The 68,900-nt window shown below is 36.2% G+C and overlaps 3 protein-coding genes across 8 annotated transcripts; all 3 read left to right on the forward strand.

Annotated features, from left to right (window-relative positions):
• Positions 1–22,445: 22,445 nt before the first annotated feature.
• On the forward strand, positions 22,446–44,586 carry LOC132643363 (BAG-associated GRAM protein 1-like). 6 transcript variants are annotated; one of them, XM_060359921.1, is made up of 18 exons: positions 22,446–23,004; positions 23,699–23,749; positions 23,881–23,978; positions 24,745–24,820; positions 29,561–29,686; positions 29,803–29,849; positions 30,978–31,065; positions 31,175–31,291; positions 31,762–31,791; positions 31,908–32,007; positions 32,621–32,727; positions 33,591–33,734; positions 33,839–33,943; positions 42,715–42,861; positions 42,941–42,994; positions 43,145–43,208; positions 44,156–44,217; positions 44,323–44,586. In XM_060359921.1, exons 1-18 carry the CDS (start codon positions 22,807–22,809, stop codon positions 44,485–44,487), a joined length of 1,779 nt encoding a protein of 592 aa, XP_060215904.1. In that variant the 5' UTR covers positions 22,446–22,806; the 3' UTR covers positions 44,488–44,586. The 6 variants fall into 6 exon arrangements, with proteins under 6 accessions (XP_060215904.1, XP_060215903.1, XP_060215906.1 ...); XM_060359920.1 differs by having other exon boundaries at positions 22,449–23,004; positions 30,948–31,065; positions 44,323–44,584; XM_060359923.1 differs by having other exon boundaries at positions 22,867–23,004; positions 23,508–23,749; positions 30,948–31,065; positions 44,323–44,583.
• Positions 44,587–46,719: 2,133 nt separating this feature from the next.
• Positions 46,720–48,523, forward strand: LOC132643430 (uncharacterized). Its single transcript, XM_060359926.1, has 3 exons — positions 46,720–46,738; positions 47,533–47,635; positions 47,755–48,523. The coding sequence occupies exons 2-3, from the start codon at positions 47,609–47,611 to the stop codon at positions 48,370–48,372; spliced, it is 645 nt and encodes a 214-aa protein (XP_060215909.1). The 5' UTR covers positions 46,720–46,738; positions 47,533–47,608; the 3' UTR covers positions 48,373–48,523.
• A 17,117-nt stretch (positions 48,524–65,640) lies between these two features.
• Positions 65,641–68,023, forward strand: LOC132616167 (uncharacterized). The gene is made up of 4 exons (XM_060330776.1): positions 65,641–65,951; positions 66,062–66,315; positions 66,430–67,178; positions 67,235–68,023. Exons 1-4 carry the CDS (start codon positions 65,641–65,643, stop codon positions 68,021–68,023), a joined length of 2,103 nt encoding a protein of 700 aa, XP_060186759.1.
• The last annotated feature ends 877 nt before the right edge of the window (positions 68,024–68,900 follow it).

The raw sequence follows: 68,900 nt of genomic DNA on the forward strand, positions 1-68,900 counted from the left end.
GCAAGCTTAAATCCCAAACTAACCTAAATACGCCAAATTGTTCCCCGGCAACGGCGCCATTTTTTATAATGTCCAAATACACTCCTCAAAGAGAAAGTGTACACGGTCGTATGCAATATATTTACCCAAGTATGAGTCGGGGTCGATCCCACAGGGAACAATGTGCTAGGCGATTAAGAAAGTAAGGAACTTTCACCAACTACGCTAAAGCCAAACGATAGATAATATTTTGGTTTTTGTTTGAGAAAATTATAACTAATGCGGAAATGTAAACTAACCTAGAAAGCGAGTAAAATGATCAATGGCCACAAGCATGGATAATAGGAGATTACACTCAAGTAACGATCCAACGTATTTTACGATTTTACAACTAAGAGCGGATTTGTGTTGATAGATAATGATATCTAAAATCTCATTGAAAGTCTTCCAACCAAATCAATGAATTTCACTCTAAGCTTTTCCAAGCCTTAGAGTGTGATATTAGGTACAATCAATTTAACCTCAAGTAACTATCCTCTTCCGAGCTCAAGTTATTAGATGAGTTTAATGACCCAAATTCTTGTTAATTAATCTTTCCCAACCTAGATTTCCTCTTCCAAGCTCAATCTAAGTAAATGGGTGAGTCCTAGGGTTAGCTACTCCCTTTGGAAACATTCAAGAATGAGATTAATTAAATCAACAAAGACCCACTTCAATAGCAATAAAAATCATTCAATACATAAGCAAAACAAGAGTTTCAATCCAAACTTTAATCAAGAATAGTTTCACAATCAAGATTCAAGTAATGGAATAAATACTACACACTTAGATATGCAATACAAAACAAGGAATTGAAGAAAGGATTAAGAAATATCTCATTGAAGTGCTTCCAATCTTCTCCTCCAATATTGTAGAAAAACCCTAGCCTCCAAAACTTGCAAAATGACCAAAGATGATAATGTTTTGCCCTAGCTTCTCTTTTGTAGCTCCCCCAATTTTTTCAAGTCCAAAAAATGTCAAAATCTGCCCCCATATTTCTATTTTTGCAAATCTGTCCCGTTTTTGCAAAACTGTCCAGTTTTGACAGTTTTGCAAAAATGTCCAGTTTGACCTCTTTTTGACTTTCTTTTCACTTGGTTTCTTCCGATTACTCATTTCAGCTACTTGGCTTGTTTTGCTCTATTTTGTTCCATTTTGGTCCATTTTGATCCATTTTGCTCTTTTATGCTCTCCGGGCATCTTTTCCTACAAAACAACATAAAAACACAAAAAGTAACAACAAAAGTGCTTAAGGAGTCACAAAAGCTTAAGGAATTAGCGTCGAATATCGCGTAATTTCACGACTCATCACTGCACTATAGCGAGCACTAAAAAAAAATTGGTAAACTTTTTTTTTTTTGCAACATTTAGTGTGTTTTTTCATACTTTGACCAACGATTAGTCGTGTGTGAAGACTCCGAAACGTCAATATTTTATATAGAACCTGATATTTTTTTCTGCGTACAATAATGTAGGCTCAATACATCAAGGATACGTAGACGTTCGGATCATCATTTTAGGGGTTGAAAAGGTGGTCGAAGTAAGTTTTGTTTGAAAAAACTTAATGTTTTTCTATACTTTGACCAATGATTAGTCGTGTGTCAAGACTCCGAAACGTCAATATTTTATATAGAACCTGATATTTTTTTCTGCATACAATAATGTAGGCCCAATACATTAAGGATACGTAGACGTTCGGATTGTCATTTTAGGGGTTGAAAAGGTGTCCGAAGTAAGTTTTGTTTGAAAGAACTTAGTGTTTTTTCCATATTTTGACCAACGATTAGTCGTGTGTCAAGACTCCGAAACGTCAATATTTTATATAGAACCTGATATTTTTTCTGCGTACAATAATGTAGGCTCAATACATCAAGGATACGTAGACGTTCGGATAGTCATTTTAGGGGATGAAAAGGTACCCGAAGTAAGTTTTGTTTGAAAACTTTAGGGTGTTTTATTTTTTAAGATTTTGATTTAAGCGTGTTATTTTTTAATCAAGACATAACTTTATTTTGAATATAAATATAATTCTAAAAAATATAGGGAGAAAAACTAGTTGTAAAGTGATTAAACTTTAGATGGTCATAACTTTGCGCTCGGACGTCCGTTTTACGCGTTTTTTTTTGTGAACTTGCGTATTTTTTCGAGATCTACGCGGACAAATAGCCGCAAGGCAGTTTGGCCTAGTCGATTTTTAAAAAAACACCTTTTATCCCATTCAATTTCAATTTTCCCCCAAATTGGCGTGAAATTTTCAGTTTTATTTACTTATAAGATGATGATACGCAATAGATTTCAACGTAAAAATCCCGGGTAATGTAGCTGTGAATGTCAATTTCACTTCTGTGGTTTCAATTTTTGAAAATAAAGCTTACTAATTTTCTCGACATATAAAGTTGACTAAAATAACCTTACAGTCAAACACAACTTACTTCGGGCACCTTTTCAACCCCTAAAATGATGATCTCAACGTCTACGTATCCTTGATGTATTGAGCCTACATTATTGTAAGCAGAAAAAAATATCAGGTTCTATATACAATATTGACGTTTCGGAGTCTTCACACACGACTAATCATTGGTCAAAGTATGAAAAAACACACTAAGTGTTGCAAAAAAGTCTTCTTTATGATGATGGCTTGACTTTAAAGACTAGCCTCTTTGCATGGATAACCGCCATCATCTCCTTCCATGCGACCAAACAATCATCCACACGTCATATGCTCTCTTATGAAGCTACTCAAAGGTCTCCAAAGCCTCTTTCGCATCACCGTGGCTTGTAAGGCTCGAAGTTCCTTGGCTCGGCCTCGGATGAAGTTTCTTGATTCATGTGTGCTTCTCGGGATCGTATCATCCTCCCCTTCTTGGAAAGGATTCGTCCTCGAATCCGAACCTTGCAAAACATAGGAGATAATGAGTACATGCACCCTCACAAAACACACAAGGTAATCATCATATGACAAATGATAATACCTAAAGTAAGCAAAGCATACGACCAACACACTAAATGACTCACTTTTATGATATAACCAAGCATCATAAGAATCTAGAAAGTGTAAGTATCCAAATAATGCCCTAGACACTTGGCTATTCAAGACATGTAGACAAAAGGGTAAATTAAGGAACCCAATGCATTTAAGAAAACAAACATGCAAGTTCTCATTGGTCCTAGCAATCAAGAAGTACATATCTCCCCTTAAGTCAAGAAACAAGTAATATCCCTCATGGCTAATTGCAATTTCACAAACAAGCCCAACCCAAGTTAAGGGTCTAATCATCACACTAGCCCTCTTTAAGAAAGGGATCACTCCTAAGTCAACACCGGGGTCAAATACGAAGGTATTCCCCACACTATTTTGCTCACATTCCCCATGCAAGCTTAAAATGAAGTCAAGTAACAACACTAGGAAAGAATCACATGATTGGATAGAAGTGCTACTACTATACTCATCACATAAAGAAGTTACCTCCATGGCTTCAGAAAGCCCAAGAATAAGCATGAGCCACGAATACATACCGTCCTTGAAGGAAGTACAAGATGTGACTCCATACCAAAGTATAGTCCAATGAGGTCTTCTCCCATGGTTTTCCTTTTCAAGACTCCTCCTTTGATGAACCTTCACAAACAAGTTAGTCAAATAACCAAGTTTATCAAGAGAGAGAGTTTTACCTTTACACTCATCGAACCTATGCCAAGCTTCGAGTAGCATCTCCTCACCCTTGAAGTTAGAAGATCTAGTATAGACATTCCAAAATGTAAGCTCATTTCCTTGCACATTTCTCCCCTTCTTTAAAGAGCACTCTTCATTTTCGAAAGCCTTTCCAAAATACGATGTTGGTCCGTCAAGTGGGTCACAAACTCTCAAGAAGGACTTTTCGTCTCCGGGGATGGGGTCAACAACTTCACCCACCCTATGCTTGTTGTCATGACGAAGCTTCACTTCACAATCCCTAAAGAGGGAAGTTCCTCCTTTGGGAAGGGTATCATCATCCCATAGTGGGCTACTAAACACATTGCAGCCTCCAATGTGGCTACATTCTCAACATTACCATGCATTCCACTAGAACGAGTGAATCTAGTTTCGAGAGCATGCCTTACTCTAATAGGGGGCGTAGAGTAAGTACAGTATTTTCACTAGTCATGCAACATCAAATAAGACATTATCTCTAAAAAGAGGACAATCAATAAGAGTTGAGGATTCCAAACATGTAATTTCACTCTCATAAAGACAAACATCATTTTTCAAAGAAATTTCCTTTTCATGACTATCTATATGATCAATTATATCAATATCATCACTAATTTGAGGTTCATTAGGCACATCACAAAGTTCCTCAATTAGTGGACTAACATAACAAACAAATTGATCAACACAAGTATCCACACTAGTTGGACGTAACTCGATCTTGCTAGAAGAATCAATTCGATCATCGCTAGGATCAACTAGTGTGTGAGCTATCATTTCACATGACAACACACTAATATCCAAATAACAAGTGTCAACACTAGGTGGACACAAATTGATCTCACAAGAAGAATCAATTCGGTTATCAATAGGATCAACTAGTGTTGGAACACCCATATCAACAATATTGTTAATAATCTTTAAAGAACTAAGCTCAACACATGGTAAAGACTCATTAAGCTCACATAAGGACAAGCTATCATTCACACTCAAGTCAAAAACATGAATATGAACATTAATTAGAGTGTTGAGATTAGCTATTTTACCTTGAAGTTCACATAAAGTATCTTCTTTACCGTGGTTTTCAACTTTGGAGTCCATTTGCTCCTTGGGGAAGCGTTCAACTACATCATGAACTTTCAAAGTTTGAGGTTCATCAATCTATTTGCTTCCAATAATACCTACACCATTATCAAGACAGCTAGAAAAGAAAGAAAAGTTACATGGGTTAGAATGAGGTTGTGACTACCCTCTCACATCACTCCCCACAACCTCTCCTTTTTTCATTCTAGAGTTGTCACTTTTCTCTCCCTTACTCCTCTCAATCTTTTCTCTCTCACTTTCATGGAAGTTGGGACAAGTGTCAAGCATTCTTTGGGGAGGATTAGGGAAACCATCCACTTCAATCTCCTCTTTTGCTTCACAAGGATTAGATTTCTTTCCCTTTATTTATTTCTCCTTGATTAAGCGTTCCATCATTAGGTATAGATGCTCTTCCATCACTTTGATATTGTTGGCTATCCTTTCCACTCATGAAGGATCGGGATCACTCACCATATGGAGGGGTTCACTTGCACTTGCTTCTTCTTTAGGGAGTATGGGTGCAAAGAGAAATCCCCCTTTCTTGTCCACTACATACTTGTACCATTCTTGCTCATATGAAAACCTATGTTCTTGGTACCAAGGATCTCCCAGACAAAAGTGACAATTGTCTAGGGGAAGTACATCACACCGGATTTCCTCTTGGTAGTTGCTATGGGCAAAGAATACCTTCGCGCTCCTATCCACCACGTACCTCTTTGATCATAGTAAGGATTTCGTCTCATCACACAAGGCATTCCCAACTCTTTAACCACTTGAGGGGCAAGGTAGTTGCTATACCATCACTAAACATAAGGGAGTACCCCGCACTACCAAGGAGACTTACTTTTGTCTCAAGGATTTGCCTCTTCGGGTCATTTCTTCCTTGAAACCTTGCATTTCCTCTACTTCCATCACCTATCGATACTTCTCTCCTACCTCCAACATCATAACCATATTGAGAACATGGAACATTCGTATTAGGATAAGAAGCATGATCCATTGAATTTCTTGAAGCAGGAAATGTATACTCTCTTATTTCTCCTAGGACGATTCCTACTTGGTCCAACCCACACACTTATACCACCTTGCTTGGGATAAGTAGTATCACAAGGCAATGTACGTGAATATCCACTAAAAGACTCTTCATAAATATCATATTGAAAGTAACTATCTTCATAGACATATTCACCAGAAAGTGCATACCCACAAGGGTCATGTTCGTCACAACTTCCTAATTCATGCAAGTCTTCACCAATTGATTCATAACGTAGGTGTGAGGAAGGAATATACCTCAAGCTGCCTCCATATCATTGGTGTGTAGTATGAGAACCGTCAAAGCTTTCGTCTTCGCCATAGAATTCTTCATAAAGCTCCTTTACTCCTTCATCCTCTTCATAATACCCATGAGATCCATTTGTCTTATATTCACCTCCAGAGTAGTACTCTCCGCCATCACATTGGTCATGTTCATATTGACCACCATTGTCTCCATAGTCTTCTTCACTATAATAGCCATATCCTCTATTACCATAGGCATAGCCTTCCATGTCGTCACCACAAGATTCCGAGGCTATAGATGACATGATTCCTTATAGCTCATCTCGTTATGATTTCTCTTCTTGTACCTACAAAACGAGCAAAAAAATTAGTAGTAAAGTTCCTCACATCACTCGTATTTGCACTCAAACATTACCACACTTTAGTGTCCTTCCGAAGTTGTCAACGAACCGCTTATCCAAATTAATTCACAAGGTTGCTAATTCTTTGTGGAAGAAATAGATTCTTGTGGACGGAGCCAAAGAAGTTTCAACGAGGTTAAAATGAGAAAAGCTTGAAATAAATTGGTACAAAAGAAATTCCGACTCAAGAACTAGTTAACAACCAAGTAAGGATCAATCATTAGTTGTTAATTAGATAGGAGAATCAGAGAAAAGAGAGGGAAGTGAAAGAAATCGAACCCAAGACTACGGTAGATGTACCTTAAATTCACGGTCCGTAGAGTCAAATCAATGAGCCCAATTCGTACTCTCCACGAACATGAAGAAATCAATGACGGTAGCTACTGCCTGGCTCCACGAACTCGTTCGTGATCCACACGAACTCAACACGATCTAACTTTGTGGACACGAACTGACTTCGTTGCCACAAACTCTCCGTTCAGGGGTACCATTTTTTTCCAATTTTTTTTATTTGGTACTTGGAGTACCTCGGGCCCACTATTTCAGACATTTTGCTATTTTTGCCCCAACAAACACTTTTTCAACTTGGACTTGTATTTTTTTTTTTTTTTGGATCAAACATTCCTTTTTGCATCTTCTTCCTTATGAACTTATGAAGATCCTCAAGAACACCAAAAACATTCAAATTTTCAACTCCTTCATTCCAACTCAAATAGCTTCCAATTTTTAGGTCCAGTTTCCCCTCAATGTAGAGAAGAAAGTCCACTCCAAATTGAAATCAATTGGCCTTCAAATCACTAGAGCCATTTGCTTGTTCTTCAACTTGTTAAAAAACCTTCAAGTCAACAATGGTTATTTGCCCAAAACTTCTCCGAACAACTTGAAATTGTAGATCTAGGTAGATTTGACCTCTAGGAACTCAAAATCTACACTCAATTTCACTCAACAACACCAATTTTTTTTTTTTTTTTTTTTTTGAATTTTTTGAATTTCCAGATTATTTTTTTTGGGATTTTCAAATAAGATGAACCTAAGATTAAGTATTGTAAGCACAATCCTTTAGCCTAAGCTCTGATACCAAATGATAGAAATTCGATGGTGAAACTCTAAGAATCACAAACACAGGTAGAAAACGCGGAATTAAATATAGAAGAAATTGAGGATGAGAAGAGAAGATAAAAGCAAGACCCAAATTAGATGGAATAGAAAGACAAACTTGGAAATAGGTTTCCAAATCCTCCTTTCTAACTCTAACAATTTGAACCAATACTAATTCAAATAAAGGCAAGAGAAATTCAATTGATATCCATAAATGAACGACTCTTCATGAATTTCAAGGATAATGGTTCATTTACAACAATGGAACGACACTCCATCAACTAAGTCTAAAACTAGGCTAGTAAGCCAAACAAACTGTGATAATAATATCAATTCTCAGTACATAAAAAACTAAGTAATGAAATGACTAAATGTAGTATTTATACTACTATGCTAAAGAAGACTAGGCTAACTATTACAAAAATACCTTTAATAAAGTAAGGGCCTTGTTTGGTAGTCTTCTTTTGGGATGATGACTTGACTTTAAAGAATAGCGTATTTGCATGGCTAACCACCATCGTCTCCTTCCATGCGACCAAGCAATCATCCACACGTCACATGCAATCCTATGAAGCTCCTCAAAGGTCTCCACAGCCTCTCTTCGCATCACCATGGCTTGTAAGGCTCAGAGTTCCTTGACTTGGCCTCAGACGATGTACCTTGATTCATACGTGCTCATCGGGATCGTATCAAGTTGGGATGCGGCTGTCCTATTGGTTTACAATGTTTTTAAGGTTTCAGTATTAACCATGGAGATGCCCTTGTCACAATTTAGAATACTCATTTAGTAAAAGTAACATACTGCAAGTTAGCATTAATGATTTTAGTCAATATCAATTCTAGAAAGTCAAGACTTCAATACATAATTCTCCGAAAGTAGGCATGCTGAGTTCGTATGAGATCACAAAATGAGAGAAAAATAAAAAGGATATTTGTTAAAGGCATTCGATATTTTTCTAGGTTTGGTGACTAGATCGAGTTAAATACACACTCCCAATTGTGTTAGTAAAATTCCTGCCAGATTTAGCAATCAAATAAACAGACAATTTTCTCAATTGTTACCGGGAGTTGAGAGTAGAGTCCACAAGGGTAAAAAGGCAGCCTGATCCACAAAGCATCCCGCGTTAGCAGGGTCAGGGGGAGGGGGTGGTACCAAAAATAATAATTAAGTTACATCTTGGAATTTATTCAAAACAGTCCTACCAACAATAGTCGACCAAAATCGTTTGAGGAAGAATAACAATTCAAAGTTGAATAATATCAACGATAGCCTCAAGTGCTTTTTTCTCCAACTCTTTTTCATCAATCCACATGGAACTTTGCCGTCATAGAAGATCTTGTTTCTCTTTCTTCTTCTCTGTGAAGTTCTTTTCCCTCATCCTCCAGTATTCAAGCTTTCCCTGTCTTTCTTTAAGCTGCAAACATAATAATTAAACATGCACGGGATACGTTATTTTTACTATATTGAGAAAATTAGCAAGCAAAGTTATAGGCATTTCAGATATACTCAACGCTATAACAGACTACACTCTTGCTTACAATTGAACTGTATGTATCGTCTCCAAAAAAGGGATGAAAAAAGATCACTAACAATGTTGGCAAAAGCTCGCTTGAGGTGCGTTAAAGCCCTTAAACAAGACACAAGGCCCTAGCCAATTTGCCTCACTTAGGGAGTGTTTTAGTAAACAAGGCTCCAATGCATGTACCTCATCGTGTATGGATCTGTATTGAAGAGGCGACACTATACAACAAATATATCTCACAATGTGATACATTACTATTAAGGAAGGAATCACAATGAATGTATACATGATTTAGAGGCTCTACATAAACCACCCACGCGTCAAAAGATTATATCAAACATTTGAAAAACTTGCTGGAGGGATAACAACCCCCCTTGCTAACTGTTGAATGTCCAAGTTTGAGTGGCTATAAGATGAAATATGTACAGTTTTAATCTAAACTGAGCGAACATGAGAGCTACAATTAACATTTGATTTGTTTGGATTTAAAATAAAGAAAGTAGCATTCGGAAGTAAAAGAAAAAAGAATCTTATCTCAATACTTGTGTTGTATAACATGATTTACAACTTCCAATATCATGCTAATAATAAAGGACACAGTTTCAAAATAGATAGGAAAAGGAAACAGAACATGTAATTTAGGACTGAGGGAGTTCAAGATAGCCAAGGACTGAGCTATGATGAAAAATGTACCTTGCCATAATCAAATACTTCCTCCGTCCCAATTTATGTGGCACACTTTCCTTTTTAGTTTGTCCCAAAAAGAGTTTCTCTATAATTAGAAATAATTTAACTTTAAAATCCCCGTTTTACCCTTAATGACATGATTTATAGCTACACAAGTGTCTAAGGTTTGGTTTAGACCACAAATTTCAAAAGTCTTCCTTTCTTATACTTTGTGCCTAGCCAAACGGTGCCACATTAATTGGGACGGAGGGATTACACATTATGATGATTCACTCTATTCAAACTCATGTTGAAGTCAAATAATGATAAAGGATAAATGACCTCCTCATATATCAATGGCTAATCAAATTTATTCATCATGCACTTAGTTCAAGGTAAAATACAGAGTAAAAGAAAAGATAGATGACAAGGCACATTTACTTTTCCGTAGATTAGTATACACCCATATAATAAACATTTATTTTTTTTATCAGGAAAAATCATAGCATCCACCCATTACCCATATAATAAACACTATGGCAGGACTGTATGAGCTTGATCATCTCAGAAAGAGTCCTCTTGTTGATTCAGTAAAAGAGCTTATGGGTGAATTTCATCAAGCAGTATGCTTACAGTCCTAGCATTCTCTAAAGTTCATTTCTCCTTGTTTCAAGTCTACTGGCTTCAAGTGCAGACAAGTACAGACTTTACTTGATGACTAGAGCTGGCTTTAAACTACCTGGAAACCAATATCTAACTAGCTCAACTTTGTTAAAGATATTGGGAGGAAGATTGCAAGAAAATGTCAGAGGAACAACAGGACATCAAAACAGAGAATCTGAAAGGGGAGGGAGGGTGGAAGGGCTTGCTAGCGGATCAAAAGAGTGGGCGACAAGCCGTTGCTCTCATGTTCGAGTGTTTGCTCGTCGTTTAGGCCCGTGAGTGAGATTTATGCTCATTGCAGTCACCTCCGGGGTTCTTCGCACCTGGATAGTACCAGGACCCTCAGGTACTTAGTCGAGTGATGGCTCTGCAGTTGCAGGAATTGCAAGTCGGTCTCTCAGAAAAGGTTGGCTTGGGAAGAATTCATTAAGCAGAAGCTACCGTTGCACTTCAACATTAACCATGCTTACTGGTTTAGCATCATGTATGATCCTTTGGAGCCTTCTTTTATTCAACTAATTCAGTTGAGATACCTCTACAGAGGTAGGCCAATATAAGCATCTTCTAGTTGTGAAGACTTTGCTTATATTTTAGCATCTTTTAACATTCATCTCCAGTGTTCTTTCATTGTATCCAGGAATTTTTAGTATCGATAGGTCCAAGGTATTTCAGTCTCAATATAGCTCTATAATTTATCATAACTAACGAAATTTGCAGATACCCGAAGATTTAACCATTTACTTATGTATACAACAAGTAAAACTCATGATATTTGAGTGGTCTTATATATAGCTAGGCATACGAGGTGATTCCCAAGTTTGCATTCAAATTATTTTGTCCTACAAGTTAAGCTTACAAGGTGGATGAACCACAAGAGAGTACCTTATGAATACCGAAGTACAACTCTAGAGGTGCAACGAAAAAGATCTTTTAACAATGCCTCAGTTCATATGTTATCAGGTAATAGCAAAAGGTGTAAAAAACCAGTATTTTTAAAAGAAATAAGTGCAAAAGAATGATCAGGTCCATGGAGTTTAAGGCAAAAAAGTCTGAAGTGAAACACATGCTTTTCTTAAGTGAAGCACCAAATTTATGGAAAACTAAAGTACCAAATATGTATGAATTTAGTACTATAATAATCAAAATGTAATTAAAATAACTAATTTCAGCATCCACTATACAGTTATGCCGATATTATCCAATTCCTCTAAAGTTGAGATTCAAAAAACTGACAAACATGTCATTATTGGAAGCAGACACTTTTCTGAAGCGATAGCCCCTCACTTCACATCGCTTCCTTGCTTTAAGCGACAAAGCACATGTCTAATAAGTTATCTGATATCTTTCTCCACATGCTATTATTGGAATTCTTAGGCATAACTTCACATCTCCTTCTCATCCCTTGATGTGTTATATTTTCTGCAACTCTATGCTTTTAAATGCATAACCAAAACTCTTATTTCTAGTTATATTTATGAAATAAATATTACTTGAAGACATTTAAAGCTCAAAGCATAGGATACCTAGAACTAGAGGCCTGCAATGCATTGATAGACTTTTCTTATAACACTTTTTGATAACACAATTGCAAGTATAAGGAAGGCATATCCTGTATCCAACAATGTAGTGACATACAAAAAGTGTTTACTATTTACACTCATCCTAAACTAACTGATCGGAACTTCCAATACTTGCATAGACTCTCCTCGCTGATGGAAGTTAATCATTTCTTGAGAAAAACTACCATCACCCAATAGCTACTTCAAGCAGTAAAAATCACAACAACTACTACAACTCAACCTTAACTAGTAAAATGAATCCTGTACATCTATTTTGCTCTATTTGGGCCTATAACATTGTGAGGATTTCCTAGTGGCCGAAGCAGTGGGAAAGTTAACATGAGTTTTGCAGGTTCAACAGAACAACAGTTTTGACTCAAACCCTTTATGTGTAGAGAGAGAATGAACAACAAATATCGATAGAGTTAGATGCGTATTTCGAAACCCGTATCCCCAACTCAAAACCTAAAACATCTAATTTTTTGAATTAGCCACTTGGTCCAAGAGTTGGAATAATAACCTTGGGAATCAAACTTAAAATCATAATATCAATGAGAGTGGTTGAATTATTGCCATTTGGGTACGCATATTACCTAATCCCTATGTGACGAGAGGTGGCAGGTTCCTGAACTAGTGGATTTGCTTGCACATTGGCCTGAACCAGTGGATTTGCTTGCAAATTGGCACATCACCTTATAAAATAAGACCTATTGCAAGACAAAGAATGTAACAACAAATAATTACATACCAGGGTTTTACGGAACTCTTGTTGAGCAGCTTCTCTTTCCATAGCTTTAGCTTTCTTCTCAGCAGCTTTAGCAACTTTCATCTCTTCATTAGCAATCCTTTGCGCTTCCTTTTTCGCTTCGTCTTTCCTCATTTTCTCAATCCTTGATGTGTCGTGAAATTACGGCACATTCGACGCCAACTACTTAGTCTTTTGTAAATTCCCAAGTACTTTTTATGTCGTTTCTCGTGTTTTGTGTCAATTTGTAGGATAACATGGCCCGGAGAGCATAACGGAGCAAAACGGACCAAAATAGAGCAAAAATAGAACAATCAACACTTTCTGGCAGCAGATGCTGCAGCATGTTGTGCATGCAGCATCTGCGAGTAGCAGATGGTGCAGCAGGTGGTGCATGCAGCATCTGCGAGTAGCAGATGCTGCAGCATGTTGAACCTGCGAGTAGCAAGTTGTGCAGCAGATGCTGACAGAGAAATTGGCACAACCTGCTACGGTTTTGGCACAACATGCGACTAGCATGTTGCACCTGCGACACAACATGCGAGTAGCATGTTGTGCATGAGGGTATTATTGTCCAGATTTTGTTCCCGTTTTTGGAATGATATAAATACTCTTTTAGGGTTTGTAATAGACATCTTTGGCAGTTTTTCATCAAGTTTGGAGACTAGGTTTCTACACCACACTTTGGGGTTGAAGATTTGAAGATTTGGTCGAGCATTTCTTAAACCTTTAATTCATTTCTTCAATTCCTTGCTTTGTATTGTATATCTAAGTGTGTCATATTTATTTTCTTCACTTGAATCTTGTTTATGGAAATATTCTATGATTAAAGTGTTGGATGAAACTCTTGTTTTGCTTATGTATTGAATGATATTTATTCCTAATGAAGTGGGTTATTGTTTCTTTAATTAATCTCGTTCTTGAATGTTTCCAAAGGGATTAGCTAACCCTAGGACTCACCCATTTACTTTGATTGAGCTCGGAAGAGGAAATCTAGGTTGGGAAAGATTGATTAACAAGAATTTGGGTCATTAAACCCATCTAATAACTTGAGCTCGGAAGAGGATAGTTACTTGAGGTTAAATTGATTGTGCCTAATATCACACTCTAAGGCTTGGAAAAGCTTAGAGTGAAATTCATTGATTTGGTTGGAAGACTTTCAATGAGATTTTAGAAATCATTATCTATTAACATAAACCCGTTCTTAGTTGTAAAATCGTGAAATACATTGGATCGTTACTTGAGTGTAATTTCCTTTGTATCCAAACTTGTGGCCATTGATCATTTTACTCGCTTTCTAGGTTAGTTTATATTTCCACATTAGTTATAATTTTCTCCAAAAACCAAAATATCATTTATCGTTTGGCTTTAGCTTAGTTGGTGAAAGTTCCTTATTTTCTTAATCGTCTAGTATATTGTTCCCTGTGGGATCGACCCCGACTCATAGTTGGGTAAATTATATTGCATACGACCGTGTACACTTTCTCTTTGAGGAGTGGATTTGGACATTATCAATCCTCTGCATCTCCATTTCATGTATGTACTCTTTCCTAACTTCCCTCACTTTCTTCGCGTATTCGCGTCGTAAAAACGCGAGCTTAGCTTCAGCTTCTTTAGGATCTTTAGGTTTTGTCCATGAATTAAGGTACTTGTTTGCTGGAAGGAACTCGTGGCTGTTCTTGTGATCTTTGTGATGAGATTTTACGGCGGAGCCGCCCACGGCGGTGGTGGAAATTGATCGGAAAAAGGGCTTTAGGGTTTGGCCACGGAGGAGTTGCATTTTTGTGTTTTTTTCGTATGTTGTATGATGGTGAGATGCAATTATGCACAACTCGTGTATATTGGAGCCTTGGAGGAGTCAATTCCTCAAATAGTGATTCAACTTGTAGAAAAAAACATTCACTAAAAGTATTTTTTTGTACTCATGTTTCCAAAAAAGTAAAATAATCTATTTTTGGACATAAAATTTCTTAACTTATTTTTTAAATTATAAAACTCATTTGAATATTTCCATTTTTTTTCAAAATGTGGTAAATATTAATTCAATTTTTTTTTAGAATACTGTAAAATTATGTGTAAGTAAAAGTTTACCAAAAATTTTTTTTAGTGCTCGCTATAGCGCAGTATTTTACTGCGCTATGCAAAAAAAAAAAAAAAATCTTTAGCCCTACTGCACTAAAGCAGTTAACGGCTCCGTCTCCGTGAACTGCTTTAGCGCAGTATTTTACTACACTAAAGGTAGTTTTGTAACTTTTTTTTATTGGGGTATTTTGGTTCAAAATGATTTTTTTGGGGCATTTTGGTTCCAGACTCTTTCTTTTCAAGGTAAACTTGCATTCAATTTGCTATTGTTCAAGGGTGTCTCAATAATTAGTGGTCTAAAGCTAAATTTTAATCCGAGGCCTTATGTATATACACATACATAAAAAATTGTAGGGTGCCTTTTTATTCTAACTATATAGAAAAGCCGGTTGGGCTCCCTTTTCGTCGTCCGTTGTGGGCCCATAAAAAAATTGCGGGCCCCATATATATTAAACAACAACTAAAATAAAATAAAAAAAATATGGGCCCCATATATATATTAAACAACAACTAATATTAAAAGAATAAATTGTGAGCCCCATATTAAACACCAACCAAAAAAAAAAAAAAAAAAGTGGAACCCACCACATCCAAACTCACGGGAAAAAAAAAGTGGACCTCATATATATTAAACAACAACTAAAATAAAAAAAAATTATGGGCCCCATATATATTAAACAACAACTAATATTAAAAAAAAAGAATTGTGAGTCTCGTATTAAACACCAACCAGTATTATTAAAAAAAAATTGTGGGCCCCATATTAAACACCAACCAGTATTAAAAAAAAAAGAAAAAAAGAATAAAAGTGGAACCCACCACATCCAAACTCACGGGAAAAAAAAAGTGGACCCCATATTAACAAAATCAAGCAATATTAAAAAAAAAGTGAATTCCATATTAAAAAAACAAACAATGTTAAAAAAAAAATTGTGGGCCCCATATGAAACACCAACCAGTATTAAAAAAAAAAGAGAAGAAAAAAAAAATGGAACCCACCACATCCAAACTCACGGGAAAAAAAAAGTGGACCCCATGTTAACAAAATCAAGCAATATTAAAAAAAAAGTGAATCCCAATTAAAAAAACAAACAATGTTAAAAAAAAACACTTAGAAAATCAATAATGATGGACTCATTGCCACATGCGTATCAACCCATTAGTGGGAGCAAATGAAATTATTGTACAGCAACATACTTAAAATACTTATATATTAAAATAAGATAGAATTTAATTACTTTTTCATTTTTTCCTTACTCTAATAAATGTGAAAAGAGATTAATGTCATAAAAGAAAAAATAATATTAAATGGAGATCAAATAATTAATAAGGTAAATTAGTGAAATTACAATTCTAATTGACGTTTTCTTAAAAAAACCGTGTAAAAAATAACATGACAAGTAAAATGAGTTAAACAAAAATATTTACTAAGAATTAAAAAATAGAAGTTTTTAATGGCTCCATATTAAACACCAACCAGTATTAAAAAAAAAAAGAGAAGAAAAAAAAGTGGAACCCACCATATCCAAACTCACGGGAAAAAAAATGGATCCTATATTAACAAAATCAAGCAATATTTAAAAAACAAAACAGTGAATCCCATATTAAAAAAATAAACAATGTTAAAAAAAAATGCTTAGAAAATCAAACAATTAAATCAATAATGATGGATTCATTGCCACATGCGTATCAACCCATTAGTGGGAGCAAATGAAATTATTGTACAACAACATACTTAAAATACTTATATATTAAAATAAGATAGAATTTAATTACTTTTTTATTTTTTCCTTACTCTAATAAATGTGAAAAGAGATTAATGTCATAAAAGAAAAAATAATATTAAACAACAACTAATATTAAAAAACAAAATTGTGGGCCCCATATTAAACACCAACCAGTATTAAAAAAAAAAGAAAAAAAGTGGAACCCACCACATCCAAACTCACGGGAAAACAAAAGTGGACCCCATATTAACAAAATCAAGTAATATTAAAAAAAAAAGTGAATCCCATATTAAAAAAAACAAACAATGTTAAAAAAAAAATTGTGGGCCCCATATTAAACACCAACCAGTATTAAGAAAAAAGAGAAGAAAAAAAATGGAACCCACCACATCCAAACTCACGGGAAAAAAAAAGTGGACCCATATTAACAAAATCAAGCAATATTAAAAAAAAAAAGTGAATCCCGTATTAAAAAAACAAAAAATGTTTAAAAATATATTTACAAAATCAAACAATTAAATCTATAATAATGGACTCATTGTCACATGCGTATCAACCCATTAGTGGGAGCAAATGAAATTATTGTATAGCAACATACTTAAAATACTTATATATTAAAACAAGATAGAATTTAATTACTTTTTTATTTTTTCCTTACTCTAATAAATGTGAAAAGAGATTAATGTCATAAAAGAAAAAATAATATTAAATGTAGATAAAAAAAAAAAAGCTTCGTTGACAGTCACTCTTAAAAAAAAAAGGTGGACCCCACCCTCTCTAAACTCATGAAAAAAAATGGACCCCACCCTCTCCAAACTCATGAAAAAAAAGTGGATCCCATATTAAAAAATAAGAAAAAAAGCAACGTCAAAAAAAAAAAAAAAAACGTGCATCCCATATATTAAAAAATCAAACAATATTCATGTAATTCCCAAAGTATCCCCATCAAGTCAATAATAGTGGATTCATTGCCACATGCATATTAACCCATTAGTGAGAGCAAATGAAATTATTGCACAGCAAAAAACATGGACCCCATATTATTACTTTTCTTCAAAATATTTAATTGTTGTATTTGCTATTCCGCCATGTCATTTATTTGTTATGTTTACTAAAATAAATATACTTATATATATATATATATATATATAAAATAAGATACAATTTAATTACTTTTTTATTTTTATTCTTACTCTAATAAATGTGAAAAGATATTAATATCAAAATGAAGATCAAATAATAAATAAGGTAAATTAGTCAAATTATAACTCTAATTCACGTTTCCTTTAAAAACCCTGCAAAAGACAACATGACAAGTAAAATGAGTTAAACCGAGAATATTTACTAAAAATTAAAAAATAGCATTTCTTCGTTTAAATAGAAAATTAATTTCTACTTTGTTTCGTTTTAAACATGTAAAATTAATTTAATAATTTGAATTAGAATTATCCAAATCAAAATTTGATAAAAAATAATAAGTATTTTACACTTTTAAATTAATCGAATTAAAATTGAAAGTATCAACTAATGCTTAAATATTGCTATTATTTTATCTCAAAGAGAGGAAAATAGTTTTCTTTTAAACAAGTCTTCTCTTTTAAAAAGTATTAATAATTTTTCGTAGCAAACACGAATAAAATAAAGTTTTAGATACGGAGCACAAACTACAATGTTATATTAATCGTATTTTGAACATAGTAAGTATATATATATATATATATATATATATATATATATATATATATATATATATATATATATATATATATATATATATATATAAACACAACTACATATACATAGATACACTATAATCTGAAGTGTTGGGCTCGTGCGCAGCACGGGCATAGGCCATCTAGTTTTATCATACTTGTTGCCTTTTACTTCACATAGTAACATTAATATTTATAATAGTGAGAATTAATTCAAGTTTATAAGATGTTAGCCATGCATTTTAAATACATTAACTTGAATGTTGCTGTAAAAACTTTAAATAATAATATGAAGATTTGAGTAATTTAGTTCAAAGTTCTAAAATATTTCTTTTAAAAAGTAGATAGTCTTTTTTGTTTCTTTTATTATATAAATTTGTATTTTTTTTTTTACAATTTTCAGTATTGTCTAAGAGAAAATAAAATTATAAAATTACTATGTAAAAAGTTTTGGAACCTAAAGCAAAGGTTTTACTAGCCTCACCCTTGAGCCACCCTGCTTTTTTATTTTTGTGTTCATTTTTTGCATTTGCTAATTATATTTATTTCTCTATCGTTGCAGATTAGATGCTCGATCGGCTAGAAGGAAAAAGAAAAGCTTTGAAGGTAGTTAGATCTAATAATAGAATAACTGATTTGCATACTTTTGTGATGGAATTAAGATTCTGGTATTCTCAGTTTTGAATTTCAATTTGAGTTTGATATTGTTATCCTTGCTACTTGTATTTTGGTAAAGTTTGTCGTCTTCGTCTTTGGATATTTTACTTCAATATCATGTGTCTGTTAAGTTTTTTTTTTTTTTTTTTTGCAAAGATTTGCATTGGTTTCACCAATTCTCTCTTATCTCTATAGAGTATGTCTAATGAAGATTTGCATCGACTACTCTTTGTTTATGTATGTCCGATTATGCATCGATAGGAGTAAATGGTTCAAATAACCTTGAGACACGCCAAGCTTCAATTTATGTTTTATGCATCCAGTAATCGCATTTGATTTTATAAATTTTTTAGCTTTCATGTTGAAGTCTCAAGTGTTCCTACTTACGTTAAAAAGAGTACTCAAATATGATTTTACTGATAAAGTCACGTCCAAATCTTTGCAAGAAGACGAATGACTTGTAAGAATTTCCCTTGATTTTGTCAATAGATCCAATTATTCTAAACTTGAGCCCATTTCACAAAACAATGTTGTGACTGACACAAGATATGCATAGAAAATAGCACGACTACTCTAATGCATCCTTTGCTATTCATCTTCAATCCATAACAATCACAACTTTGCTTTTGCCAATTATACCATAACTTTAATCAAATCTAACTTTCTTTTATATAGATTTATCTTTTGGGTTTGTTTCCAGAGTTTATTGGTATTTTTCTATGAAGATTAAATGTTTTTTGAATTGTCCATAGCAAAGGAGAGAACATATGGTGAAAAAAGGATGCCCTAGTTTCTCCATTTTGTAAGGACTGTGTCTTCATCTTCGATCTCTTTCAACTTATGAATTAGTTTTTTCACGAAACAAGAAAACGACATAAATTGAAGTCTCTAAAAGAAATCGATGGAATAAAAAGCACAGAGTCATTTTTGCTATGATGTTGCCTACATCTAAGAGAGAAGAAAGGTTGACCGAGAAAGGAAATTACATTTAAAAGTAGAAAATAATTATGATTACAGTACAAATAGATTATAATTGTCTTTACTGTTTTTAATTATAATGACAATTTGTTAAACTTAAAATATATTTAATTTTACCTCTAAAATTAACTGGTAGTGTAAAAAATTGATACACTGACAGTGCACCAAACTTAAACTCTTGGTGGTTCAATTAGATGGTTGGTTCTTATGAGTTGAAGGTCGATAGCTTCACTATATACGTTTTTAGTCCAAGTCGACCATCGTATTGCAACTCAAAGTTTCCTAAACCATGCTTGCTGATAACTCTTCAAGATTATTCTTTTTTTAAGAATGCATTGTACACGAATCGTATAATGAAAAAGCATTGTACACGAACCGTATAATGAAACTCTAAAGCTCAAGGATTCACGTAGTTATTATATGGATCTTGGGCCCAACTCAAAGGGTGAGGATGATTCCAGCCATATAAAGAGTCTAAGAAACCCATACATCTCCGAAGCGGAATTCCATCATCTAGCCCCTGCGTGCCCAGACACAATCCAAAAACTAGAGCGTAAACACTCTATCCTGGGTGCCCAACATCGGAGGCTTGGCTATGATACCAAGCTAAATGGCTCTTGGGTCCAACTCAACCGCAAAAGCTAGCTCAAGATCTAAGAATTACCCACATCAAAGATAGATGGGTTCCTTAGACTCTTTTTATGGTTTGAGCAATCCTCACCCTTTGAGCTAACTTGTGGGGTTGAGTTAGGCTCAATAATGTATATTTAACATGATATTAGAGTTAGCCCCCGATTTAAGCTCCCAGGATATATTGTTCATGCTCCAGTTCCCGGACTATGCCTGGGCTTGGAGGAAGGGGGAGGTTGATAAATGATGGAATCTCACGTCGAAGATGGATGCATTCCTTGGATTCTTTATATGGCTCAGACAATCCTCACCATTTGAGCTAGCTTTTAAAATTAAATTAGATACAAGATTCATTTAGCATCATGTTTCTTAAAGTTCACTTCTTATAGTAAACTTGACAACAAAAAATCACAGTAGTGTATAATGATCAAAGTTTCGAAGATTAAAAAATTTGGTTGTTGCCTACTTCTCTATATATTATGTCTGGTTACGGAGGCGCGTAGCGTCGATGAATTCAATTGAATTCACTATTTTTTGTGCAACTAAAAATATATATATGAGAGATTATTAAAATTCTAAGAAATACAAAATTTTGAACTTATAATTTTATAAGTACAATAAATTCAATATTAATAAGTATTAAAAACATAATAGATTAAACACATCAAATTTAAATTAGTATATCCGTATCAATAATTTACTTGTTAAAACTAAGCTAGAAGTGATTCTTTTAAGCTGCGCACATTGCGCCGTGCTATCATGATTGTTCTCTATTAGCCATCATTGTTCCCACCTCTTCTATGCTTTTGCTTTCTCTACATTTTTATTTTCATCCATATAGATTGGTTTGGTATGGTACTTGTCATTGGTATCCTATCATGTCAATGAGAATAAACAATTTTCACAATAATTAGAAATCACGCTTTTCTTTTCTTAATAACTTTTTTATTTACAAACAAGGACGTAGTCCAATTAAGATTTTCCCAAACTTCTAAACAAACACTTTTTAGCTCCTTTACATGTGGCAAAAGCTGTAATTCTCACCAAAACTCACATGGAAAAAGGAAACAACTATTTGAATCCACCATTCCAGTAATATTCCAGTCATTAGAATCAGTGGCAGATCCAGTATTTTCAATTAGGGTGTTCAAAAAAACAAATGAACCAAGTTTTGCATTTGTTCAGAGTGTTCAAAAGTCAATATATGTACATGAACACATAAAATTGATCCTAAATATACACTGTAATTTTTTGCCGAGGGTGTTCGGGTGAACACCCCGGGCCTTCACTGCATCCGCCCCTGATTAGAATCATTGAAAGCTCCATAATACCCCTAATCTCTCCCTAAAACTCCGTTTGGATTGGTACATGTTGTATTAATTGTGTTATTAGTTTAAATACAATCTTTATTTTGATTGTTATTTAAATTTTTATTGTATTGTTAAATTTGTTGTCATATAACGATGAAAAGTCTCATTTTGTATAATGAATGATTTGGTATAGTCGCGTTGTTACCTTCTCCTTATTTTTTTTTAATCATTTTGTCTTTACTTGTTTTCCTATTTTATTCTTTATCAATCTTTTTATAGTAGCTCTACCATATATCTTACTTTTCTTATAGGTTTATCCTTCAAATTATTGATGTTTGACGTTATGTAGTGACAGAAAACAATACAAGCTATTCAACCATTGTATCCATTAGAACAATATAGCACGATACACGTTTTAATTATGCGAACCTATTCAGAATATGAGAGTCAAATTTTATAGCTTTGAACATAAATTATTGAGATTTGTAAAATAAAAAATTTATATATTTAAAAACTACTATATAAAAAAACACTACAAATCATAATAATTTAGAAAAAAATATAAAAAAAATGTGGTCAAAGAAGTAGCCATACTATACAATACATGGTGAAACAGTATGCAACAACCATCCAACCAAAGTGTAATATTCCATTAAACCTTTCCTCTAAACACCACCAACATGATTCATAACCGAAAAAGCAACAGGGCTAAATTCATCATTTCAAATTCTGGACTATTTATAATCACGCCCCACTCCCTCGCTCCCTTTTTCTTCCTTTTTGCACCTCTTTCTCTCTCACACACTGACTCTGTTTATTGTTTATTCACACAAAAAATATCAGAATGTACCTGCTCTGAATCACGGTTTTAGACCACTATACTATATTGTTATAACTACTTTGACCTCTTTTCTTTGAATCAACATACTTCTTGTTCACTAGTTGCTCATTTTTATCTGTGCAATTTTGGTGGAGTGGAGGAAATAGGTAGATGATTGTGGAGTTTCTGTTGCCGTCGTGGTGGGAGGTGCAAGTCGCCATCGCCGCCACGTCATTCGTTATACTCTCTTGCTGGTTCTTCAACCTTGCTGGAGATGACGTAGTTGTTGACTATCGTGCTCGGGTTCACCCTAGTGTCATTAATGATGACGTGGTGGATCATAATCCAGCATGTAGAGTTGGATTCGATGTAAGTACACTACAGTCCAGTATATGTAGAGAGGTCGAGCTAGAATTTCAACTTTATGGATTCCAACTTTAGAACCACTATTTAGGTGCGCTAATAATAAGTGGAGTTTCGGATTCCACTTAGTAAAGCATGATTGGAAAAGCCACATAGTAACTTGCTAATGTTGGATTCCCAATCTTAAAAAGATTACTACTTATGTATGCTCTCAAGAGGAAACAACAACAACAACAACCCAGTGAAATTCCACAACGTGGGGTCTGGGGAGGGTAGAGCGTACGCAAACCTTAATCATCCCAAGGTAGGACGGCTGTCTCCGAAAGACCCTCGGCTCAATAAAAAGCATAAAAAGAGGTCAGATAAGGCTAAGAAATTCAAGGCGATATAGAGATGAAAATAACAAAAGCTCTCAAGAGGAAAAAGTAATTTATTTTTATTATATAGGGGTAATTTAGTAAACTTCACATTTTATTATTGGTTTTTAAATATGCGTATTTTTGATCAAGGTGATACTTATTATGGGACGGAGGGAGTATGTGTTGAGCTTCTCAAGAGTCCTCAATCCACCATCATTAGCAGGAATTTCTCACTTTCTTAGGAAGGAAATGCTCCCTTGATTGAGAATTATGAACTTATGTTTTGTTTCATCATGTAATTTTCCACTTGTTTGACATGCAGTTGTCCACTTATTTTGTAGATGAGCCAGTTAAAAGGAGATTCTCAAACTAATTCTACCTATATAATCAAGGTATATTTGTACTTCATATTCATGCACTTATAATTCTTGTATCTAGATTTGGTGCATTATTGCACTAATTGTTCATGTGATGGCCTATATCCGCAACTCGTAGTTGACTACTACTTTTTCTTATATTTCAGGTTGAATTGTTAGCTGCTAAAAATCTTGCTGCTGCTAATTTGAATGGGACTTCAGATCCATATGCAATCATCAGTTGTGGCTCACAAAAGAGATTTAGGTGATTACGTCTATTTTTTTATCCTACTATCTTTGGGTTACTGGTATACATAGATTACCTTGTCTAGGTGTAGTTATGTGTATGTTTTTCTATTGTTGTTGATTTTATAACCGACTGGCATCATCAGAGTTCACATTTGTCATGATGTTGTAGCGCATATGTATATCTTTGCATTCTATGTATAATAGATCTTGCAAACACTGATGTTGATTTGGTCCATTCTGATTGATATTCAAATTTCTTTAGACAAGCATGCCTCTTTTTTTTTTTTTTTTTTTTTTTTTTTTGTGGTCAATGTGGAGAGCAATTTGAGAACCTTTTTATTCATCTTAATCTCTTTCCTTTTGTTGGAAATGCATGCTAGTTCGAGCCTTCTACCTGACATGAATGTTCAGATACTTGTGATCTTTGAGTTATTATGAATTTATTCTATATGCTCAACTATGATGATTTTCACAACAGTGGCCAAATAAGATGAACTCCTTTTGATATAATAAAAAGGAGATATCAGAAGATATCAGATGAACACCTTTTGAGATTTATGTTGTTTGATAGTATTAATATTTTGATGGTCTTTTGCTCCATTACACGTGTTGTGATAGTTGAAAGTCAAGGTCATCTGCGAGCTAACCTTTTTTTTGGTGGATTGTTGTCAACAATGTGTGTGACGAGGCTTGGGGAGTTTCAGAAAGCTGTGAAACAATATGTTCAGCATGCTTATCACTCTCATATTATACACAAGTTATACTCTTTTTTAGTGTTGCAGTTCAATGGTTCCTGGTGCGAGAAATCCTATGTGGGGGGAGGAGTTCAACTTCTCTGCTGATGAGCTTCCAGTAGAGGTAGCTGTCCAGAAAATCTTTTGACATAAAGTACAAAATTAGTGCAATGTGTGTTTATTGTTGGTTATTTTTAGAACACAAGGATATGAGAAAGCAGAGAAGTATAGCAGTGGAAGAACATAGTTTTATTGACTGCTGCAGGTTACATATATAAAACCTGGAAAAAACAAAAGCAGTAAATAAAAGAGACACGATCCTAGCAGATTCATAGAATCATTATCTTTACGAACTAACTCCTAAATAATAGGAAAAGATAGCTAACAACTATTTGACTAAGTCTTATTCAAAAACTAAAGCAGTAAAAATAAATTTACTGCAGTTCTAAAGCAAATTCCTAACACTCCTTGCTTTGGAAGCTGCAAACTCCAATCTTTTGTCTGAGAAGCTCGAATTTGCTGACTGGTAAAGGCTTAGTGAATATATCAGCCAATTGCTCTTCCGTCTTGCAGTAGACAAGAGTTACATCTCCATCTTTTTGCACTTCTCTCAGGAAGAAAAACTTGATATTGAAGTGCTTAGTTTTCCCATGAAACACAGGATTGTGAGAAATAGCTATTGCTGCTTGGTTGTCCACGAACACTTCAATGCTTCCTGTTGGTTCCATATGCAGATCAACCAAAACTTTCTTCAGCCACAATGCTTGATTTACTGCTGCTGTAGCTGCCACAAACTCAGCTTTGGCAGTAGATTGAGCCACAATTTCCTGTTTCTTACAACTCCATGAGAAAATTCCTGAATCAAGACTAAAGCAGTGTCCTGAAGTACTCTTCAAATCATCCGCGGAACCGCCCCAATCACTGTCAGAATACCCCAATAGCTTCACAGGTTGACTCTTCTGAAACTTGACTCCATAGGCGATGGTTCCTTTGATGTACCGCACAATTCTTTTGGCTGCCTTCAAATGTACTTCACTCGGACAATGCATGAACCTTGATAGAACACTTACAGCATACAATATATCGGGTCTTGTTGCTGTAAGATACATCAAACACCCAATGAGACTTCTGAAGTATGTTTCCTCCACCTTTTCAGCTCCATCATCTTTGCTTGGTTTCTCCTTTTGGTTCATGGGAGTATTCATCTCTTTGCAATTTTCCATGTTGAATTTCTTGAGAATTTCCTTTGCGTATTTTTTCCGGCAAATGAAAAACTCATCTTTTCCCTGTGTAATCTCCATTCCAAGGAAATAAGTCATCAAACCAAGATTAGACATTTCAAAAGCTTGCATCATATCTAGCTTGAACTCATCAATCAGCTTTGCACTGCTCCCTGTGATCAAAAGGTCATCGACATAAAGAGAAACAACAAGAATCTCACTGTAACATACAGTGTGAATTCTGATAGACTTTTTTCAAAACTGAGGCCAAGCAAATAATCATCTATTTGACTATACCACGCTGTTGGTGCCTGTTTTAGGCCATAAAGAGCTTTGTGTAATTGGCAGACTTTCTCTTCTTTTCCTTCTATAACAAAGCCTTCAGGTTGCTCGACATAAATCTCTTCTTCAAGAATTCCATTAAGAAATGCTGATTTGACATCCATCTGATGCACTTTCCAGCCACGTTGTGCAGAAATAGTAAGAAGCAATCTGATTGTGTCGAGCCTAGCAACTGGAGCAAAAGTGTCAGAATAATCAACACCAAAAATCTGTGCATAACCCTTAACTACACGCCTTGCTTTATGCTTGTTGATTGAACCATTAGCGTTTAGCTTGGTTCTAAATACCCATTTTACCCCAATTACCTTTCTGCCTTGAGGTTTGTCAACAAGCTGCCACGTATTATTTTTTTCGATCATAAACAACTCCTCCTCCATTGCATTTTTCCACTTGGGGTCTTTGAGAGCATCGTCAGGGTTAGCAGGTTCACATAATGCAACATTGCATCTCTGATATATGTCAGAGAGCAATGGAGTTCCCCTAACCGGTGGATCATCCTCCCTTTCGTTTAACCATGAGCTTATTTGCTGGACAGAATTCTTTGAGTCTTCCCAATCTTATTCTTCATTTTCCATGAAGTGGACATCTCTGCTGATAACTATCTTCTCAACTTCTGGTTGAAAGATTTTGTACGCCTTTGAAACAGTACTGTACCCAATAAAGATACCTGGGGCAGCCTTTTTGTCTAGTTTATCTCGTTTAACCTGAGGAACGTAGGTAAAACAAAGACAACCAAACACTTTAAGAAAATGCAGCGGAGGTTTGTACCCATACCATGCTTCAAAAGGAGTTTGATCTTTCACAGCCTTTGAGGGAAGTCTATTTTGTAGGAACACAGCTGTGTTTGCTGCCTCTGCCCAGAACTTCTTTGGTAGATTTTTCTCGTGCAACGTACATCTTACCATCTCCATAATAAACCTATTTCTTCTTTCACTAACGCCATTTTGTTCTGGAGTCTAAGGAGCTGTAAGTTGACGTTCAATCCCGGGTTCCTCACAAAATAGACCAAACTGATGAGAAGTATACTCCTTGCCATTGTCAGATCGTAAAATCTGAATTTTACAACAGCTTTCATTTTCCACTTTCGCTTTGAACTTCCAGAAAATGCTCTTGGCCTCTGATTTGAACTTTAGAAAATAAATCCAGCACATTCGGGTCAGATCATCAATAAAAATAACATAATAAAGACTACCGTTAAGTGAAGGAGTCCTTTGGGGTCCTCCAACATCTGTGTGAACCAGTTGCAACTTTCTTGTAGCTCTCCAAGTTGCCTTTGGGAACGGAAGTCTACTTTGTTTCCCAAATTGACAAGCAAGACAATCTGTAGAACTCATTCCCAAGTTAGGTAGGTTCTCCACCATCTTTATTTTTTGCATTTTGACAAGCCCTTGATAGTGATAGTGCCCGAGTCTCTTATGCCATAAGTCAGCGACATTTTCTTTCGCTGAATACATCATCTGCTCTTCCTCAAATGGATCTAATGAGAAACTTCTGTCTCTCATTTTGACTTTAAACAAGTCTTGTCCCGACGGATCCTTGATCAAGCAATACTTATCTTCGAAATTAAGTTTGAAACCATTTTCTAATAACTGACCAACGCTTAACAAGTTCCGATCCAAGTCAGGTACATAAAGAACATCATATATTGTTTTAGTACTTGATTGTTTCTCAACTGCAATGGTTCCCATTCCTTTTGTTGGAATGTGACCACCATGGCCTATTCTAACCTTTGCAACTCGAGTAGGCTTCAATTCCTTGAAGATTTCTTTATCATAAGTCATGTGATTTGTGCATCCACTATCGATCAACCAAGATTCGCTTGAAACATTGCTTGCAAAACACGACGCGACAAAAAGTTGATCCTCTTCCTGTTCATTAACAACCTGAGCATCTGCGTCATGCTGAGGTTTATTCTTGCAGATGATTGCTTCGTGCCCAAACTGGTTGCGCTTATTGCACTTAGCATCAGGCCTTTTCCAATACTTGTAAGGCGCATGTCCATTCTTTCCACAATGCTTACAAGGAGGGTAGTTTCCTTTGGAACTGCCTGCTTTGTTTTTGTTGTTGTTGCGCGCTGCTCCTTCTCCATTTGATGGCTGGTTCTTCTTATTGTTTTTCTTTTTGTATCTTCCGCTATCTTCATGTTTGGCTGGCTACGCACCCTCTCTAATTCCATCCTCTCTCATAACCCTTCTTTGTTCTTGTGCCATCAAGGAATTCAATAATTCTGCCAAAGTAATTTTGGACAGATCCTTGGTGTTTTCCAAAGTGGTTATGGTGGCTTCAAATCTTTCAGGTACAGTAACCAGAATTTTTTCAACAGTACGAGAGTCTTTAAACTCAGAACCAAGTAATCTTAATCTGTTTGCTATGTTCATAAGCCTGTCAGAGTACTCCTTGATGGTTTCCGACTCTTTCATCTTCTGTAACTCAAAGTCTCTAATGAGATTCAGCACCTGCATGCCTTTGATACGATCATCTCCTTCATGTTCTGCCTTGAGATAATCCCAGATGGCTTTTGCTGATTTTAGAGACATGATACGAGTGAAAATTGTTGATGAGACTGCCGAAAAGGGACACGCCTTTGCCTTAGACTTTCTGGTTTTTTTGTCCTTATGATTCTTGATTTGAGCCATTGTTGGGTTGCCGGGTAGTGGAGGAACTTCATAATCTTCCTCAACTGCTTCCCAAAGATCTAAAGCTTCTAGGTAGGCTTCCATCCGCACTGCCCACATGTGAAAATTTTCACCATTGAAGACTGGAGGTGTCACTGCTGAGAAACTTGAGCTTTCTTCCATGTTTGAAGTTTTGGTGTTTCTGGTTGTGGTTCGCGACTCACTCGAAACACTCACTCACAGAGAATACTCACAGATCCCTCAAGAAAAAGGGCTCTGATACCAATTGTTGGTTATTTTTAGAACACAAGGATATGAGAAAGCAGAGAAGTATAGCAGTGGAAGAACATAATTTTATTGACTGCTGCAGGTTACATCTATAAAACCTGGAAAAAACAAAAGCAGTAAAAAAGAGACGATCCTAGCAGATTCATAGAATCATTATCTTTACGAACTATCTCCTAAATAATAGGAAAAGATAGCTAACAACTATTTGACTAAGTCTTGTTCAAAAACTAAAGCAGTAAAAATAAATTTACTGCAGTTCTAAAGCAAATTCCTAACACTTATCCTCCTCAGATTTTGTGTGCTGTATTTGTTGTTTGATTACTTTTCACATTTAATATTACATCGATTTCGTGTTTTTATTTTCTCTCTTAATAATTCTTTTACTTGATTGTATGGCAGATTAATGTGACAATATATGATTGGGATATAATTTGGAAAAGTGCTGTTCTTGGTTCAGTGACTGTACCTGTTGAAAATGAAGGTCAAACTGGTGCGGAATGGCATACCTTGGACCCATCAGGACAGGTATTATTGATTGCTTTATCTTCTTTGCTTTCAAAAAAATGCATCATTTTTTGTTTAGATGTTTTAGAGGTTGGTTTTTACAGAGTTATGGCTGTTATTTTTTTTTTCTTTTTCAGGTTTATCTTCATATCAAAACATTAAAACTCAATGTCAAATCTTCAAGGTGATCCTTTCCTCCTCTTATTGATAGTGCCTTAAGCTATTTCTTATTTGAATTTTGACCATTGTTTATGGGACTGCTGTCGGTTATTAGAATACTTAATAAGCTATTTGTCCTCTCATAGGGTTCCTTGTTTTTGGTCCACGGTGGCAACGTCTGCCTCTCAAATGTACTTACTCTTACAACGAGTTGAGTGGGGTAATTACATGCAATTAGGAATTTTATGATAGTATTGCCTACAAGAATGTGTATCATGGTGGCGATGAAGAAAACAAAACAGTTAAATTAATCTTTTATTCCCCCCACTCTCTCCTCCCTCCCTGAAATTTTGCTTCTTCTATGAGCTATTATAGAGCATGTCGTAGCTGGAGAATACAGTGCAAGCATGAAACATGAGTTTGTGCATAGAATAAAATGTAGCATGACCAGCTCATGTATAAGTAGTTTTAGTTGTTTGGGGAACTTGGATCCATTCTGGATAGCTTTTATGGCTGGTTAGTAATTAGCATTCAACATTATTTTTCTTTCACTAACACAGTTCTAGAAATAGGAATTTAAGGGAGAGTATTCTCTCCTGTACATCTCATTCTTTAATAGTTTGAAAGTATATGGATGAGATAATACACCAGTGCTAGATGTTTAGTGTCTCATGCTTACAATAGGTAGGTAGGGAGAAAAGCTTGGAATAGGGAAGAAGTAACCAGGTAATAAAACACTTCTTTACTTAGTGAGAAAAGGGGGGGGGGGGGGGGGGGGGGGAGACAAAGAGCGAGACATCAGTGCTGATCCTTTAGTCACCAGCTGGTAACCATGTGATGAGAAATATTTATTCTAGCTTCATTTGCTATGTTTAGATGAAACTTAAAGTTAAGAAAAAAGAAAAAAGATAAAGCAACAATATGAGCATTACTACACTCTGAAGTGTCACATGGGACTTGTTTAGGATCGATTTTTGTTTTTATTGTTAAAAGATTCTTGATCCGTCAGAGAGAAATTTATGTAAATCCTTATGGTTCATCACTAGGTTCCATGAAATGATTAAAATTCATCTTAACTAGAAGATAATAATCTTGTTCCCCCCTTCTTCATTGATTGTTTTAGAGGTTTGAATGGCTATGTGAATACTCGTAGAAGGATCACTTCGGATAAACAAGGACCTACTGTGGTTCATCAGAAACCTGGGCCTCTGCAAATGATATTTGATCTCCCTGCTGATGAGGCAAGAGCTAGTTTTTATTGATAAATGACTATTGTTTTGGAAGAACTTTAAGTTGGAAAGTGTGGACTGTTGTGAGTCAGTTGGTTGCTAATCATTGTATTTATTTCAGGTTGTTGAGCATAGTTATTCATGTGCTCTTGAAAGGTCATTCTTGTATCATGGCCGTATGTATGTTTCAACATGGCATATCTGCTTCCACTCAAATGTATTTTCAAAGCAAATAAAGGTCAGATCCATCTTTTGATTGTACCTCCTGAGTTCCAACTTTGTGAATCTTCTTTTTATCTGTAACTTTTCCTCAGTTAAATGCATATCAATTTGTTTTCTCCATTGATGTCTATCATATTTGCCTGATGGTTGACATGTGTTTGTTCTGAGTATTTGCGTTCATAAAACATTATAATGTCACCTTACCTGTGGATATCTTGAAAATTGGAGCATGGTTTATGGGGGGAGAGATCGCCATAAAATGGGTTTCTTTGGAGAAATGTTGGATTGACTAAGGGATTTAAATCTGGATGGAGACTATTTCTTTTTTTTAATATTCTCAAGGTTATTTGTATGTATACCTTATTCCTTCCTGTTCTTAGCATAGAAATAACTGGTAACAACTGTACTTTTTCAATGTTTGGTAATTAATCTCAACCATGCTGGAATTGGTTAGCTTATTTGCTGTGTTTAATTCTGCACTTGCAGGTAATTATTCCTTTTGCAGAAATAGATGAGGTACGATATTCTCCTTATTTGTTATCATAATCGATTCTTTCCAAGTTCTCAATGTGCTTGGGATGCTTATTCGGGCCATTTGCGGGAAATCAGCGAGAGTATTATTTTCCTTTCAGATTAGGAGGAGCCAGCATGCATTTGTTAATCCTGCTGTTACAGTACTTCTCCGCATGGGTGCTGGCGGCCACGGGGTGCCTCCTTTAGGAAATCCTGATGGTTAGTATTTTGTTTTGATCTTTCAACCTTATTTTTCATTTTATTTATGAACACATTTTTTTCTTGTTTTAAGAGAAACAGGAAGTTGGAGAGCTATGAGTGAGCTTCTCCTTCATAGGTTTTACTTTTTGATATGTTATGAGGATATTCTGTGATAGCACCACTAGCACTGCTAGTATCATCATGCGAGTCTAGAAATTCTACCTGAGTATTTTATCCATCCCAAAATATAGGTTCTTTCGCCATTGAGACAAAAAGAATGTGTACTTCTCAAGAAAATAAAATTTTACCTCACACTATGTAACTCAAGTTGGAGCCCCCCCCCCCCCCCCCCCCCCCCCCCCACCTTTTTTTTCTTTTGAACTTCTGAATATTGTCTATATGACAAGTTCCAATTTCTGCTACATTACGACTAAATCTACCTATGGGTGGGACATGTTTCTCCATTACCATGAAACTGCTGTACAATAATCTTGTCAACTGAAAACTGGATATCCAATTTCGAGACAAGGGAGGTGGTTTCTTTTGCTCATTTTTAGAGAGTTGAATTTGAAATTGTATTCTGGATATATCATGGTTGATATACTAGTTACGTATGTTTCTCCAATTTCAGGTAGAGTAAGATATAAATTCGCATCTTTTTGGAATAGGAATCATGCATTGAGATCGTTGCAACGTTCAGTAGATAACTATCATGCCATGCTAGAAGCTGAGAAGAAGGTTATATTATTAATTGTATCTGTGCTTTCAGCTAGTACTTTTCTGAATATTATCTGAGACAATATATCATATAGCTGTAGTGAATATTGATTCAACCACCAGGAATTAAATTGAAGATTTTAGCTGAGCTGTCTTAAAAATAATTCTGTAGTCAATAAAAGAGGTATTCTGAATATTGAGACATGGTTGTATGCATAAGCATTCATCACATGTAGGCAAGAACATTCTATGTGAAGATCAGTGTGATTACCATCTCCAGATATCTCTTTTAAAGAGCTATCTTTTGGTAGCATACTATTTTAATTTAACACTGCTGAAGTGTGTCAGTGTCCCTTCCGGACACAAAAAGCAGGAAAAGGAAAGAGACTAGGATGCATGTGTTGAGCTGGCATGACTCTTTCTTTGTGAAGAAATCTAAAGTATCTGTCTTGTGCCCAAGCTTTACCTTTTTAGTAGCTTTCCCATCATCTTCTTTTTCCTGTATAGACAGCATGCCTAAAAAAATTTTGCCAATACCATGTTATCTTAGCACAATAGCATAGGCTATAAAAATACTGCTTTGTCTAGTAGACATAGTTTTTGATGATTTACTTCAAGTCTCTTTTAATGGTGTTATGTAATTATATTTACCTGTAAGCTTCTTGAAGCAACATTCCAGCTGATTTGTTCATATCGGCATTTTTTGTGTTCTCTAATCTCTATTACAGCCGGAACGCAATTGTCGCAAGAAAATTGTCTTTACTTTAGCTTTGAACTTTCTCTAACATTGTTTTTACTTTTAGATTTAGATTGTATCCACCCGTTAGAGTTTGGCTTCACATGATTTCTTTCTGATTATAAATTTCTGTCCTTTCTCTTTGTAGGAGATGGAACAGTCAGCATTGCGTGCACATAGCAGCTCGGTTAAAGGATGCAAAAAGACTGACATAAATCAGGATGAAAGTGTTACCAAGATTCAGAAATATCAACCATTTATTAAAGAAGAAGTCATCTCTAGTGTATATAATGTATGTAAGTCCTCTCTGGTATATATAATGTATGTAAGATATTTTTAGTTTTTGGGACTAGAACTCCTTTCTCCAAGATTTATGACACTCTTAAAATTTGTAAGGATGTTTTGACATGCACAGCCGAGCAATTTTTTGATTTGCTATTGGCTGATGGTTCAAATTTCACTAATGAGTACCGTGCAGCAGGGAAAGATTTCAATCTCATTGTAAGCCCCACATTCCATTTATCTAAAACATTTTTTTGGCTCATGCTTCTTTATGCATTTCTAGTTTGCTTTAACTTGCGGCTGCACTCTTGAGTTTTTCTTAAATATCTTCTTTTTTAGTATCCTCCTCTCTTTTCCTTGCGTGTGAGCGAAGAGGTTTGATTAGTACTGGTGTTTCAAGGTTTTCTTTTGATAAGTTAAGATGTATCTCACCTAAAATGCACTGGGACATGGACCTGGTCAAAGGTAGTAGTAACTTAGCAAAAAGTGACTGCCAACTGAAAACAGGAAAGCTCAAAAACTGGTTTTTTCAATTATCAGGTTACACCTCCTGTTTGTGCAGTTTCTTCTTGGTATCTCTCTACAATTGAAAATCAAGATTAGGCTGAAAGAAGTGAACGTGATCAAGTTCAATATCTTGTAAGTGATAGCACGTGTTAAATATGAATGTGCATAAACTGTAATGCAGTGTGGATATGCCCAGACCTCTTGAAATGGATTGAGGTTAAAGGGCAAGGTAATAGGTTGGAAATTGAAGGTATTCTGAAGAGGGTCAAGGTTGTTTTATGGGGTGATGAATTTTGGAGAGGTTGGCAAAGAAAAAGTATAAATCTCAAGGAAATACTCTTAGGTCACTTGGGCATCACACCACAAAGTTAAATTGCAACGCAAAATCCAAAAAGGCATACTTGATGGCAAAGGGCTCTCCATTAACAAGTCAGTCAATATCAGTATGTAGGAGCCCAAATCCAACTATCTAGGTATTTTCTTCTCTAGCTGAACTTTTGGACACTCAGGGTTTTGTCCTCTTAGGCCTCAACCCAAAAGGCGTCTCAGCAGTTGAATCCCCAACTCGCCCTTATATAACGTTCGCCCTTATATAACGTCTAACTTTCTCCTATTCCGATGTGGGATTAGCCTAAGGCAAGCTTCACAACGAACCCCCTTTACGAATTCAACTATCGAGGTGCCTTTTGGGTTAAATTCCAAGGGAACAAAACCTTGAGACCACAATGGTTGGGCCAGAGCTAACAATACCTTGGTAATTAGTCTTGAACCGTTACATGTGGTATTAAAGCCGGTTTCTTTCCTAGTACCTTGGTGTGACAAATCTCAGCGGGGATGCTGAGTCCCTAAGAAGGTGGTTGAACTAGAAAAAAAGGGTTGTTATGAAGCTTGCTTTAGACAAATCTCACATCGGAATGGGAGAGGAAAGTTAGGGGTCATATAGAGAGAATTCAGGACTTCAACTATCGAGGCATCTTTTGGATTAAACCCAAAAGGACAAAACCGTGACGCTCCAAACTCCAATGGTTGGGTTAGAGCTAATAATACCTTGGCTGTTGGATCTGGACCTTTACATAGTAGCGGAGGAAGAAGAGTAATACAGTACACTTTTTTCAGTTAGAAAAGGCATACGAAGGTTCTATGGAGATGCTTGGAGGCTAGAGGCGTACCGGTGGTGTACACTAGGGCGATCAAGGACATGTATAATGGAGCCAAGACCAGGGTTAGGATAGTGGGAGGAGACTCGGAGCACTTTCCAATGATGATGGGTTTACACTAGGGATCAGCTCTTAGCCCATTTCTATTTGCCTTGGTGATGGATGGACTGACGCGACAAATTCAAGGTGAGGTGCCATGGTGTATGTTATTCGTAGATGACATTGTTTTGATTGATGAGCCCCGGAGGGTAGTTAACGCTAAGTTGGAGGTTTGGAGACAGACTTTGGAGTCTAAATGGTTCAGGTTGAGTAGGACCAAGACAAAATACTTAAAGTGCAAGTTCAGTAACGTGACGCAGGCAGCTAGCGTGGAAGTGAGGCTTGGAACCCAGGTCATTCAACAGAAAAAGAGTTTCAAGTATCTTGGGTCAATTATCCAAGAAAATGGAGATATCGACGATGATGTCACACATCGTATTGGAGCAGGGTGGATGAAATGGAGACTCACATCCGGAGTCTTGTGCGATAAGAAGGTGCCACCAAAACTTAAAGGTAAGTTCTATAGAGTGGTGGTTAGACCTACCACGATGTATGGGGCGAAGTGTTGGCCAGTCAAGAACTCTCACGTCCAGAAGATTAAAGTTGCAGAAATGAGGATGTTGTGATGGATGTGTGGGCATACTAGGAGCGATAGGATAAGGAATAAAGATATCCGGGGCAAGGTGGGAGTGGCTTTGGTGGAGGATAAGATGCGGGAATCGAGACTGAGATGGTTCGGACATGTGCAGAGGAGGTGTACGGATGTCCCAGTGTGAAGGTGTTAGAAAATTGTGTGTTTTTGGTGAGAAATGCGGATATGCTTCAAGCCGTCTATCTTATTTGGAGCACTTTTCAAAGAGAATTATTTGCCCCTCACAAATACTCTCCCGGGATAGAATGAATCAAAGCCAAGAAATAATGAAATCAAGTCTCTGAACACACAAGAATAATGCTACAGTCACTAAACTTATGTAGTTTTCTTAAGGAAGAATTTTGGTTTTTTGAGTATTTCTTATGATAGAAATATTTCTAGGATTTCATCTATTTATAGGGACATTTTAATCCTTCAACCTGAGATGATGCAACCTTTAGGGAAGAGTTGCATTGTTCATAAAGAAATGTACTCTTTTAGAAAGAAAAGTACTTTTTCTTTTTGCAGAAAGAAAGGTATATTTTTTTTCTTTTAAGAAGAAAGAAAAATACTTTTCCTTTTGCCTATTCCTTTTATTTTCTCTTGAAAATTCCAACAATCCCCCACCATTTTCAAGTGAAAATAACAACCCAATACTTCCTTTAGAAATTAAGAGACAAGTGAACCCATGCATAAATAAAGTATCTGGCGATTGAACTTTGCATTAGCGTAATACAATTTCTATTAAACTGAATAGTCAGGTGAGACAAGTCTTTTGAACCGATCACCATATTGTAAAATAGGATGTATCTCACACATGAATTCTATTACATTATTTCTTTATAACCAACACCATAAGGCCTTGTGTTCCAATCCTCTCGCGAATGCATAGAAACCAAACCCGAGGTTCTTGAAGCGGCCCACTTCGCATCCACATAGGTAGACCCTTATTAATATGCTCCTGCAAGAGCACCCACCAATAGGTCTATTGAGAATTTATAAACTCAAACCTCCTTTTAACAAATTGCAGGACAAAGCACTTACTTTGGGACGGTAATACCAAGTGCTATCAACCAATAAAGAATGTTGTTACTCATTGAACTTGAGACTGGACGTTGTATCAAGCGTCAAGTTGAGGCTTCATCCTTAATGGTCTTTCTTTATGGGTTTTAACCCTATCCCTCTTGATGTTCTCGCTTCTCAACACCAAGTTCCTTGCCAATCCCTTAGTTAATGGATCCGCAAGATTATTAAGTGAACGTACATAGTCAACCGTGATCACTCCATCTTTAATTAATTGATTTATATAACTGTGTCTAAGGCCAATATCCCTAGACTTTCCGTTATATATATGACTATATGCTCGGGCTAAGGTGGCCTCACTATCGCAATGGATAGAAATCGGTGGCATGGGCTTAGGCCATAATGGAATATCAAAAGTCAAATTTCTCAATCATTCCCCTTCTTTAGAAGCGGATGACAAGGCTACAAAATCTGCAGCCATAGTTGAGTCAGTAAGACACGTTTGCTTCTTAGATCCCCAAGATATCGCACCCCCACCAAACAGGTATACCCATCTACTTGTTGAGGAATAATCCTCTTGATCAGTGATCCAACTTGCATCCGAATACCCTTCTATTATAGCGGGATCACCACTGTAATAGATGCCATAATTTAGCGTTTTCTTGAGATACTTTAGTACTCTTCTTATGGCATGCCAATGATGCTCACTCGGATTGCAAGTATGCAATGTCAGGTCTCGTACTAGTCATACCGTACATCAAGCACCCGATCAACTTAGTATACTCAAGTTGAGCAATTGGCCTTCCGCCATTTCTTTCCAATTTAAAACATGGATCATACGGTGTAGAAACAGGATTACAATCAAAATGATTGAATTTCTTTAACATTTTCTCGATATAATGAGATTGTCTTAAGGTAAAACCCCCACCATTTCTAATAATTCTTATACCAAGAATGACATCCACTTCTCCCATATCTTTCATGGAGAACTGAGCAAATAGAAATCTTTTGGTGGTCTCAACCTGTTCTATGTCGGTCCCAAAGATCAACATATCATCTACATACAAGCAAATGAAAACTCCTTTTTCTTTTTCAATTTGAGTAAACACACTTGTTTGATTCATTGATTTTAAAGCCATTGGATAAAATTACTTCATCAAATTTTTGATGCCATTTCTTAGGGGCTTGTTTTAGCCCATACAATGATTTTACAAGTTTGCAAACTTTCTTCTCTTGTCCTTTAACTACAAACCCCTCAGGTTGTCTCATATAGACTTCCTCTTCCAATTCACCATTCAAAAACGCAATTTTGACATTCATTTGGTGAATTACTAGATTGTACATGGAGGCTAGTGCAATAAGTAGCCTTATTGTGGCTATTCTAGCCACGGGAGTATAAGTATCAAAGTAGTCAACGCCGTGTTTATGGGTAAAACACCTAACTACAAAGCGAGCCTTGTATTTATCCACGGTACCGTCTACTTTTAACTTCTTCTTGAACAACCATTTACCATGTATGAGTTTGCAATCAGGTGGAAGGTCTGTTAAGATCCAAGTATATTTTTCATAATGGAATCTATCTCATCTTGGATAGCCTCCTTCCATAATGGTGCATCAGGAGATTGCATGGCCTCACTAAATGTAATGGGATCATTTTCCATATTATAACAATAAGGAATTGCATTTTCAATTTTTTCAGTTGAACCCTCTATAAATAGAGGTAGAAGTCATCTCCATGTGTCTTTTCTTTTCTAACTCTCTTACTCCTTATTACTTCAACAATATCATCTTGATTTTCATTATCTTGGAAGATTAATGGTTGTGAAGTAGAAGAATTTGGATCACTTCGAACAACATCTTTTGATCTAGGAATTGATACAAATCGAGTTTCATCAAAAATTGCATCTCTTGATTCAAGGACGGTATTAACCGAGTATGAGTCATTTGGTTCAATGACCAAAAACCTATAGGCTTTGCTATTTTCAGCATATCCTATAAAGATGCATTCAATTCCTGTTTCACCCAACTTTTTCCTTTCAGGTTTCGGGACTTTAATTATAACCCTACATCCCCAAACTTTGAGATGACTCAAATTTGGTTGTCGTTTATTCCAAAGTTCACATGGGCTATTGAATTTCTTTTGTTAGCCTATTAAGAATATAACAAGCCGTTAACATGGCTTCACCCTAATAACCGTGACTTAGGCCTGAGTTAGATAATAAAGAATTAACCATTTCCGTTAAGACCTGATTTTTCCGTTCGGCTATACCATTTTGTTGTGATGTATATGGTGCCGTTACTTGATGCACAATACTAGTGCTTTGGAAAAATGTGGGATTATAATATTTCCCTCCCCTATCGGTCCGTAGACACTTAACGGAAGATTGACATTTCAATTCAACCTCAGTCTTGTAAATTTTAAATTTTTCCAGTGCTTCATCTTTAGAATTTACAATATAAACTTTGCAAAATCTAGAGTAATAACATATTTCTTTGTTAACATGCAAGTTTTACATTTTTCACTATCCACATTCATTACCGATATCAAGCCACATTTAGACATATCCATCGTTCTATGAAAATTAACATGTCCTAAAGATGAGTGTCATAGTGAAAAATTAGAGACAAGCAAGTAAACATAAGCTTCATCCTTCAATAAATGCAAAATGATCTAATAGCAAAATTATCATTTCTCTGAATTTCAAAATATTCTAGCAACTTTCAAGTATAAATATCCATCAAATAAAGGATTTCCTATACATATATCATCCCACAACTTGAAAGTAAAATTCACATAATATTTATGCAACATGGTTATAACATGATAGTTCTTTTTTTTTGGGTGCAGAATTACAAATTTATAATAAGCATATCAAATATGTTATTCCTAAACTTATTCAGAATGCATTTCATGATCATTACAAGTGAGCCATCCACCCTAATATTTATGAAATTAAATTTCACAAAAATCAAAAAGCAGTTTTTCCTTTTGCAGAAAGAAAAGTACCTTTTCCTTTTGCAGAAAGAAAAGTACTTTTTCTTTTTGCAGAAAGAAAAGTACTATTTTTGCCTTTCGCAGAAAAAAGGTATAAATTCATAAATAATAATGAGTGAAGTTTAGAAAGTAGAACCCGATATTTGCTGCTTTCATCTTGATTCACTAGTTGCTTTTGATTTGATCCCTTTTATCGTAGGGAACTCAATTTGTTGTTGCCTTAAGTAAAAATTTCAATGGACACGCGCCTTTTCATCGTACCTTTTACTGCTACACTCTTACAAATCTTGGATTGACAATGATAATTTCCTTGATGTGCCAAGTATTGGTGGTGAAGTTCATCAATGAAAAAGACATGAATTTTAGTTTTCCTTTTGTAATCCCAGTAGAAAGATCACAAATGAAAAGTAGTTGCCCATCAAATATGCAATCAAATTTTCTTATAGCATTAGCAGAACAAAAACTCCACTTTAATTGGAATCGTTCAATTTGATGCCTGTATGCATGTCTAATGAAGTAATGAAGTAATACAAGACCTTTGACGGCAGGTTATGGCATCACTTTGCTTAGGCAATCGTTGCAAAAGCCTAAAACTTTTCTTCACTGACTGCAGCAATCTATGCTCTTTAAATGAGCGCGAACGAGTAAAACTTCAAGGGATCATGAAGTAAATGCCTTAAATAATTCTCTTGCCGGTCACATTGCCGGTCCCAAGCCCGGATAAAGGAGGAGGGTTGCCGAGGGTCAATCGGAAACAGCCTCCGTACCCAGGTAGGGGTAAGGCTGCGTACATCTTACCCTCCCCAGACCCCACTATTGTGGGATTACACTGGGTAGTGACCATGTGTGTTTGTGGTGAGAAATCTGGATATTCTTCAAGTCATATACCTTATTTGGAGCTCTTTCCAAAGAGTATTATTTGTCCCTCACAAATACTCTCCCGGGATAGAATGAATCAAAGCCAAGAAATAATGAAATCAAGTCTCTGAACACACAAGAATAATGCTGCAGTTACTAAACTTATGCAGTTTTTCTTAAGGAAGAATTCTGGTTTTTTGAGTATTTCTTATGATAGAAATATTTCCAGATTTCATCTATTTATAGGGATGGTTTAATCCTTCAACCTAAAATGATGCAACCTTTAGGGAAGAGTTGCATTGTTTCATAAAGAAATGTACTCTTTCAGAAAGAAAAGTACTTTTTCTTTTTGCAGAAAGAAAGGTATATTTTTTTTCTTTTAAGAAGAAAGAAAAATACTTTTCCTTTTGCCTATTCCTTTTATTTTCTCTTGAAAATTCCAACAAGAGGTTGGCTATGGTCGGTTTCAGGAGAGGCAGAGGTAGGCCGAAGAAGTATTGGGGAGAGGTGATTCGATACGACATGACGCTTGTCCAGCTTACCGAGGACGTGACTTTAGATAGGAGATTATGGAGGACACAAATTAGGGTAGAAGGTTAATAAATAGTTGAGTATTGTCTTGTTTATCATTTCATACTAATAGTATTATCCTTGTAGGTCCTTGTCTTTCGATTCCTGATACTATTTATTGTTGCTTGTACTCCAATTATTAAATTGTTTTAATTTCTGTAGTAGTTCACCATGTCTTTTATACTGCTTTAAATTGCTTGTTCGTGTCGTTAGTACTATTTGAGTGCTTCCTTTACTATGTTATTTATCATATTATCTTGTTGCTATTACTGCTTATTATTATTGTTTATTATTCATGATGCTTTTTCATCTCTCTTTGAGCCGGGGGCCTATTGGAAACAACCTTTCTACCCGTCAAAAGGTTGAGGTAAGGGTTGAGGTAAGGTCTGCGTACACTCTACCCTCCCCAGACCTCACCTGGTGGGATTATACTGGGCATGTTGTTGTTGTATTAATAGTTAATAATACAACTGTGGTCTTTTTACCTAACTTTCTTCAAGTCCGACAAGTGTGCTCCTCGTCTGCACTACCTTTGCATTGGCTTTGTCAGTAATTTTCAACTGAACACTGATATCTTTAATCATGAAAGCTAGTGTAGAAACAAAGAAATTTCGTAATACAAAAAGAAAGAAAGCGACTTCAAGATTATGAAACTATTGTAGGGAATTTTTGTTATCTTTGCGGGACATGTTAAACTCTGTTTCAGGATTAAATTGTTCTGCAATGCAGTTTACGAAGTTTAGGGTTATCTTTTGCCTGCAGTTATAAATTTTGGTTTATGCTTCAATGGAGACAAATTGAGCTTAAATTGAGAAACGTAGTCAGCGAGGATTATTATAGCTGATATCAATATGTTTGGGACTGAGGGGTAGTCGGTGTTTCAGTGGCGGATCTAGAAATTTCATTGAGGGGGTTCGAAAACCACTGAACCAAGCCTTACTCTTGGGTTCAGGGTGTTCAAAATCTATATATGTACATAAAAAATACAAAAATACCTTATATATTAGTGTAATTTTTTACCGAGGGTGTTCGGGTAACACCCTCACTTGTGTGTAGATCCGCCCCTGGTTGTATTAGTTCTGCTAAGAGCTAGAGTAACACGAAGAGCTAACTTACGCTAGCCTCATTATGCCTTTCACATCTCAATAGAAATTTCTTTACTTAGTTGCTTTAGCTTGAGTTAAATATTGAATGTCTTTCATTTTCTTAGATGGGTCAATGGAATTCTGCTGATGAGTATGATGGTCAAGTCAGAGAAATTACATTCAGAACAGTATGTAACAGCCCTATGTGCCCTTCAGACACAGCAGTAACTGAGTATCAGCATGCTGTTCTATCGCTGGACAAGAGAACTCTTGTAATTCTCATAGTCCACCTTCAATGTTGTATGAACTTATCATGAGAGTATGCTTAGAACATTTTAACCTTTCCCGCAGGTACTTGAGACTGTGCAACAGGCCCATGATGTTCCATTTGGGTCATGCTTTGAGGTAATACTGACTTTTGGTGTCAGGCCACGTTCTTTTCCTAGTACAATTATATGGACCTTTTTTTACATAAGCATTTTTTGGTTCCATGTGTTACCTCCTAGAGAGCTCCTTATTCATCTTAATCCCTGATTAGATTTGCTATTCAATCAGGTTCACTGTAGGTGGTCTATAGAAACAACTTCTGAATCATCCTGCAGTTTGGACATAAAAGCTGGTAAGTGTCTTCTATCCTGGTATCTTGTTCTGCTGGATGTGTACAAGCCACTATCCATTCATCATCTTTGCATGTCAAAATGAATCTACTGGCCCTGGTCTCGTCTCCCATTTGACGGGTTAACCAATTATGAATGCATTTTTTTGTTTGGGAAGGAGTGCAGTGAAAGAGACCCAGATATGGTATCCAAATGATTCAAGTAGTGATATATCACCAGGACTATGTCTGCCATTTTAGTAGTTGACTGGCTACCACTTAAATGCATTAAGAGTATCTTTTAACCAATCATTTTGCTTATCGTCCATTATACTTTTGGGCTATTGGGAAAATCATCTGCCTATCACCCTAATGCTACACTCTCACTAGACTCTAATGGATTATTGATACCCTTGTTATTCATCAAAATTGGAATCAAATCAGTTCGGAAGCTATTTGCCTGGAAAATGTTGTGTTTAGGGCTTATGTGTTGCTCAGACTCTCCAAAAATGCTGTCACACCCCTGTTGGATCATTCAAAAATGCACTACTTTTGGAGAATCCGACACGTGGCCGGCGGCATTTTGGAAGAGTCCGAAGCTCCGAGCAACGCAGCTTATGAGTGCTTTCACAGGTGTTGTAATTCCCAGAGCTTAGGATTCTCGCTTGAAAAGCTGAAGATATCAGATTTATGTTTTCCTTTGGACACCTACCAACTGAATTTCCACTACTTGACAGTTAACACAGTCATCTTTTCTTAAATTCTATTTTTCTGTTGAGTTGCTAGCATGATACAGTCAGTCCAATGCATAATTTAGAGCTGCCCATGGAACGTAGGTATTTTCTTGACTAAGTTTCTCTATTTGAATGATCATGAAGGATTAGAAGGTTCAAAATTCAAAAATTGCACATTCTTAAGAGTGGAATGTGATGTGAAGTTAAACTAAAGTAGTGCATTTGCAATTTCAACAGGTGCACATTTCAAGAAGTGGTGCATTATGCAGTCTAAAATAAAGTCGGGAGCTATTAACGAGGTATTATTTTTCCTCAGTAAGTTATTTATTTCGTTCTTCTTATTTTCTGAGAAGCTAATTACGGTGCTCTTTTTCCCCCTCTACTCTTTTCAATCACCTATGCAGTACAAGAAAGAGCTGGCAATAATGTTGGAAGTGGCACGTTCATTTGTTAAACCAAGAGTATCAGTGAGTGAAATAGAAAATGTCATCTCCTCATCACAATACTTGTATGATCATTGCAACTTATCTCCACCAAGGAGATCCAGTGTGCGCCCTTGTAATTCATGAAGTGCAATTTTTCATTTTAATGGAAGACTATTTTCTTCTGGTATCTGCAGCACTACTTTTTCAAAATTGCTCTCTTCAATGAATGTACAGGGTTACAAAGCTTGAGTTTTTACCTTTGTGAGCTAATTTTCACCATTTTGGCGAGGAAGTGAAGATGGAGTAGATTTTTAGACAAGAGGGGAAGTAAATTATCCATCTTCCAAAGATGGTATCCTGGGGAATTATTTTTCTCCTCTACTTTTTGTGATATTGTGATATTAAATCAAAGCCTAAAGAATCTATCTACAACAACACTAACTCTGACTCAATCTCAAACCAATTGAGATCGACTATATGAACCCGCGTTGATCATCTTACTCCATATAACCTTATCTTAGGTTAATATTATACTAAATTAAAAATAAAAAGTACTAGTTCTTTATATTTTTGAGTTCATATAAATCTCTGAAAGGCCAAACAATTCTTGAAAAAAGCATATGCCGTAAAGTAAAATGATGACACGACTAAAAGATTTTCAACTAATAGGTATTGCCTAATTTATTTTTTCTTCCATTATGCCTATAGTTTGCTAAGTCTACATGAATGCCAAGAGATTATAGGTCATTCGAGACAGCTTTTGTCCAAGTGATTTTAGATTTATCCTAGTTATGATGTTATATATATGGACTAAAGCATGTGAGGGTCGACGAATGACATGACCAAGCTATATCAAGACTTTCTCTCATTTTATCCTCTGTATGTGCTACATGAACCTTTTGTTAAAGTCGTCATTTCTAATCTTGTCTAGTCTTGCATAATGACACATTCATTTTAGCATCTGCATCTTTACAATCCAGATTTTGTGGATGTGTTGGACTTTAGTGGTCTAACATTCACTCTCATATAATATTGTTCACTCTCATATAACCGTTCTATAGAACTTACCTTTCACTTTGGTTCTATCACATAACACCCTAGTAGCACATTTCCATTTCAACCATTCAATTTTGTTTCTATGTGTAAAATCTTCATCTATCATTCTATTCTCTTGGAACAGCAAACCTAGATAAACGAACCATTTGTACTTACGCACCGCAATTCTGTTTTATCTCACCTTGATTTTTCTCTAATTTTAATTTTAGATACTCAACGAGGAGTATATTCACCACAATAACCCACGACTTGAAATCAAATTATCCAGTTTTGAATGATTTCTGAAATGACGTTATAGTTGACCCATTTGCATCATTCTTTTATAATAATAATTCTAAATTTTCTGCACAAGTTCTAGTTTGCGTGTCAACTATTGCCTCTGTTTTTTCCCAAAATTAATTAGCGGCGAGGTTTATAAGTGTGAGAGGTCACTTTTTTATTTTTTTAATAAATTAAGGCCAGTGGGGGTGGCCCACTGACTATTTTATTAATTTATACTAATCAAAACAAAATGAAGTGTCCAAAAACAAAAACAAAGGCAACAAAAGGAATGTGAAGAGTCTAGAAGTAAAGCAAAAAGGAAAGTGCAGCTTATGTCCTTGTGGATTTGGTTGTTCAGATGTGGAAGAGTGATTTCCCAAATCAAGCTTGAAATTGTTCTTTCTCCTAGGATCTCAACGGTATGTGCTCCTCCTTTTTGCATCTTTGTTTTTTTTCGATTTTTCTCCTGTTTTCATTGTACTGCTTGAGGCTTCCTTTACGCTGTACAAGTTGTAGTTGAGATTTGGTTTGCATCAGGAACTTGGATGGTCCCATTAAGTATCAACGTTTATGCATACTTGTTTTTACTCGTGGAGTCGGTATGTGTTGTTCAACTGAACATCATATATAGAGCTAAAGAGCTCGGGAAGCAAATGAGCTTTATCTCCATTATAAATGGTCTTATAGGAACAAGCTATCACTTGGAAGGAATATAAGAATGATATTTTCACCATGAAATCCTTTTAAACTTTACTACTAATTTCAGGAAGTGAGAACTAGATACACTTTCCATTTGGAAGATAACAAATCCTTCACATTGACAGTTGTTTCCTTAAGTGTGTAGTTAATAAATATGTTCTGCATTAGTTTATGGGTTGGCTTTCAATTTTTCGATTAGGGCTCTGAAATGGATCCTAATGAGGGTCACTGCTCTCTCAAGAAAAATGAGGGCCTGACATTATTTTTCTATATATTCCAACAAGGATCTGGATAAACACTAATTCTATTGTTGATTCCTCAAGCTCTCATTTTCTAAATCGGCCACAACTACTTATCGGTCTCTTCTTCAAAATTGTAGGTAAGATTTTGAACGACTATTCTTCTTCTTCTTCTCTCTTTCTTAGTTCTTTTGGTTATCCAGATCCTTGTTGGAATACGATAGAGTTGTTGCGAGATATCATAGCACTTATCTGCAATCGACTACAAGGATAGTTATTATAGTGGAAAGTCATTAAAGTATTACATTGTCTTTTAGGTATATTTGGTTTATCTGATTTTGCAGTTTGCTGCTTTTCTTGGGGTATCTATATTCTCGTTCTTTGTTTTTACTTTTCTATAAGCAGAAAAGCTAGTAGGGAGATGAAGTAGTTTTTGTTGAGAATCAACCATTATAGTAACGTATGATTAAATATCAAGTGGGTTGCTAGTTTTGCTGTTCTGTTATTTTTTTCTTTGGTCTTTACTCTTTTGTCTTTATGAGATTATGTCTTTAAGTTGATTTTTGAGCTTGAGAATTGACTGAATATATAGTATCAGTGGCATGTGAATGAATATGTTGATAACTTGTTTCTTCCTTCGATGAACAAAATTTTGAAAAAGTTGAATGGCTAGAAGATAGTCATTGCAATATTGCGTTCCCATCTATGTAGTATTGTTGTGAAACCTGAAAGTTTGAGCATGAGTACGATTTGTATTCTTGTTTGTTTCATTTCTTTATCCATCATTTGAATTTCTATTATAAAAAGAGAGTAGTTTTAGATATCCTTTATGTTGGGCCTTCAAAGGGTGTCTTAACTATCAAATAGCACAAATACAGAATTTGTATTTTTCCTACTAATTGGTGTTTGCATCATTGCTTGTACTTTTTCTCAGGCTGCACACGTGCCTGCCTCAGAAGGTGCAACAGATACTAGTTACTTCACAAGTCATTTCTCTTGGAATCCTTCCGATGAACATGTATATGCAGCCAGTGAACGTGAGTATTCTAGCGATGATGGTAGTGTTAGTGGTAGTTGCAGCTGTCTAGATAATCACTAAGATGAACAGAACACCAAATTTTCTAACTGCAGTCAAATGTTTAAATTGTGTATATAGGTTTATCAACCATCTGAAGAGGAGCTTAGGGGTTACCTTGACCCATATGAAGATGTATTATGTACAGAGTGTCAGCAAGGTGGTGATGATGCTCTTATGCTACTTTGTGATCTCTGTGATTCACCTGCGCATACTTATTGTGTTGGTCTTGGACATGAAGTACCTGAAGGTAACTGGTATTGTGAAAGCTGTCGGCCAACTGTTCTTGCTTCTTCAAATCCACAGAATCTGAACCCTATGCCTGATAATAGAACAAGGAGCAATTTTTCTGTTGGGTCACCTCCTATTGCTAATGTAAGAGAAATGTTTGATCTTAATGAAATGTATATACCTGATACCCCTTTGGCTGAAGAGTCCGGTGAGTTTCAATCTCCCCAAGATGGTCAAGTTTCTCCTCTAGCTTCTGGGATTGGGGCATTCACAGACCGACGTAGAATACAGCGGCAAATACATCAACTCCTTCATAATAGGAGCAGACAACTTGGTAATAGTCTCTTTGGCTCTCAAATTGCTCGAAGTAGGGAATTAGTAACTCAACCTGCTGTAGCACAAAGGGCAGTGCCTCATAATACGTTTTTCCAAGGAAGGCAACCAGAGAGTAATGCTCGTTTACCTTAAAACTGTAACCTTGTACCGGAAAGGTCGAGTAATTTGAGTGGGCTGCTGAATTTGAATGGAGCCTCTACATGATCGCAAAGTTTTTTTGGTGAATTTTTAGAAAGTGAATTGCAAGGGACCGATGCAAGTTTCGGCTTTGGTTTGGCTCATCAGCAACTATCGATACGATTATTGTTGTGTCGGTCGATTGACCTCCGAGGCGTATAGCCCGGTGCATCTATTGCTGTGTCAGTCCATAGGATGATTGACCTCCGAGGCATATAGCCCGGTGCATCTATTGTTGTGCTAGTCCAGAGGACGATTAGCCTCCGTGGTTTCCTAGCCGGGAGTATTGATTGATTGATTTTCCTGTGAGTGGCTTGTTTTGGTATCTTGGTTGCCTGTGAGTGGCTTGTTTTGGTATCTTGGTTTCCTGTGAGTGACTTGTTCTGGTATTTTGGTCGCTCCAGTTTCTCCTATGATTGAGCATTACGTCAGAGCAGCTACGAGTGTAAGTGTTACAGAGTATTCTAGCCCTCTATCTTGGCCTTCAGTCAACCAGGAGCTGCCAGAGTATTCGTATCCTTCGGATTATGATGGGGGAGATGAGGATGGTCAGACAAGTAGATGGTGGGAGGACGATGAAAGGGATATTTCACTTCACAGTTCCCAAGACCGGGATCAGGACAGGCTGGTTACAGGTATATGGGTCTTCTTATTGAATTTCTTGTATTATGTGTGATTATTATGGGATATCATCTATTGTTTGACAACTGGGAATTTTAAAGAAACTGATAACTGGATTATTTATGGGTAATTGCAACTAAGACATTTCTACTACCATTATGAACCCCGGGACTAGGAATGGAAAGAAGTCACGTGTGTTGACTTGTGGTTATGGAAATTTTCTAGATATTGAAAGTTTCAAAGGTTATGATGATATTTATCCCACCAAGAAAGTAAAGGACGTTTCCGACCTGGGGAAATGCATTACATGATTTTATTTGGACTTTCCATTAGAATTTCAAAAAAAAAATGCAGCAATAAAAAAGGGCAGATGTGATCCTTATAAGAAGGTTTACCTTGATTTTTCAGAGAGATGTGGTGAAGGTCACTTGACGACAGAAGAATAAGAGCAATGTCGGCTTGTGAATAAAAAGGAAAGAAGAGTAGGTGTTCGCGTGGAGATTATTCATTAAGTCTATATTGCCAGAGGCTCATAATCAGGACTTAGGAAATATGCTAAGAAGTCTTACAAATTTAGACTTACGAAAATATGAGAAACTAGGATGGCCAAGGGAAATTAAGAGCAAATGAGCCCTACGAGTACAATCTTAAAGTGATAGCGAGGTATGAGACTGACTAGTTAGGCAAAAAGAGGGGAGAAGTGCTAAAGTAACAGACTCAGGACAATTTTAAATAGCATTGGGATATTTCGTAAGTGAGGTACTAATAAGCAATGTAAACAATGATTCATGTGTGGCCACATTAAATAGTATGCGTACCCGTATGATCGATCTTGCGAGATGTTAAATGTATTGAGTAAGCTGGGTATTGAAGTTAAGGTAGCAAGTGCTACAAGGCATATTAATGTTGTTTTCTCCGAATATTAAAGTTGGACAATCATGATGCACTAATATTAGAGAGAAGAAGAATATGTGTATATAAGAGTAAGGAGACTGTGATGTCATGAGAAGAAGAGAAGTGTAAGCAAGGGAAAGTATGTTGCTAGTAAGGATCAAGTAAGGTTTCCAAGAAAAGGGTTAAGGCAACGGTAGAGGCGAAGAGCTATCCAGATAAATATCTAAAGTAAATACGCAGGAAGGATAGAGTATGGCAATATGGGGTAAAGGACGAATGTGAGGGTCCCGGAAACAGATCTTGATAAATAGGATTGAAGTATAATAACGACGAGTATGGATATAATCTGAGAAGTAATAATCGGGTTTTATGAAGATGTAAGGGATTTCTGACTCCTAGGGTACATCCAAAAGGGATAAATATGAAGCCATATTGATACGTTCACCTAGAAAGCCGGAAAAATTCTCCCCCCAAAAAGTCAATTTTAGAAATAAAAGGGATTCGTACTTCTAAATAGAATATTCGACAAATTCCAGGGGCAATACTGTAGAATGGCAATTGGGGAAGAGCACTTTGTGAGTAAGGGAAGTCAAGGAAGACCCTAAGGGAGAAAGTAAGGAAAGTGGACTAATGAATTGGTAAAAGGAAGTTGCGTAACCATCCAGAACAAGAGGAAGGTTAATAGGCGGATAAGTTTGGCCAAGAGGCAAAGCATCGATAGCATGGGACAAGAGTCCTGATAAGGAGTACCGAATTTCGATCATAAAGGAAATAGGCTGAATGTACGAGGGATACGTATAACTATGAGCAAGTTATGGTATCGAAAGGGGAAGATAAGATGGAGACAAGGATCGACAAGATATTGGAATAACTCTGACGCCAAACTACGGTACAACCATCTAGTAAAGAAAGACTACAGAACAATATGAGTTGGACAAATGAAAAAATGGGTCGTGGAAAATAGATGCGATAGTGTATCGACTTACGATGGTATTAAAAGGATAAACCAGATTTGGTTGGTTACAAGATAAAATCAGTACAGGAGAGGGAACAGATAAAAGTCTTCAGTTAGCAAAAAGGAAATAAGTTAAACCATGTGATGAAAGAAACTCCGGCATTATATGGAATAGAGGAATTAAAGGACCACTAAAGTCAGCCAGATGACTACTAAAGACGGTTAATAATCAAATGTTACTGGTATATGAGAACATCCTTAAGAGGGGGAAAGAACATATTTAATTCTGAAATGAATGACAATATTCCCAAATTCAAAATAGGGAAATGTACTGGCTTGAAGGAGCCAAAGTTCGAGATGTACCTAAATATCAAGAATGTTTTTAAGAGAAAGTGGGAATGGATTGAATACAAGTATATTATGGGACTAATATGGGAGCGGAAGCATGACAAGATAATGAAGGGATTAGCGAATCAAAAAGAATGAGTTTCGTCAATGCGACATGTTATGTTTCCGGACTATGGTTCGAATCGCTCGTACCGGAGAAATTTTGGTTGCATTTAAATATGCAGCAACGTACTCCGAGAGGTAACGAAAGGAGTAAGAAGGATCTGCAAGCTGACCGGGAAGTAAGTATAAAGGACAATCTGGATTACAAAAAAAAAAAAGGAAATCTTAGCACTAAAAGAGATGAAAGCTTTAACAAGAGGAATAATTATAGGAAGGGGATCTCCAAAGGAAAGGAAGATAGTGTGCCTATGGATAGTAAGACAGCAGTGCTACCTGAGATTAGAGAGTACCTCGCAAGTCGTGAAATCACAAGTCGCCGGTCATATCAAATGTGAGAGCATATGTTATAGAACCATATAAACAATTGTCGTGATAAAATGGCCAACGAAATAGGGTAAGGCCAACGATAAGCAGTCAAAGAAGAACATAGACTAATTTAAGTCTCAAATGATCACCGGTACAAGAGAATCAAGGACTTAAGAAGAAAGCACACTCGTAGTGAAAGGAAGTTATGATTAAGTAAGATTTTTATCTTAGTCCCATGTTATGAGTTTATATTGTAATTATGTAAAGATTTGACGAGAGGAAATTGGAGGAAATCTTCAAATATGAATTTGATGATATTTTGAGTTGTAAATTAGCTTGAGTTGTGATTATTAGTATGTTATGAGTATAATTTTGCTACGAGGGATAATAATGATGATGGGGAAGTATTATATACACATATATGAGGGATTGTGTTAAGGTTGTTGTGGATTGATTATGAAAGTATGTTTGGATGGACAATCTGAAGTAAAATAATCACTGAGAATAATAAGTCATCAGCTAGGAAATGCTATTGCAAATCATCTGGGCGCTACCATAGATGGAACTATGATGATATTGTAAGGAATTAAAGAGTCCGACCAAGGAATTAAAAGGAGATGATATGGTATGTATATAAGGTCGACTAGTACAAAAGGGGATGATCTAAAATAGCACCAGAGAAGCAAGCAAGGAAAGGTGCTATATCTAAACAAGAGAATTTGTCTACTAGTAGGGAAATAAGGAGCAAGGCAAAAGAGTACAATAATTAAGAGTGCTCACAGATCGGCGGGGAGCCGTAGAAATCATGAGTTAGGACCATCTTAATGGCAACAGGTCCCAGGACAGTAACTAGATATCAGTTGACCACTGGGTACATACATAAGAAATGAGGATATGGAACTAATGAATGAGTTCGACAAAGAATTGGGAGAATATGAAAGAAGACTAATGAACCCATAGTGTAAGAGCATAGAGATCAGGAACCAAAGGAGGACAACCATTTCAAGAAACTAACGATAGCATCGTAAGCTCGCAAGCTACAACATTCGGGGATGAATGTTTCTAAGGGGGGAAGAATGTTACACCTCGAAAAAATTTCGCGTCGTTTGTGTTTTAAGTAAACTAACGTAAGCTCCGAGAGGTCATGGAACCCTTATAAGGTTAAGGAATACTCTTAGCAAGTGTTAAGTAAGTGTCTAAAGGTTCCGGGATCAAGCAAATTGAAGAAAATAAATTTGTCGAAGATTTGGAAAAAGTTGGCAGAATTTTGGACAGAAATTTTGGGTCAAATTTAGAGGGGTATATCTCCTAGTATATCAGGAGTTTTGAAGTAAAACAAAATCATAAATTGAAGTTCAGGAAGTCTAGCTTCCAACACAACAAACCTTTCGTCAAAACGACATCAGAGTAGGGAGTTATGGGCATTTCAAGATAAGCCTCCAAGATGCCAAATGGCTTCCCCGCGGGCCCCACTTGGAAGGTATAAATACCCTATTATTCCCTTTTTTTTCCCATCATTTACACTTCTTTTGAGTTCTAGACACATCCATACACTTCTCTTAAACACTTATAACCCCTTAAATCAAGAATTCAACAAGATTACACCAAACTAGCCCATGAAAAGTGATTGTTTTTGTTTCTACTTGATGTTGTGGTGAGTTTGGTCTTGAATAAAGTTGGTGTGGCTAAATTTCTTCAATTATAAGGTATTTCTTCATCCTATCTCTTATGTTGAGTTGATTTGAAGGTTTAACAAGTCTTAAAAGTGAAAATAGTTATGGAGGAAAGGTCATAAAATGTTGTGTTGTAGTTGTTGAGTTTATGGACTGTTTTGAGCATGTTGTAGCCGTGTTGTTGGGATAATTTCCATGTATATGGATGGTATCTAATGTTGGTGGTGTGTTGATGAGATTATGCTCCTTGATTGGGGAAAAAAGAAGTGTATATTGTTATTGTATATTGATAAACATCGTGTGAGATGTTTTATGGAATATTTTGGTATTGATGATGATGTTGTTGTTGTTATATTGGTTGTTGGTATTGTGATTTTGGGCTAGGGATATAAACAGGGGAGATGCTGCCCGAATTTTGACAGATTCTAAAAGAGTTTAATTTGAAGACTTAAGATAATCATATGAAGATAAGCCTAATAGTAGTATGAGTTCTCTTGAATGTAGATTTACGAGCTTGGAAGGATAAGCCTTAAGTAGCAGGAGACCACAAAGGTATGTAAGGCTAAACTCTTTCTTTCTAAAGGCATGACTCTTTTCTTATGAACCCATACATATGTTCCATAATATCCTTATTTCCAAAAAGCTAGAAGTTCATGATTCTCAAAGTTCTTATGATGCTAAAGATAGAGGTTTTCTATGATGAAAACAATGATGATGATGATGATTCCATTTCTAGAGATTTCAAAGCTTATGGTCTTGATGCTATTATGAGATTATTGAGTTTATTTGAGGATTTTCTTGATTTCATTCATTATTGTTGATCTCACCTTATGATAATTTTTCCTTCAAGGTGAGATATAGCGATGATGATTATTCCATAATATAAATCGAAGGTTACCGACCTTACGTCACTCCGATAAAGTAGTAGCTTTTATTTGAGCTCTCATGCATGCTATGAATATAATATATGTATATAGTTATTTTGTGATATTACCGAGTCCTATTATTTCATTTTACTTATGCATTGCACTCATTCTCATTCTTCATGTATATATATAAGGCACATTTGACAGGGGGTGACGATGTGACCTATGTTGTGGCGTTCATGTATATATATAAGGCACATTTGACAGGGGGTGACGATGTGGCCTATGTTGTGGCGTTCATGTATATATACAAGACACATTTGACAGGAGATGACGATGTGGCCTATGTTGTGGCGTTCCTGTATATGTATATATATATATATATGTTTCCGGATATACAGTCATACGGATTCATTCAGATTCACAGACTCACTGGCATGTCTCAGATGTTTTTCCATGATTCTTATGTACATGTTGATCTTATGCCTTACATACTCAGTACATTATTCGTACTGACGTCCTTTCTTGTGGACGCTGCGTTCATGCCCACAGGTAGAGAGACCAGACCCTTAAGAGCTTCATCAGCGGAGTTTCAAAAGAGCTCCAGTTGCTTCGGAGCTGCAGATTATTAGTACTACTCTTGTGTATATATATACTTGGGCATGGCGGAGTCTTGCCCCATCTTCACGGATTCCTGTATTCTGCATAGAGGCTCGTAGACAGATATGTGTAGCTAGAAGTCCCGTATCGTCATCAGTTCATATTGTTGTATTATATTTTGGTAGCCTTGTTGTCCTATGTTTATGGACATAGCTACTGATGGTTATATAACGATGTGTATTTATCTTGTGATATATGCTCTTACAGATTATGATAACCATGAGTTGTCTTTGTGGTCCACCTAGAAATGATTATGAGATGTATGTTCGGAGGTGCTCGGTAGGTTAGCTCCGGGTGCCCGTCATGGCCCTCTGGTTGAATCGTGACAAAATAAATCATATGACATAAAGTGTGTGTGTGAGAGAGAGAGCGTGCGCCATAGAAATAGATGTGATAGCTACTTTTTAGGTGATACATAGGAGTATATATACTTTACTTTTTATTTTAGAATGTACTAGTATATGTACCCGTGCGATAATATTAAAAAAAGTAATCACCTTATACATTATGAGCTAACATATATTATGCATTTGTCAATATATTAAAAAATTAATCGTAGAAAAATTAATCTGTGTCGCTTGCATTATTTCATTTCCATATCGCTTTAAATCTCTTATCCGAATCTCTTAACCTTATCTGACTTCTTTTTATGCTTTTATTGAGCCGGGGGTCTTTCGGAAACAGCCGTCCTACCTTGGTAGGAGTCAGGTCTGCGTACACTCTACCCTCCCCAGACCCCACGATGTGGGATTTCACTGGGTTGTTGTTGTTGTTGTTGTATTTGTGTGCATTAAATTATTATTAGTGGTACACAACTTTCTTTGTTATACTATTAAGAAATTATTTATATTTTAGCTATGATCAACTACACTTTTAGTTTTACAAAATATTCTGTTGAACTTTTACCAAGGCAAATCTTTAGTTTTGATTAATTTACATTGGACAAAAATTAAATAATAAATTTATACCATAAAATATAAACATGAACGTACAGTTAAATTTTTTCCTTTTCGTTGGATAAAGTGAACATTAAACTGCAATTAAGCGATCTTTAAATTAACTCATGTGGAATTCAAATATATCCTCTCAACTCAAATTTGAATTGGACTTTTCTATTTCTTGTTTTAAGTCGAAATGTAGAATTTTTTCCTTTTCCTTTTCTTTAAATAAAAAGTATGTACAAAATCGATATTAAGCCTTATTACATTTTCTACTAATATTGTAGACAATTATCATGTAACATATTTTAGTTCGCCATTTGATTGAATATTTCTACTCATTACTCTCTTTAATATATGTCACTACAAGAAAGTACAGAAATGGCAACAGCTCTTTTGGCAACAAAAATAATATAGTTGGCAAAATTCAATATTTGACAATAACTTAATTTTATTGTTGGCATATATGATGAATCTTTTAAAAATATTTTTTCTTTTTTGTTGCCATAGTATTGACTGTTGTTGCAAAAAGTATTTTTTGTAACAACAAAATGTTGTTGCCAAAAGTATTTTTTGCAACAATAGTCTATCTATGACACCAAAAACATTTTTGTTGGCAAATGTCTTCTTTCTTGTAGTGTGTGTCCCTTGTTTATCGCTATTGCGTTTTTCATTACTTAGTATCATTACATTGTCATGCGGCTTTTATTAGTTTTTCCTTGTTATAAAGCTCGTTTGGGTTAGGTGATTGTAAATACTTGATTAGCCTTGAGTGTTGAAATTGATTTTCTAAATAAGTAGTTACATATTTGGATGAAATTGTTAATAATAACTACTTCGCAATATGCCTAGACTTCTACATTATTTTTTGAGAGAAATCAACTCAATTTATTATTTAAATGGCATTGGACATCAATAAATTTGTTGTTTCAAAATACGTTAAAATTTTAAATGAACCAAAAATAAACTAAATATAAAAAAATTATTTATAATGAGCTAAACTTATTTTAAAAAATTTATTTGAGTTTAATAAAATTGAATTTTAATCTAGTAATTCCTCGATTTGAACAGTTCTTTTAGATTACTAACTTCTGAGTCTCTTAGACATTGGAATTGGTTGTTACTGATGAATAAATCGTAGAATTTTGAAAACATATATACTGCAAAGAATTTTTTATTGGGAGTACTTGAGGAATTCGAAATACTTCTAATATGAAAATTACACTTGATTCCCTTGCTTAATGTGGCAAAATTTTGTAAGAACCTTTCGAACTTATGCCATGTTGGCAGAAATGAATCACCAGAAAAATCAAATACAGTGAAGAAATGTAAAGAAAGTTGAAGTTTTGATTTTGGGTATTTTTGAAGAGAAGTACACGGTCAAAGAATAAAGTTGAAAAGTAAATGGAACCATTTTATTCTTTCACAGCTAAGTGGACAAGTGGCAGCTGCATCTGGAACCTTCCTTGAAATTTCCCAATTGTATTTACTTATTTCATTTTATGATATAGCCTTAATAAATAGGAATTGTAATTATTAGTTTGTTAGACAATACCCAATTAGTATAGGACACCTGTACAGTTGGTTATTATTTTGATTCCCTTGTAAAAACTATATATACGTACACTGTGCAGTGAAGTAATACACAAGAAATTCATCACAATTCCAATTTTACATTTTCCAATCCTTCATGGTATCAGAGCATTGAGATCTAATCTCAGCTCCTATCTTTCTTTTATCATCTTCATAGCATTTTATCTCTTCTACAATGGGTGAACAGTCTCAAGTTCAAACCCTTGCCGATGCTACTGGTTCAAAAGAGGTCACTGACTCCTCTCATCCTTACTTCATATCATCTTCAGATTCACTTGTTACTCTCCTTGTCAATTCAGTTTTCGATGGAAAGAGCTTTGGTGGGAGGAAAAGAGCTATGTGGATAGCTTTAACCGCGAAGAACAAGTCTAGTTTTGTTGATGGATCAACTAAGGAACCAGTGGTGGGATCAGATCTGTGCAGTGCTTGGTGTAGATCCAACAATATGGTAATCTCTTGGCTGTTGAACTCTTTGTCTAGAGATATTTCTGAGAGTGTGCTTTATTATGCTATTGCTAAAGACATTTGGGAGGAATTGGAGGCTAGATTTGGTTAGAGTTCAGGTGCTAGACTCTATCAGCTCCAAAAAGAGCTCAGTGACCTTGTTCAAGGTGCATCTGATATAGCCACTTATTTCACTAAAATTAAACGTCTGTGGGATGAATTAGACACTCTAGACTCATTTATTCCATGTTCTTATGATTGTACCTGTAAGGCAAAGGAGAAAAACATTAAGTCAAAACAAGATGAAAGACTAGTTAAGTTTTTTATGGGACTGAATGATTCATACTGTGGTGCTAGGGAAAATATTCTTATGATCTCACCTTTACCTACTATCTCAAATGCTTATGCACTGTTAGTTCAAGAAGAGAAACAGAGGGAAGTACACTACACACCAAAATTCCCAGGTGAATCATCTTCTTTTGTTGCCGCAAATCAAGCCAATGTTGGACAAAAATCTTTTGCTACTGATTTTAAGTCTCAGAGAAGTTATTATGACAATAAGAAAATGACAATAATTTTCCAGTATTGTAAGAAGCCAGGACATTCTATTGAGAAGTGTTACAAACTCCATGAATTTCCATCTAATTTCAAATTCACTAAACAAAGGACTTTTCAAAATTCTGTTCAAGGTAATGCAGTCACTTCTAATGAAAATTCTGGAGATGGTTTTATGTCTAACACAGATTCAGCTGAACAAGGGAAGGTTCTTACCCCTGAGCAATTGACACAAGTCATGCAGATGCTTCAGCATGTGAAAAATGCTGATCAAAGTTTTGGTTCTGATGTCATAGCTCTGTTAACTGTGCTGGTATAACTCTATGTCATAGTCCTTTCTCTCTAAATTTGAAAGTTGATTCTAAGAAATACAGTAAAACAAGTTGGATTATTGACTCGGGTGCCTCAGACCACATGAGTTATAATAAGGAATTCTTTTCAATTTTAAACTCTTACCTAAAACCATCTCTGTAAACCTACCTAATTCACAAAGGGTCAATGTTTCCCATTCAGGATCAGTCAATCTCTTTCCCAATCTAATCATTCACAATGTCCTTTTTGTTCCTACTTTTCACTTTAATCTCCTATCTGTCCATAAGTTGTGTAAACAGCTTTCTAACATTTTGTTTTTCACTTCTTCTCATTGTTTTATGCAGGGCCCTTCAATGAAGAGGCCAATGCTCCTTGGTGAAAGTCAAAATGGTCTCTATATCCTCAAGAATAGGACTCCAGTTGCTTCCTCATATGCAAACTCCAGTTCTAAAGTGTCTAAGTCTAGTTTTACTTCCAAAAAGGATATTGTATCCAGTTTGTCTTGTATTTCTTTTTCTAATAGTAAGAGCAAGTTATAGCATGTAAGGTTGGGCCATATGCCCCTTTCAAATATTCAGAATATTAATGAAATATCAGTTGATGTTTGTTCTAAGTTTTCTATTCCTTGTTCTATCTGTCCACTAGCCAGGCAACATAAACTACCTTTTCAAATCAGTGAAATTTCCTCCAAAGCTATTTTTGATTTAATTCACATTGATACTTGGGGACCCTATCAAACACCTACCTATGATGGTTATAAATACTTTTTGACCATCATAGATGACTTTAGCAGGGGTACTTGGACTTTTCTCCTATCCACTAAAAGTAATGCTTTCCCTATACTCAAATCTTTTCTGGCAATGGTAGAGAGACAGTTTCAAAAGCAAGTAAAAATCATTAGATCTGACAATGCATGAGAATTAGGATCCAGTTTTGAACATTCCAATTTCCTAACTTCTCAAGGTATTATTCATCAAACCTCTTGTGTAGCCACACCACAACAAAATGGTGTGGTAGAAAGGAAGCATAAACATTTATTGGAAGTTTGTAGAGCATTACTTTTTCAATCACACTTACCTCACAAATTTTAAGGGGATGCTATTATGACTGCTACTTACTTAATAAACAGATGTCCTAGCAGATTATTTTCTTTCAAAACACCCTATGAGAGACTTTTCAATCATCCTCATTCTTACTCCCATTTGAGGTGTTTTGGTTGTCTTGCTTTTGCTTTTACTCTTTCTCATGGTAGGTCTAAGTTGGATCCTAGAGCAGAACTTTGTATCTTTCTAGGTTACCCTTCTGGAAAGAAAGGGTATAAGTTGTTAAGTTTGAAATCCAATAAATTTTTTATTTCCAGAAGTGTTACTTTGTATGAGGATACCTACCTTTTTGCTACTACCCTTCCTAATGTTCCTCTGTTTCCTTTTGTTCCTCCTACTTCTAGTCCTGATCTTCCCTCACCACATGCTTCTTTCCCGACTACCTCTGATCCTATTCTTCCTCCTGCTACACTAGACAGTACACCTCCTACATCACCTTCCTCCACTGCTAGTCCTGTTTCCTCTCCCAATACCTCTACCACTTCTACATCAACATATATTCCTCCTTCTTGTCCCGCCCCTACTCTATTTCCTATGGAACCTGGCCCTAACATCTCTTCTGTACCTCCTCCTAATGCCTTAAGGCACTCTACTAGATCAGTCAAGACCCCTGCCTACTTAGAGGATTATATTTGTAATGCTGTGCATTTTTCTAAAGTGTCTGATGTTTGCTTTTCTACACCCATTTCTCCTTCCCTTTTTGCATTTTCTGCCCTTTCTAATTTTAACCAAGAATATCTCACTACACTTTCACAAATCAAGGAACCTACTAGTTTTTCCCAGGCCATTCTCTACCCAGGTTGGCAGGCTGCCATGAGAAAAGAACTAGAGGCTTTAATCAACAATGACACTTAGGAGGTAGTGACTTTACCTCCTGGTAAGAGGGCACTTCCATCTAAATGGGTCTACAAAGTCAAATTAAACTCAAATGGGACTGTTGAGAGGCTTAAGGCACGTTTGGTGGTTCGAGGTGATATTCAAAGAGAGGGTGTCGATTTTACAGAAACCTTTAGCCCTGTAGTAAAGATTACCACTATCAAATGTGTTTTGGCTATTGCAGTTAAGAAAAATTGGGGACTTTATCAGCTTGATGTTAATAACGCCTTCTTACATGGTGATTTAGACGAAGAAGTCTATATGAAATTTCCAACAGGATTAAAAGTGGTTGATCCTACTCAAGTTTGTCGCTTAAAGAAGTCTCTTTATGGCTTAAAACAAGCCTCGCGACAATGGTATTCACGTTTAACAGCAGCTTTGAGTTTTAAAGGTTTTACTCATTCTTTGAACAATTATTCTTTGTTCTACAAAATTCATGGTTCCTCAGTTTCTATATTGGTTGTATACGTTGATGATATTCTACTCACTGGGAATAATCAAGATGACTTAGACGCTTTGAAATTGTTTCTTGACTCAGAATTTAAGATCAAGGATCTGGGTAACTTACATTATTTTTTGGGGTTTGAAGTTCTCCGTGAGCCTCAAGGCTTAATCCTTAACCAGAGGAAATTTATTTTGTTTACTCTCTGAATATGATTGTCATCATCTCAAGCCTGCTCCTTCTCCCTTAGATCCGACTTAAAGGTTGCACAATGACATGGATTCTCCTCTCCAATATCCAATTGTGTATCGTCGTTTAATAGGCCAGCTTAAATTTTTGACCCATACGAGACCCGACATCGCCTTTTCCGTCCAACATTTGAGTCAGTACATGCAGTCTCCACATGAAGCTCATTTATCTGCTGCTCACCATGTTCTTCGTTACCTTCTTCTTGACCCAGGTTTAGGGATATTTCTTAATTCTTCTCCTTCCCTCACTCTATTAGCCTTTTGCGATTCCGATTGGGCTACCTGCCCGGACTCTCGCAGATCCGTTAGTGGTTTTTACATTAGCCTTGGTGGAAGTCCCGTTTCGTGGAAATCAAAAAAGCAACCCTCTCTTTCTTTGTCATCGGCTGAGGCCGAGTATAGATCCATGCGAAGAGTGGTTGCCGAGTTGACATGGTTAGAGCGCCTCCTTTCCGATCTGACAATTCCACAGTCTCTTCCAATTCCTCTTCACTCCGACAGCCAAGCTGCGATTTACATCACTAAAAACCCAGTCTTTCATGAATGGACGAAGCACGTTGACTTGGATTGTCACTCCGTCCGTCAACAGTACCTCGCCAGACTGACTTCTCTCTCATTTCTCCCTTATTCCTCTCAATTCGCTGATATTTTTACCAAACCACTTCTTGGTACTTCTCATCGTTCTCTTTTGGGCAAATTGGGTGTTCGTTCCTCCCCCTCCAATTTGAGGGGGGTGTTGGCAGAAATGAATCACCAGAAAAATTAAATACAGTGAAGAAGTGTAAAGAAAGTTGAAGTTTTGATTTTGGGTATTTTTGAAGAGAAGTACACGGTCAAAGAATAAAGTTGAAAAGTAAATGAAACCATTTTATTATTTCACAGCTAAGTGGACAAGTGGCAGCTGCATCTGGAACCTTCCTTGAAATTTCCCAATTGTATTTACTTATTTCATTTTCTGATATAGCCTTAATAAATAGGAATTATAATTATTAGTTTGTTAGACAATACCCAATTAGTATAGGACACCTGTACAGTTGGTTATTATTTTGATTCCCTTGTAAAAACTATATATACGTACACTGTGCAGTGAAGTAATAAACAAGAAATTCATCACAATTCCAATTTTACATTTTCCAATCCTTCATGCCATTTGATCCCCAGGATCATTATTTCGTTAGTAATTAAATTGTAGCACTCTGCATATGGTCTAAAAAATAGATTTATTTTGGTGAAAAATTAATTTTCTAATGAATAATTTTAGATTTTCTTCCTCCCTATTTCAAGCAAGCATGCGTATATCTTAACATCCAAAATCAACATACTTATAGGGAAAATAGTTTTTATCTTTCACAATATATTTTATCTTTCAATTCATTTTTTAATCTTTTAATTCAAAAATTGTATTTATTGATTCGTAATCAAACAATCAAGAGTCGCAATGCTTAATTCATAAAACAGAGAAATTAGAACGACATTTTAATGACAATTGCCTTACAAAGTAGAAACTAAAATGAAATGACATTGTGTTTTCACGTCTTTTAGAAGGTATTATTTAGATATCAACATAGCAAGGAAACAAACAATTAAAATGACAAACCCCACAGCCAGTGCTAACATACCCAAATCACTCCCTTTTGCTGTTGCTTAGCATAGAAAAGACACTTATGAAGCTTCCAACAGTGGCTCAATATCATCTATTGGTTCACATTAAGTCTCAACTAAAACAACAATATCAAGAAAAAAGGATATTGTATACGGTAAAAACCGGATATACGTTAAACCGGTAAGATCGGAGACCGAAGGAAGAGAGGGAAGAACATCATTTGGCTCGGTTTCTTCATAGCCGAGTTGATCGTGGCCGTTAGTCCGTTTGATTGTGGCCGTTAGTCCGTTTGATCGTAGTCGTTGGCCCGGGAGATCCGTCACGCGATTGTCACGTGTCGGTACCGTCCTGCCATGTTCAACTGTCAATCGTACGGGTGTCAGACCGTACGGCCAACCTAACCCAACCTAATCCATTTCAGAGTTTTTTCTTTATTTTTTAGGACCTCATGTTGTATGAAGCCCATGTGGCAATACTATAAATAGGGGTCATTGCCCTACTTTAGGGGGGTTGGCTTCCTCATATCAAGAACATTTGTAATAGCAAAAAGATATAAAATCTCTCTCTCAAACGTCTGATTTTGATCCGGATTATTACGTTCATCGCCCAAATTTGTTCAACCAAACCATATTCATATGTTATTAGATACATAAATCTATAGCGAATCACTGATCATTATTACTTTCTTCATATCATATCCATATATATCTTTCTCCACTAAATAGATTGAGGCTTAACCACATATCCCATACCTACTCATAAATTCAATTGATTATCCAAATTTGCGGTAAACAGTTTGGCGCCCACCGTGAGGCTAGGATAATAGTGGTATTTGATCTTGATCTCTACCTTACCCATCAAAATCAAAAACATCTTCTATTCGTCTCTGAAAAAATGGACCAAATGGCTAACAGTGGGCAATCTGGTCACGTCAACAACAACGAGATCGTGGCCGAAAATGAAGGCAGCGGTCCACGAGGATTACCAAACCCCGCTGACCCTAACCCCGTTAATTCGAGGGAGGGCCTCAACCATCAAAACACCGTGGACTAGGAGAATGCCGCCCAGCTGGCCACTGACCCTTTAAATACTCACAATTCAATTACTTTGTCTCAGACACAGGGCCGGAAAGAACCGGATACCCCGAATGATAATATTGACTTATGACCCCGAAGAGATAAAATGACCTCGGAGGAGGCGAAGGGTGTTGCTGAACCCAGAAGAGATGAGGCACGGATGGTTGAGAGCGATGGGTCTGGAGCTGGTGTCTCCACCGAGGTTCTGAAAATGCTCGAAACTTTGGCAAAGTGGGTAGACTAGACCGAAAAGGGGGTGGAAACATACAACTCTCGGGTAGACCAAATCCCGGGGGCTCCGCCTTTACTGAAGGGGCCGGATTCGAAGAGGTACATCCAAAGGCCTTTTCCTCCGAGTGCAGCTCCGAAATTAATCCCGAAGAGGTTTAAAATGCCGGATATCCAGAAATATGACGGCACAACGGACCCACACGAACACGTGACCTCATACACCTGCGCTATAAAAGGCAATGATATGGAGGAAGATGAAATTGAATCAGTGTTGCTGAAAAGTTCGGGGAAACTCTGTCAAAAGGAGCATTGACGTGGTATGACCATCTGCCCGAGCATTCAATCGCTTCTTTCGAAATGCTCGCCAGGGACGGATTTATGGGCAGCCCAGGGTGTTCACCCGAACACCCTCGGCGAAAAATTTCACTGTAGATATAAGGTAAAATTTTCTGAATTTATGTAGATATATATATTTTGAACACCCTCACAGTAAAGAAAAGGATAGCTCAGTGGTTTCAGGGTGTTCAAAATACCTTTGAGTCCCGGGTTCAAACCTGAGGGACATCATATTTTTTAAAGTTTAGGCTCTTATTATTTTTTCCATTTAACTTTTGAAAAAGAAACTGCAACGTTTTGGTGCTTCTTATTTCTTTTTCTTTTTCTTAAACGTGGTGGAATAGGGATTTTTAATCCCAAAAATCCAAAAGTCAAAATCAGTTCCCAAAATAAAATCTTGTTTCCACGGTTCCACCAACACTTGGGAATAACAACTCACAATCTACAAATCACCGCCTCAGCCACCGGATCACCACCGGCCGGCCGGAATTTCTTTCCAACTACAGTAGCTTTCTTTGGTGACTGAACAACTGGTAAGCAACTTAGCAACATATTCTTGCAAGATTTTAAATCATTGTGAATATTGATAACTGAATCATGTTAATGTTATATTGATTTTGCATATTGGTGTCCTTTTTCTAATATGGACTATGGTGCTCTAAAGTTTTCTCATTTTTGGAGAATAGCTCCGTTTATGTTCTTGTTTTTATGTCATTATGTGATCTTCATTTTTTCTCCTTCTCTCTGTAATATTGAAGAAACCATATTTTTCTTCTTTTTCTATGAGCACCAAAAGATAGAACACGGAACACCCCCATTTTTCCATCATTCCATCCAAGTGATTATAAACTATTTTCTTCTCCTTATATATACATACACAGTTCACAGACTCACAGTTGTTAAATGTTAAGTGTCTAATGTTGGATTTGCATTAAGATATTTATGTAATGAATCAACTATCTTATACAGATTCAAGAGTCAATGAAGAAGTATTTCACCAAAGTATCAAAATCAAGTTCGGGCTATCATAGTCAACCAAATTGGGAAGAAAACGTGAATCATTTAGTAGCACCATTGCAATTTTCTCAAGAGTTCGATTTAAGTTCTTTAGAGGCTGATCCAGGTGAAAGAACTCAGATCTTGGACTTTCATCCAAATCATCGTGATGCTATTAGAAGAGATTATCTTCAAAAACGTCCTTGTCAACCTCAATTGAAAGTTTTTCCTCAAACGTTGATTTCTGGAGATATGCGTCGTTTCAATCGTGATTGGTATGTTGAAGTTCCTGATTGGTTAGAATATAGTCTAAGTAAAGATGCGGCCTATTGTTTGTATTTTATTTATTTAAGGCCAATAGCAATCGTCAAGGTAGAGGTAATGTATGTTCTGGTTTGGGGTTTAGGAATTGGAACAAAAAGGATAGTTTGGCAAAACATATTGGTGGGCCGAATAGCATCCATAGTCAATCAAAAAGAAAATGTGAAGATCTAATGCGGCAACAACAATCTATTCATGCTGCATTTGATAAGCAACTTAATCAAGATAAGCATGGATATGAGATTCGCTTAGCAACTTCAATTCGTGTAGTGAGACTTCTTGTGAAACAAGGATTGGCATTTCGGGGTCATGATGAATCTAAAGCATTGCGTAACAGAGGTAATTTTCTTGAAATTCTTTCAATTTATGCTTAAGAGTGTGATAAAATTCGTAGCTTTGTATTGGAAAAGGCTCCTCAAAATGATCAAATGACTTGTCCAATGATTCTAAAAGAAATTGTGCTTGCTTGCAAGATTGAAACAATTAAGGGTATCATAAAGGAATTAAATGGTGACTATTTTTCCTTATTGGTTGATGAATCTTTTGATGTATCACGCAAGGAGCAAATGGCGGTTGTTTTACGATATGTTAATAGAATGGGATTTGTGATGGAGCGACTTCTTGACATTGTTCATGTTAAAAATACTAGTGCTTTAGCTTTAAAAGGTGCAATTGTCAATTTACTTTCTCAACATTCCTTGAGTCTATCTTGTGTGCGTGGACAATGCTATGATGGAGCAAGTAATATGCAAGGTGATATCAATGGCCTTAAAATGTTGATTAAGAAAGAAAGTAGATCGGCTCATTCCATTCATTGTTTTGCTCATCAACTTCAATCAACTCTTGTTGGTGTTTCAAAAAAATGTCTTCAAGTGGGAGAACTTGTACATTTGGTTTCGGATATTTTGAATGTGTTGGCGGCTTCTTATAAACGTATGGATGAATATCGAGAATCTCAAAGGAAAAGAATTCAAGAGGCTTTAGAAAAGGGCGAGCTTAAAACTGGTAGGGGCTTGCATCAAGAACTTGGTATTTCTAGAGCTTGTGATACTCGTTGGGGATCTCACTTCAAATTTTTTAATTGTTTTATTCTTCAATTTGGTACAATAATGGATGTACTTGATACTATTGTTGAAACTGCACATAGTTTGGATGAAAGTGCCAGGGCAACAGGATATATTAGAGCTGCTCAAACGTACGAGGTTGCATTCATGTTACATTTGATGAAAGAAATTTTAGGAATTACAAATGACCTTAGTACATGCTTACAAAAAAAGAGCAAGATATTGCGAATGCCATGCGACTTGTTAATGTGGCAAGGATAAGGTTGCAAGAGCTAAGGGAAGATAAAAGATGGGATTTGTTTGTTGCTGAGGTATCTACGTTTTGTGTCAAGTATAATATTGTGGTACCTAATTTTGATGAGTCGTATGTTAACTCAGGGAGATTTCGGCGTAAACCTGTTGATTATACTTTCTTGCATCATTATCATGTTGATGTATTTTGTAAAATAATTGATTGGCAACTGCAAGAACTTAATGATCGTTTTGATGAGGAGACAACTGAGTTGCTTTATGGAGTTGCTCGTTTGAATCCGATAGACTCATTTTCAAGTTTTGACATCCAGAAAATAATGAGAATGGCTAAATTATATCCTGATGACTTTGATGAATTTAGTATGTGTTCTCTTGAGAATCAGCTTGCGAATTACATTATTGATGTTCGTGATATTGATAAAAGGTTCTCCGATTTAAATGGGCTTTGTGATCTTTCAAAAAGACTGGTTCAGACAAAAAAGCATTCATGTTATCCTCTTGTATTTCGTTTAGTGAAATTTGCTTTGCTTCTCCCAATTGCCACTGCATCCGTTGAAAGAGCTTTTTCGGCAATGAAGTTTATTAAGAATGAGTTGCGGAGTCGAATGAATGATGAATTCTTGAGCGGTTGCATGGTTCCTTTTGTGGAAAAAGATATGTTTAATGATGTTTCAACTGATGATATTATTTTGACTTTTCAAGCAATGAAACCTCGTCGAGTAGTGCTATAAATGTACTCAAGAAGTATTAGTAGAGATCCTTTTTTGTAGTTTGTACTTAGCACCCTTATTCTAGATTGATACATTGTAAAGGGCTAACTTTTTGCGCTATTGTAGTCACTACATTTCTATTCATGTTACTTTGAGATCCTTTGTAATGGAACTAACTCTTTGTACCTATGTATTATTACATTCTCTGGAATTGTGTCTTTTTGGGCTTGTTCGCACGATTACATTTTATTTTCCGAACCCCCTGGAAGAAAATCATGGATCCGCCACTGATGCTCGCCGATGCCTTCATAAAAGCTCACGCCGGAGCCAAGAAGATACAGGCCTGTAAGGCAGATATTTTTTGTATAGCCCAAAGAGACAATGAGTTGCTGCGTGAATTTGTCAACCGGTTCCAAAGGGAACGAACGGAGCTCCCTCCGGTTCCCGAGGAATGGGCCGCACAAGCTTTCACAAAGGGGCTCAACCCTCGGAGCTCGACGACTTCATTCAAACTAAAGGAAAACTTGCTAGAAGACGAGTCTGTGACGTGGGCAGATGTCCATAACCGATACGAGCCAAAGATTCGGGTGGAGGATGACCAACTCGGGCTTCCCCCGGGGCCAATAAATATGAACAAAAGTTTTGAGAGAGCAAGGAAAATTACGAACCGGAGGCCAGATCGTCGAGGGAAAGGTATCGGCCATATTCCCATTCGGAGAAACCAAGCTTCAGGTCAGAGAAATCCAGGGTTGGCCCTAGCCATTTCTCCGGTCGGGGTGATAAACGGGTCGAGCGTCGTCGAACAGTTGAGGTCTCTCATTCAAGAGCGATGCCAGGAGCTCTGCCGGCAATAAAGACTTGCCGAAGATATCGGAGTACAACTTCAACGTCAACACCT

This window comes from Lycium barbarum, chromosome 1 (genome assembly GCF_019175385.1).
Source record: "Lycium barbarum isolate Lr01 chromosome 1, ASM1917538v2, whole genome shotgun sequence".
Lineage (NCBI taxonomy): Eukaryota > Viridiplantae > Streptophyta > Magnoliopsida > Solanales > Solanaceae > Lycium > Lycium barbarum.

What these genes read in the sequence shown, in the direction of transcription:
- LOC132643363 (XM_060359920.1), top strand. Translation starts at nt 22,807, where the DNA reads ATGATTGTGGAGTTTCTGTTGCCGTCGTGGTGGGAGGTGCAAGTCGCC. An exon ending in TATTTTCAAAGCAAATAAAG is followed by an intron (nt 31,292 to 31,761) that starts GTCAGATCCATC and finishes CTGCACTTGCAG; the next exon opens with GTAATTATTCCTTTTGCAGA. An exon ending in CGCTGGACAAGAGAACTCTT is followed by an intron (nt 42,862 to 42,940) that starts GTAATTCTCATA and finishes CCTTTCCCGCAG; the next exon opens with GTACTTGAGACTGTGCAACA.
- LOC132643430 (XM_060359926.1), top strand. Translation starts at nt 47,609, where the DNA reads ATGAACATGTATATGCAGCCAGTGAAC. An exon ending in TGTATATGCAGCCAGTGAAC is followed by an intron (nt 47,636 to 47,754) that starts GTGAGTATTCTA and finishes TTGTGTATATAG; the next exon opens with GTTTATCAACCATCTGAAGA.
- LOC132616167 (XM_060330776.1), top strand. Translation starts at nt 65,641, where the DNA reads ATGAAGAAGTATTTCACCAAAGTATCAAAATCAAGTTCGGGCTATCAT. An exon ending in TAAAGCATTGCGTAACAGAG is followed by an intron (nt 66,316 to 66,429) that starts GTAATTTTCTTG and finishes TGATTCTAAAAG; the next exon opens with AAATTGTGCTTGCTTGCAAG. An exon ending in GAGCTGCTCAAACGTACGAG is followed by an intron (nt 67,179 to 67,234) that starts GTTGCATTCATG and finishes AAATGACCTTAG; the next exon opens with TACATGCTTACAAAAAAAGA.